Genomic DNA, 72,089 nt, shown 5'->3' with positions numbered 1-72,089 from the left:
GGACTTTAATATATTTCCTTCACTTTTGGGCATGCAAACTAACCTCATGTTAACATCAATTCTACTCTCCAAAATACTGTATAGTGTCTTATAGACCAAGATATGAATAAAACGCGATGATGTTCATATTGAAACTTTGGATATGAAGTACCAAACTTCTTCATTAGTGATAGACTCAGTGTTGCAGACAAGAAAATCTGAGGTTTTAGTGATTTTAGTGAAGGAGCTTCCTACTTGGTCTAAGACTCAGCTTTTGTGTCTTCTCAAAAAAAGACAGCTTCTGTGGAACCCATGGAGAAGTAAAAGGGGACAGTCAACAATTTTTGGCTTGACAATTAACTTTAAGAATCACATCTTGCCATTTCTCCCTATTCATAGCTGTTGACTTCATCATCAGAACCTTCTCTCAGATCCATCTCGTGCTTTCTATGTTTTGGTGATTATAGATGACTAATTTTTACTTCTCTAGCTTCCTAGTTTTTCTACAATTTACCTGCAAAACAATTAACTGGAGGCACTGCATGCTTGTTCCATTTCATCTTATTATTCTAAGAAAACAGATAGAGCCTCTTAAGAAGGTGCTTCACCATTACAGGGCAGTACTTGTGAAGTGCTTGTTTAGGCACATTTTGCCTAGCATGAATAGGCATGTACGGTAGGATTATCCAGCACTATTAGTGTTAGTTTGATCATTAAAAATCTATTAGTGATAGATTCACTTAACAGGCAGTAAAGCTGAAGCTTGAGAGGTACAGAATTCCAAATTGACCAAGTTTCAAATACTCACTGGCCTCAAAAATAGCAAAATAGACAGAGACACAAGTATAGCTAGAAATAGTGAAACCAGCAATGCTGAAATCAAAGGATCAAACTTCAAGATGAAAACATATAAATTTGGCATCTAAAGCGCAGATAAAGTAAGAATCTAAATGATATTTGTAGACTCTCAGTGATATAATGATATAATGAGGCTCAAAATCCTCTATTGGAAGATACAAATGCTAGTGGCAGGTGCAATTATGAGTTGCAATCATTTTCACGAACCTTCTCTTATTATTATCTAGCTTGCTAGCCTTCAGGATGTCTGTCCCTTTTCATATCCTCATTTATCATTCCATATAAGTTGATGTTCCCCTTCAACATGTCAAACTTGACCTAGTTATTACTCCTCCCCCGCCTACCCCCCCACCCACCCAAAAAAAACAAGGAAAACAAAAGAAAGAAAGAAAGAAAGAAAGAAAGAAAGAAAGAAATGGATTATCTACCTCTTACTGGTAGATATGCACATCGCTTATAACCATATTATCCCAAGTTGTTCATGGTTGCTTAATAGTTAATACTATTTCCATAAAGACTAAGCTAGGTTTGATGGACTAATTAATTCTCATTTATCATGCCACATAAGTTTATGTTTCCTCTTCAACATTTCAAATTCCTTGACCCAATTATTACTCCTCCCAACCCCCTCACCCCCCCACCTCTCCAACACCAAACAAGAAAAAAAGAAAGAAAGAAATGGATTGGTAGATTTGTACATTGCTCATAGACATATCATCCAAAGTTCACCATCTCTTGACACTATTTCCATAAAGACTAAGCTAGAGTTGATGGACTAATCAATAATTCTTTACTTTATACTTTTCCAGTTATGCCATTAGCACCCAGAATATGGTTCTCTAAGTATTGAAGTGGAAAATGGCCTAAATAATGTATATAATTGTGACTGGTAACTAAACCCTTGCAAATTGCATGCTGGTTGCAAGGCATCAATTTGACCATAACTGGACCATAGCTCAGAAGTGTAATAAAATAGTACATGGTATCTCAAGAGACAACGAATAATATTTTAGGATTAACCTGTGAAAATTCCATGAGATTCCTCTATTCTCTGAAGGACACTATCTTCTAATATTATTCTAATCGATTTGGGTTCAATTTAGAGAACCAAGTTGCAATAAAAAATATCTTGTGGTCTAATTTTTTCTGCATGTGGATCTTGGATCAACTTGGAAAATCTTATAAAATAAAGGTCCCTCAGGTTGATTCTAGACGAAACTGTTCAAGATTTCATAATTAAGATAAAATGTTATAATTCTTTGATGGTGGGATAATCTTTATGTTGTTGTTGAATGGTGATACTGATCTGGTTTGCCCTTGAATCTACTTGCAGAAGGTAATCTTAGATTACTAGCATTTTCTTATGATTTGTGAGAAGCTGGAAAAAGACCTCAAATTTTTTTGCTGAGCCCACAACAAATACTCTAGACAACAACAGAAGAGATCATTTTGAGCGCTGTTTCTATTTTTAATGGAGCCATCATAACTGGGGCATCCATTCTTAATATACGATTTTAGCAGCCAAGATTTTATCAGCCAACAAACGTTGCCAAATGCTAACTAGCTTCATGCAAAGCATGACCATGATAGATCTGATTATATATTGTAATGGTGGAATTGGCATGGGGTGCCACTGGATATCTCCAAAGCCTGCTCTGTATGACATTGTCAGGTGCAACATTGTAATATTGATCTGAAAAATGGCACTAGGAAATGTCTAATGTCTGTGCATTCTCGCTGCTCATGTGGACGCACTTACACGGGCAGAATAGAAGATATGTTATACACGAGATCTGACAGATAAGTTAGTGTGGCTTGCCGTTTTCCAACAATGCCCTTGTTAAACCAAGAGGCAAGCTTATCACTATGTTTGCGGCTATATGTTTCATAACTATCACAGTTTTAAATTTTAATATGAATAATCACATGTAATGGTTTAGATCAGTTTGGGTGTGTCACATCCCTTTGACCTTTTCAATCTCATGCTTGTTGAGTGGGCACTAGTACCATTTTACATAACTTATCAATGTCATAAGGAAGTCATATGTGTGAGTCTGAGCATGGATCTTCAAAATAAACATCTCTATTTCAATGCTACTTTTAATCGTCTTCCTTACATGGTAAAAGCTTTGTTCTTTAAAAGGTAAATTTTGTATAATAAACTTAATCTCTAGCTAATTACAAGAAGAGCTTCTTCTGCATGTGTTATCGTTGTCAACCTTGTTGAAGCATTGTTCAACCATGTTTTCCCCTTTCAGTAGCCAATGTGGAGGTCTTATTTGCGTAGATGCGGAGAATAGGAATCTTATTTGTCGTGCTTTTGTAGCTTGGACTTGAATAACTATCTGTTTTTTTTTTATATGGATGGGAGGTGTCTGGTGGACCAACTTTGACATGTAGCAAATACATTCTGACATTTTTTTCCCTTTCTAAATACTGCCACCAATTTGTAAAGCTATAGCACTCTTTTTACTTTTATCCCCGAACTGATAACTGGTAGACACATGGTTGTACCATGCTATTCTCAGGGGGGTATAGTGTCCAAATTCAGTCACTACTTATTCTTTCTAACATTCTATGTTTCTGAAATTGTTAGCCCCTATCAGATAACTTCTTGTTAAGATGATAATATGAACTTATTCTACCAACATATCACTGCATTTTTTTCATGTAATATGCGTCTGATATATCGGGAATGTCTTGTGAATGCAGTTACCACCTAGCTGAAAAGAAGATTCCTTCTATTCATGGACATACCATGGGTTTGAAGCTTGAACAGTTTATATTTGATGCGTTTGCATATGCTCCATCAACGGCGCTATTTGAGGTTGGTGTTCTATACATTCGTTTTTTGCGCTTACTCTCAGAGAGATTTTATTTCCACAGGGAATTAGCATGGCTGTCATGCATCATGACTTGTTATTGCTGCTTTAATCAATATCTGGAGAAGACAGGAAGAGGGGAAGGGAAGAACGATCATGTGAGTTGGGATCTTTTCTCACCCTATATTGCTTTTGAAAACAGGTCTTGCGTGAGGATGAATTTGCACCAGTTAAGAATGCTAATGGGGCAAGTCATGACACTCCTGATAGTGCTCGACTGATGCTTCTGCGCCTCCACAGCCGTTGGGTGGTTGCTGCTGGTGGCTTCTTAACACATTCGGTGCCATTGTATTTAACTGGTAATCTTCCTCTCTTTTATTATTGTTACTCCGTCATACTTACTATTTATAATACTAATGTTGTGGTTGATGCCTTAAGACATTGAAACAAGCATATTCTACCATTGACTAGTGCCACATTGGTTTCTTAGCAAATTTAACAAAAACATAGTCCAGCAATTTGATAAATACCTTTCTCAGGTGTGGAAATCTCGCCTCTATGTTCGTATGCTGGAGAGAACCTTGAAGCTATGTGCCGTGGAAGAACGTTTCATGCACCATGTGAGATTGCATTCTAGGTGGAGTAACTAGCAGCCAATTTTTGAGTTGCCAGCCTTCTCCAGTAATACAAACATTGGATTATCTATGAAGTTAACTTAAAAGTTTTTGTACAACACAATAAGATCCATAATGAGTTATAATGAGGTGTGTAATTCTTATTGCTTATCCAGTTTTGCTGTTCAAAGTTTCCTGGTATATCAAGAGTTTCTTCATTTGTTGATAATCGTTAAAATCAAGTTTTAGCATATCTGTTTCAGTGTGCAATATACTATGCAGCGAGAGGAATCAGTAGCCCATATTAATTCACTAATTTTTGTTACTCACTTATTTTGATTCTATATCATTTCATTTCACTAGCACATTAGTAGTTTGCAATTTGGTTGATCACAATGCCGACTTGGTTTGTGGAAAGACTGACATTAACAGAGAGCCTATAGCATCACAATCATGGTCAAACAGAGACCAGAAGTTACTTGAATTTTCAATTACTCCTTGACTTTTACCTGGTAAAATTAAACATGTGGACATCCAATGCTTGATATTTGTCAGATTATGCCTAAAAATGCAGCATGGCCACAGGGGGAGGTTTCAGGCTACTGAAGTCTCCATTGTCAGTCGCCAAGTCCTTGTTCCAGTTGCACCAGGTGCTTGCTACTAAATTTAATGTCCTTAAAGGCAGCATGGATATATGATAGCTTCACATGATATTATTTATATAATTATGGCATTTCGTACATTAAAAATGTAACATCATATGCTTTGGGTGAAGCTGGTCATTGCCTCTTTACTAAATTCACCATTCCTGATTTGTTTTTGCTATATTAAGGTTAGAAACTCTTGTGAAGTTCGCATAAATGCAACTAACCAAGAAACATTATGTGAAGTCTTCCTCAAAGTAAAAATATCCAAGAGCAAGGTATGCTGCACAGCTCCTGTGAAATATAAGTACATAAGAAGATCCTTGAAGGCATAACTTCAAGACCTTCTGGTTGAAAGAGGGCATGGAGACGCAAATTACACGAAGGCTGAAGCTACTCGAAGGACATAAAGAACAACTGTAGGCTATAGGTAGTTCATTAATGGAGATGCAACATCATGCTTAACCACAACCTGTGAAGGAACCAAAGTATATATTTCCCAGGTTAACTCTTTTTCAAGGAAGAGATTATTAGTCAAATAAATTAACCCAGACCAAACTAAGGTGTGATCAATCAGCTTTTCCATCTGAGACTCAGGCAGAAAGAAATCCTGAAGATTATAGTTAAAGAGTTTGGTGATTTGCTGAAAATGACAAACCAGAGCAGCGAACATATGCCAATCCATAGCAGGCAGTGATGACCTTTAAATAATATGATGGGAGTCAAATTACCCCCATTTAAGTGCACCTTGTAAGACATATATGCCAAGTTGTCACCTGGATGCTACTCTGCTGATACAAAATAATTGCAGGAGCATATCACTAATTAAGCAGGAAACCAAGTCTAACCCCAGAAAAGATGGCACCTTGCTCCAATCCGTGTTTACTTCCAGAAAAGATACTTTAAGATAATAATGAGGCCAGGAATTGATTATTTCAAATGATGATGTCTTTTATTTAATGATCCCAAACGAACCTAGCTTACAAAGGGGAAATTTAAAAAAAAGAAAAAAGAAAAGGAAAATCAGAGATATTGGTGAAAAATAACAGCAAAACATTTGGGTTTCAAAAAACATGTCTGCACTTTCATCATCCAAGGCCTTGTCTTCTAGATTATCCATATGGTATTACTCCCAGAAATGGCTCCAAGGTAGCTAGGTGATGCCGTAAAAACATGTAAACTGACTCAGTGGTTACTGCTGCTATTCGAACTACAACCCCAATTGCCTGTAGCACATCAACCGAAAGGCTTTATATATTCCAACATTTAAAGGGAGAATATTGTAAAACGTTTACTTTTGAATAATAGCTTTAACATGCTGCAGATCAAAAAGGCCTTGTAAGAGTGCAATACCTGAGGACCAAAGGCACTGCAAGAAGCAACTAAGGCTGGTCTGGTTGGGCCACTTTGTGACTCTGATCTCATATAATGCCCTGCAGTGGGGGTGGGAACACGGAAATGTCTGGACATCATCTTCTTCACTTCATCTTGAACTTGATTTTGAACATGCTTTAACATGGGTCTAGAAGTGCACAGCAGAAAATAATTTATTTCCATTTGACAGTTGATTATTACATTGAATTGAATGTATCGCTCAGAGATAGTAGTTTCAAGGATAAAATTAGAGGAACTAGTATCTGAAATAGAGTTGAACAGTTTAATGAAAAAACAAAAAGAGAACTTTACGTATTCAAATTCTATTTAGTTGTAAATAATAGCGAATCTAGTTATAATATAATTTTTGAAATACATAATTTACACAAAAATAGACAAATTTCATTGCATAAAACTAATAATTTCTGTTATTCACTGAATTATATTCAGCAATAATAACGAGAAAAAATAGTGCATCTAGGAATAACAGCACCATTCAACTTGGAGCTCTCATATTTAATAGCATTCTTCTCTTTTTCTTGTCTCCTTTTCTTTTGAAAAGAAGATTTGGTAAATAATGAACATGGTTGAACTTGGAGTAGAATATGACAACATAGGTTCATGTCTGGTACAGTAGAAATAAGAATGTCAAGATGAATGTGTGATAAAACTTGAAAGGAGAAATTGAGAAATTTATAGATAAGAGGAGCTAAAGAAGTTGTATTAAATTAAGGGGCAAAGTGATGGAGAATAGACCAAGGAGATGGCTGCATAGCCAAAGATCCAAAGGGGCTCTTGTAAGGAGTGGCACTTTAACTTGTGTTGAAGGATGCATGAAAAGGAGGCAAAGACCAAAGGTAATGTAGATAGAGGTTGTGAGAAAATATTAATTTGAAATAACATCTAAGGTGGCACTAAATTGAATGCTTGGCGAATGAGGATTCAACAAGCTGACCCCAGATAGTGGGGATGAAATTGGATGGTTATGGTCATGGGTTATAGGACAATCTGGGTTTATCCATTAACAAGAAAGAGAAAAACTCCAAAATTCTAAGCCATCAGTATACATGCCCCCAGACTCCCTCTGTTTACTGTCTGACTGTGAAACACATGTGAAAACAGATATACAGTGAGGCAAAAGTCGGTAAAAATTTGATGCCTAAACTTACCCCAAGATTATGACCATTGCAATAACATGGTATTCCTGCATGCGTTCAGCAATACTGCAAGTAGATGCTTGTTCCAGTAGAACCTGCTCATACACATAATACGAGTAACCAATTTTCAAATCCAAAGAAAAATTATTTGAAACAGAAATGTGCATATTATTTTCTTAGCGAGATGAACTTAATGCCTCTCATCGTATACTTAGCATGAACATTATTTATGTCCAAGGGTTTGCATATAAGCTCATAAAGTTGTTCAACTGTTGTAGTTACAGAAGCAACTGCTGGATTTTTGAAATGATGGAACAATACAAGATGGGGGCTAAAGCCAAGAAACACATCCCATCACAATATGACATGAAAATCGTTGTACATATTGATGAATATGCAGGCAAAACATAGTTATAAATAATTATACAAACCAAATTTCTAAAACTTGTCTCCAACTTAAACTCACGAAGGACTATTTGCCCGATTGACACATCTACAATGGAAGGCAGAATGAGTCGTCATGAAGAAATCTTGATTTGTGATATACTAGACATAGAGAAGCATAATACTGAACAATGTAAAGGTCAATCAAGATATGCACTTTAAAACCTGATTCTTTGGTATTTGGATAGCCTTGCTGTGACCATAATACAGTAAATAATATGATGCCAGAGTCAAAATCAAGGTGTTAAAAGGATCGGTAGTAAAGAATGTGATGCCAAAGTTGAATTTAAGGTGTTAAAGCCAAATTATCTATGCAGCAACATGTGCCATCACATAATTGCTGAAATCACATTATCTAATTAGTACTGAAACTGGTGCGGTCCGTCTGAAACAAAATCATTTGAAGCTATACTTAATGAGCCAAAGAAATTGCCCTGTAATTCTCAAGTCAAAATCAAGGTGTTAAAAAGGATCAGTGGCAAAGAATGTGATGACAAGTTGAATTTAAGGTGTTAAAGACAAATTATCCATGCAGCAACATGTGTTCATCACAAATTTGCTGAAATCACATTGTCTGATTAGTACTGGTGCTGGTGTGGTCCATCTGAAACAAAAAGCATTTGAAGCTATCCTTAATGAGCCAAAGAAATTGCCTCGTAATTCTCAAGTCATGCAACTTAATAAGGCAAGAGTTGGAATGTTGCAATGAAAGGTGAATGGTCCAAATATACACTTACAGAAGGCTATGGCCCCTCACATATCTTATGAGTTATCATATACAAACATATAGTCATCTGTAAGATACAAAATATGGATAAACACCATTTCATATAGAGTCCAAATTTTCAAAGAATTCCATATGGTAAGTGACAAGCCAATTGGTTGGAAAATAATAGAATATCTATCACAGGGGCCAACAATTCTTATTCTCTAGAAGATAATATCAGATTATTTTGCTGAAAACTTCCTTTAAGCATTAAAATCTTAAGAATGTCCTTTTTCAAAAATACCATTCAGGTTCCTATGTTGCTGCCAATAATTATTTAACAGAAGGCATTTAATTTATTTATCAAAATAATTATCAAATTTTCAAAACTGAGTTGGATGGTACAGTACAATGATAAATTATCCTCAAAAAGTCACTCTGCACTGAAGCATAGCCATAAATATGATTAGTGTACCAAATGTTCATGTTCATTCTTATTGTGAAAATGTTATAAACACTACGAACTAAAATTTGCATAACAATTACTATCAGCTATGAAGCAAAAGCTTAAGCCAAGATTCTAAGGAAGGACTAAGCAGATTGTTATGACTAATTCTCAACCTCACCTCAACACTCTACAAAGTAGTTTCTGATTTCTGGCCATGGCAACTTCCAGTAAAAGAGAAACTTACCAATGCATCCAATGATACTAGTACACTAGTAGAACCTTCTTACATCTTAAATTAACTAACTAATTTCGGCATCTAAATAAATTTGATTAGAAGCAGATTGGTGCTTTCAGTTTATTTTAAATTTGTGAACAAAATCACACCTTGATATACTTGATATAAGCAATATCTATGTGTAGTAATTCGTGCATAAGCTCATTGAGTTGTTTTAGTATTCTATCTTGAGAAGCAAGTGTTGTACCATTGCAAGAATGCAACAACTCTATTTTTTTTGGCAATGGCCAAATATAAACAGGTCCTCCATCATATGATTTGAAATAATAATATAATGACACAGGTAACGTGTGGGTATGCATGAAAAAGGCAAGAATATACAATTCTGGTGAGAAATCACATAAGTAACACTTTCACCCTCTACACTCATGATGGTTGAGTATTTACTTAATTGGTATAAAAAGTTGTATTTAGAATGGGCCATAGTCAAGAAGTCTGTGGGTGCTCCATGGAATAAATTAACAAGGATGAAAGAATTGAGTTAATAACATCATAGTGCATGGTAAAAAAGAATTACCGAATCAAGAAATAATGGCTGGTCTTCTTCTAAGAAAATCTGATTGGTACTCCTGTAGAGCTCGAACTCCCATTTTTCTCCACTTTCATGACGACCACTGGTTATCCAATCAACAATGACCAAATTTGAATCAGAAAAGACTCTGAATACTTGCTTCTGGGAATACCTAGCAGTTGAGAAACAGGTCACAGGATCTGGAATAACTGCCAGAAGCGCATTTCTTCCAATTCTAGCCTACTGCACAGAACAAATTTATAATTGTGACTTAGAACTGTTATTTAGGAAAAAGGAATGACTAATTGAAATGTTGAAGGTGAACTCTGATAATAAATTTTGTTACATGCAATTAAGTCATTTCTTTGTTTCCTATTCTTGGCATTCATATGAACGAGATTAAAAAAGATAAGTATGCTAAGAAACCTATGACAAGAAACATTTTTTTTAGAGTCTACATTTCCAGGAACAACAATACCTCTAATACTTGCTCAGAGCACTTTGAATCCACAGACTTATATACCTGCATAGGAATAAAAATTTAAAGAGATATCCTTAGGAGGGATAGTTAGACATCAGTAAATTATGTTCATGAAGCGGAAGTCATTGACAAGCAGTCAGGAAATCAATTTTAAGCAGTGAAGAATGCCTAATCTTCTAACTGCATGTTACAACAAGCCCAAGGATAAAAGCAAGCACAGGAGACAACAAAAAATCAGAGAGACAAAAATAACATGATCGATTTCTGATGCTTTATTAACACTGCTATTGCTTATTTTTAAACTTAGCGGTGTCATATGGATGTTTTTCTCTCATCCAATAGTTGATCCAATATTTCAAACCTACATATAGGATAAGATTTCTTTTGAGACTTTTTTAAGAATATTAACATGAATTTTGGAAAATTCTAACATATGCATCGTCATGAAGCACAGCTAGTACACTTACTTCAGACTTATGAAATGTCAATAGTAGGTATGTTGTGCATTCTATATGCTAATGCCTAATGATTTGGTCTTTATTATTAAAGATAAGGTATTGTTTATTATATCATACGGCATGTACATATTAAAATGAAGCTTTAGTCTTGACTGATTGATTATGAATGTATAACTTTAAGTGGTTACTTGTATCAACATGGTTTTATCATAAAAAAAAGAAGTATGCCTCAAGTAGATCCAAAAGGAGTGGAGACATGCCCTTTAGTGTGATGCAGTTATTATACACCAGAACTTACCAAATAACCTTGCCCTATTAATATGGAGTCGGCTTTACGGTTTAAGATATGATCCATGAAAGTTTGAGGATGTTTATGATTTAGGCCCTCGATTTGGCATCAACTATCTAAAAGGCACTCAGTTCCTAGTCAATGCATTTTTAGGCAAGAAAGGAGCTAAAATTTGAGTTGGCAAAAAGGAGACCTTCCTTTCATGCGGAATCTTTGATGTAAGATAACAAGGACCTACCAGGTTGTAAAGCCGGTACACATAGAATGATCTTGACAAAGATAAACATACATATTCAAAGAAAAAAAAATGGCAACCTAGTGCAGGAGACTCCTACCATTGTAAGATATGGTGAGATCTAGATGTACAAAACCTTACCCCCAGACGCAGATAGACTGTTTCCGTGTTTCAAACTCGTGTTTCAAACTTGTGATGTCCAAGTCATAACAGAATAATCTTACCATCGTGTCAAGGCTCATCCTCTAAAACACATTTATTCAAAAAACCCATAAAATTATGGCAATCAAGAAGCTACTTCCCTAGAGACATCGAGGCTTGACCATATTAAATTAAAAATTCAAAAAATATTAGCAAGCTCGAATGACAAGGGGGCTCAAAAATCAAATTTCTCTCTATTTTGAATTGTACTTGATTGAAAATCCTAATAAATATCTATGCAACGTGACAATATCTTGAGTAGTATTCAGCAACGAATGATCCAAGCCTTGGGGCTTTTTTTTTAAAATCTATTCAGCTGAAACAATATATGGAAAGAAAACTACTTAACATCAGACCTTGGTAGAAGCCTGAGTTGTCACCGCTGCAGTGCAGCCATCACCGACACCTATGCTCAAAGAAATTCGATCTCCCTGAAACCAATATATATATATATATATATATATATATATATATATAGATAGATAGATAGATAGATAGATAGATAGATAGATAAAAGAATTCGAATTTAGAGATAAAAAACTATATTTATATTTATAGAGTTTAGATAAATAATCAAGAAAGCGGAGAAACGGCTTGGAGTACCGACCGAGACGATACCGCCGCCGTAGGAGAGAGTGTAGATCCAAACGGCGTCGGTTTTGGAGGAGCCGACCTGAGAAGAAGGGCGGTGAGATGGACGGCGGTATTGGGGGTGGGAGGGGATGATGGACGGCGAGGGTTTTACCTTGTTGGGGACGATGAGCTTGAGAGGGTATTTGGAGAAGCAGCGGGTGACCGTTGACCTGCCGCCGACCTTCTCGACCGCCGCTATCCCGGTCTCCATCTTTCTCTCTCCTCTCTCTCCCCCCTTCCCTGACATGTAATCGGCCTTTTCCTCCGGGCGAGGGAGTTGGTTTTATTAATTAGCTAAAATTACGAAAACACCCCTACAGGGGTTTTTTTGTCATTTTGCTCCGTCTAATCAAGGGTGGACGGTAACCGGTTTTAACCGGTGATGTGCGTGGCTAGTGCAAGTAAAGAAGTCGCACTGACGCTAAGGAGGCCGTTTGAGCAACTTGCACAATATATTAGATTTGATTAGCAAAAAACGCTCGTATTTTTGGTGGGCGTAGACTGTCATCGAGGTTTGTGGCGGAGCACGTCCGGGTGCACGCAGCATAGATCAGTCACACTTTCCTTTCTGATGGACCTTTGATAGCTCGGAATACCTGGAGTTCCCTTTCTGCTCAGACAGTCTCTCAGATGGTGTTCTTCACCTGGGAGCCCCCACTTCCGAGTTTCCTCAAGATCAACTTCCGGATCTATTTTGGACGGAGGCATGAGGGGAGGTACGGGTTTTGTCATACGAGATCCATACTCTAGGGTGGTGGTATCGGGCGGCTGCTAATTATTCGACATTTCGATCTCCGGAGCAAAGTTGACGGCTGCCTGGGCAGGCCTTCGACATACGAGACGAGTACTATAGGCTAATTCGGTTATCCTAGAGGGCAACTTGGCCACAGTGATCAGTTGAATCTAAGAGGGTCCGAGAGATGCAATATCAGACCACCATTTGCTCCAGGACATCTGGATGATGATGAAGGATAGTGGGGCTTTTCAGGCCAAGCATATATTTAGAGAGGCCAACGGGGCTGCCGATTAGGTGGCTGCTTATGTGGCCAACCATTCAGAGAGTACCCTATGGTCAGAAGAGGGGGAGTTGCCTCGGGTACTTCGTGAGCTTGTATTTTCTGACTTTATTGGGTGTATTCGTACACGCATTGTATGATTAACCCGTTCAAGCAAAAAAAAAAGTCGCACTGCATGGGTGATTTGAAATCGAAATGGATGGCAGATGGGGTAAATAATTCAAAGTTTAGAGCCCTCTCCCTCGCATCAATCCCCTCGAAGAACTCGGCGACCCGTTGATCGGATGGTCATCGTCTTCTCCTTCTCGCTCCTCTTCTCGTTTCTCCTGCCCATTCATCGACTGTAGGAACGCCGTTGTCGCCCGCTTCCCGACCATGGAGCTACTACTCCCCTTCTCCTCCATTCCCCCGTTGACAGGCCACCGGCCGCCTCCCGACCCTTTCCTAAGCACCTTTCCACAAAAAAAAAAAGTCTCGCACCGCTAAATGATGAAGTGCTTTGAGATTTGTGCAGCAGATGAAGGAGGGAAGATAGAGTGCTTTAACATTTATGAAAATTGATAAATGATAAATGATGGAGCGCTTTGAGATATGCATGGATGACATAAGATAAAATGCTTTGAGATCTGTGCGGATGGATGGATGATGAAAGATGGAGTGCTTTGAAATCTGTGTAGATGGATGAATGAAAGGGGATGGAGCGTTTTAAGATATATGCAGATGGATAAATGACAGAGGATAAAGTATTTTGAGATTTGTAGAGGTGGATAAATAATAAAGAATGGAGTTCTTTGAGATCTATGCAAGTTGAATGATGATGAAGGATAGAGCACTTTAAGATATATGCAGACGAATGAATGATAGAGGATGAAGCACTTTAAGATCTATGCTGGCGAATGAATGGCAGAGGATAGAGTTCTTTAAAATATGTGCAAGTAGATGGATGATAGAGAATGAGATGCTTTGAGATCTATGCAGGCGAATGGATGACAATGTACAGAGTGCTTTAGGATCTATGCAGTAGATGGATGACAGGAGGACAAAGTACTTTGAGATTTGTGCAAGCAAATTGACGGCAAAGGATGGGGTACTTTGAGATTTGTGTGGTTGGATGATAGAGGATGAAGCATATTGAGATTTATGCAGTTGGATGAATGATAGAGGACAGAGCATTTCAATATCTATGCAGATTGATGAGTGACAAAGGATGGAAATATTTTGAGAATCAAGGGTATTTTTTTATCTTTTTTCACTCTAGTAAGCGCATTGGAATATGAATAGACGGCTAGGTCACATTGTAAAGAAAATGCAGGTTTGGTAGCTAATTAAATTTTTTTAAATTTTTGGGGTCAAGTGTATGTGGCCCAAAGTTGAAAGAGTGCCTTTATAATTTTCCGAATTAATTACGTTAAATTAGTCCCTAACATGTGCAACGCATGGGAGTGCATATTTGTTGATGATCTTGAAAGGATTGGGACTCTTAGAAACATGAATGATTATGATGTATTTATCTTCGAGATTCTATAAGAGTTGGGAGTCTAAAGTATTGGTCCTTTGAAAGTCCAATAGCCTGCTTGATGGATTCATGATCTATGATCTATCTGGTTCAATAAACAAATCTCGAAAATCTAAAAATTTATTCATGAATAAAGATAACACAGGATAAGATAATCTTTTTTTTATTACTAAAACTGGAATCTTGGACATATTCTGCACATCGAGGGGGAAGCAGGAGGATGAACAGGCAGGAAAAGAGCCCAGACGAGTACAATAAAAAGTTCTGTAATTGTACCAGAAGAACAGAAGGATGTTTTTTTCTTAGTTTATGACTCAGACTTCCACCAATTTACTGAGACAATACACAAGAAGCAGCATGTAAGGATTGATATAAACACAAATAATCACCACACTCACTTGCATTCTCGCAGCTCCTATTAATACTAGATACGGCTTATCTTTTGGTTAGGACCAGCATCGAATATGTGCATTGGTCGTGGACGAGAAGAAAAAGGAGAAGAAAGTGTAATATAAAAATGTCAAGCATCGTGAGAGGAATTTTTTTTTTTTTTGTGAAAACGGCAATTTATATAGCTCTAACATTAGTACATTCTGCCAAATTTAAAAAAAAAGTAAAAAATATTCGGCACTTCCATTAGTGTTCAGCACATGCCATGGTCATCATAAGATGGATGAATATGTATGTTTTCTAAGGGATTTCTATTGTCTATCTGCAACAATCAAGGTCTCGCCCAAAATAGCTAGATGAAAAATATTATTTAAGTTTTTTGGTCATATATAAGTACTCAAGATCTATTCAGCGAATAACCGATACGGAACTAAATACACGCCCCCACGGGTCCTCACACTATCATCAATAGAAGTGGGCTTGACTACCCAAATTCTCTCATGAGTGGGTTTCCACCACTTTCATATCCCGGTGGGACGTTTCCGAGAGATTGCAAATCTCAAGCTGAAAAGTTAGGAGGCTGTATCCTAACTTCCTATTCTTTCTTTTAGGTGGAATTGTTCAATAATGGTGTTGGATTCACTATAGAGTGTATAAATGTAAAGCAATATTAATTGCGAGCTGGAGGAATTATATTTTAAGGAGGGATAATTAAGCAAGAATCCACCTCAAATGTCATTCTTATAGGAACAATATATGTCTAGGGATGGTTTTGCCCTTGCACATCATGCCGGGGATCAGAGATCTACTACTAATCCACACCAAAGCAAGAAGAGAAGATATTGTTCCCTTCCTTGTCGCCGGATGTGCCTCGACCGGAGAAGATGCAGGCATAGACTAAAAATATGATATTATTGTAAAAAATATCACTATATTGTGAATCTTATTTCCATGGAGGCGTAGAAAAAAATTCCTTCAATTAGTAATTAGAAAATAGAAAAAAAATTCAAAGCAAGATTTTAAGTATCCTTTTTTCTCCCGTTAATTCGACAAGAGATTTGATTAAAATATCTCTATTTATAATGGTAAAGATTGTTCATATAAAATCTTGCTTTAATTCCTTTCCTAGATGGAAGAAATTACAACTTTTTACAATAATCATGAATAGTAAAAATGATGATGAAAAACTAAAATCTTCCGAAAGCTATATCTTAATTTATGTATTAACTTTGCCTAATTGTTATTTAGAGCTAACCATGGCTTAGGCTTGGGCACTGAAAATATCAAATTTTTAATAGATCCGGCCCAAGCCTGACTAAAAATGAATATAGTTTAGACCTAAAGCCCAATCCATGATCAATTTTATTCTTCTTAGAGTAGAAGTTATATTCGGTGAAAAAATTTTTGAAAAGAAAAACTTTGACTAGCCCGTTAAGACCCAAATATGATTCTTAATGCCATGCGATCATTATGTATGTTAAATCCTTCAAGGATGGATGCAGCATTATGGATATCAAAAAAATATCAAATTTAAACAAAAAAAAAACACTTTAGTTGGATATTGCACAGAAAAGTTATGATCTTTGAAAATTGTTATATGCAATTCAACTTCTAATATAATGTATCTAGGCCTACATGAAGTAGCCAGAATGATCCATATTGGATTTGGCCCCTTACTCAGATTTTTCTTACATGTTTTCGTTTGAAAAGAGTCCGGATAAAAAGACAATTAGTTACAAACAAACAAATAAATCTATTTATGTGTAGCCCCTACGTTTAAAAATAACATTAAGAATGCATATGGCATATGCGACGAAAAATCTAAACGTGTTACAAAGAAAAAAATAGTTGGAAATATAGGAGGTGGGGTGCTTGAAACAGAATGAACGGATGATTATGGCTTTATCAAGGATTTGAATTAATCAATCGTTAATAAAAGTTAGTTTCACTATTCAAATCTCGTTATAGCTGGGTTCCTTTTCTTGTCTATCCTAGTTGAGCTTGTTCAACGATTTTTTTTTTTTTTTTTTTTTTGTACAACGGTGCCTCACACACGACGGATGCGGGTATAGAAAAAAGGAGTTGGCAAAAAGAAGAAGAAGCAGACACATAGTTCTCCTAGAAAAAACCATCGAAGTGATAAGCCGCATGGAGGCAACCTAGTCGGAGCACTGTTTACCTTCCAATAGACGTGAGTGTTTCGAAAGGAGTCACACTTTCTCAAGAGCTGCACATGCCGTGGAACAGCGTGATTCGGCGAGCAGTACTACGCCGACCCCGAATTCACTTGATCATCGTAGCCGAGTCTTTCTCGAGAAGGATGCGGTCCATACTAAGAACAAGCCTCGTATAGATGATGCCTTTTCGTGTTGTTCTAAACTTGGCCCCCATGGCAAAAGTATTGAACATCCGCTGCCCCTGGCTGCTTGTTCAAAAAGTTTCCAGCATGAGAGAGATATTACTATATTAGTTATTATTTAAAGTTGATACTATATTCTTTTTAGGTTACAAGAAACTAGACAATATTTTGAGAGCCAGGAGAATTATGTTATAAAGCGTTCGACCATGCAATGGCAGTCAATGCACAAAACCCAATTATGGAGAAATTGGAACAAAAGACCTGAATGAGTTATCGAAGCAATAGCCGGAAATAAAATGGACGGATGCATTCAGATTAGGAAGGATGGTTGATTGTGATTTGCTTTATAACTAGGGTTATATTAGTACATTTGTCTCCAAGTCCGAGGTATCCGTCGCCGCTCCGGGGGTAGTTCTATATACACCCCCCCTATTGCTCAGGACACCCCCCAAAAACCAAAAGAAAATACCCAAACTAACCTTTAGTGTAATTACCATATTGCCCTTGAAATTTTCTCATACACCCCCCCTTCCTCCTCCTCCGTTTCGTTTTGAAAAGAAAAAAAAAAACCCCCCTCAAACCCCCCTTAAACCCCTCGATCCATTTATATCGTTTAGGCGATCTTTGAAGGAGATTTAAGCCCCATTCGAAGCATGGACAAGCAACTAGTGATTTGGGACGAAGAATCGGCCGCAAAGGTACGTGTTCCACCTTGTTTCGAAATTTTTTTTTTTCACGGTTCGTGCTCCGTTCGGCACTGGATCGCCGAACAAAAGGCTTCTGTTCGGCTGAACAGTGCCGAACAGAAGCCTTCTGTTCGGCTGAACAGTGCCGAACAGAAGCCTTCTGTTCGGCAACCCTCAACCGAACAGATCTGTTCGGCTGCACAGTGCCGAACAGAAGGCTTCTGTCCGGCACTGTTCAGCCGAACAGAAGCCTTTTGTTCGGCGATCCAGTGCCGAACGGAGCACGAACCGTGAAAAAAAAAATTTCGGGAGAAGCCGGCAAGGTGGTTCCGGGAGAAGCCGGCGAGGTGGTCGGAGATCGGGAGAATGCCGGCGACGAGAGGGAGAAGGGGGAACGGGGGGGTTTTGGGCGTTGGCGAGGTGTTTTGGAGGAGAAGAGCGGGGTGGGGGGGGTTTGGGGGGTGTAGAGAGCAATTTAGGTGAGGGGGTGGGGAGGGTGGGGGGTAATTTAGGAATTTTTAATTTTTTAGGGGTGTCCTTAGCAAATGGGGGGGTGTGGAGAGTATTTAATTTTTTTTTAATTTTTGGGGGTGTCCTGAGCAATAGGGGGGGTGTATATAGAACCACCCCCGCTCCGGGGGTGGTTCTATATACACCCCCCCTATTGCTAAGCACACCCCCCAAAAATCAAAAAAAAATACCCAAACTAACCTTTAGTGTAATTACCATATTGCCCTTGAAATTTTCTCAGTACACCCCCCCTTCCTCCTCCTCCGTTTCGTTTTGAAAAGAAAAAAAAAAAACACCCCTCAAACCCCCCTTAAACCCCTCGATCCATTTACATCGTTTAGGCGATCTTTGAAAGAGATTTAAGCCCCATTCGAAGCATGGACAAGCAACTAGTGATTTGGGACGAAGAATCGGCCGCAAAGGTACGTGTTCCACCTTGTGTCGAAATTTTTTTTTTTTCACGGTTCGTGCTCCGTTCGGCACTGGATCGCCGAACAAAAGGCTTCTGTTCGGCTGAACAGTGCCGAACAGAAGCCTTCTGTTCGGCAACCCTCAACCGAACTCTTCTGTTCGGTTGCACAGTGCCGAACAGAAGGCTTCTGTCTGGCACTGTGCAGCCGAACAGAAGGGTTCTGTCCGACTCTGTGCAGCCGAACAGAATGCCGGCGACGAGAGGGAGAAGGGGGAACGGCGGGGTTTTGGGCGTTGGCGAGGTGCTTTGGGCGGAACAGTTCAAAGGGAGACGAAGGAGGTTTGGCCGCCGGCGAGGTGCTTGAGGCGAGGTTTTTTGGGCGGAAGGGAGAAGCCGGCGGGTGTTTTGGAGGGGAAGAGCGGGGTGGGGGGGGTTTGGGGGGTGTAGAGAGCAATTTAGGTGAGGGGGTGGGGAGGGTGGGGGGTAATTTAGGAATTTTTAATTTTTTAGGGGTGTCCTTAGCAAATGGGGGGTGTAGAGAGTATTTTATTTTTTTTTAATTTTTGGGGGGTGTCCTGAGCAATAGGGGGGGTGTATATAGAACCACCCCCGCTCCGGCATCATCAGCGGACGGCCGAGAGAGAGAGAGAGAGAGAGAGAGAGAGAGTTGAGGGCAAAGCGAAACGCTCCGAGGACGCCTCAGAAGAGAATTTGGGCGAGGGTTAAGGCTTGGACGACGACAAGGAAGACGGCAATGGAGAGCGCCCTGGGGAACGCCGCTTCCGTCGCGGACCAGAGGCAAAAGATCGAACAGTACAAGCTCATCCTCGCCTCCGTCCTCTCCTCCGACCCCTCCCAGGCCAGGCGATTCATCGATCACAGTATCGCACCCTCTCTCGACCCGCCTCGATTCAAGAATTAGGGTTTCTTGATATCTTTTCTCATTTTCTTTGCAAATTTAGTAAATGGCTTCCCTTCCCTTCTTTGTTGTGCGGAAGTGGTCTCGGATGACGTTCCTTTGGTGGTTTCGAGGCAACTGCTGCAGACCTTCGCGCAGGAGCTCGGTAAGCTGGAGCCCGAGTTTCAAAAGGAGATTGCTCACTATGCTTTGACTCAGATCCAGCCCAGGGTTGTCTCGTTCGAAGAACAGGTCTTTCCTTTTGATCTCCCTACTGTTTTCCTGCTTTTGTTCCTCTCGTTCCGTGCTCTAGAAAGCTGGCACCGGGTTTTCTGGAAAGGAAATTGATCAATGAAAAAGAAGAGAGTAATTTCATGTCGAATATGTTGGCATCATGCTGGAGTTCTTGCAAGGATTGGGTTCTTTGCTTGAAACTGGGGTCCTAGTCTATAATTAATGGGTTTCAGTTGGCTGCTAGTGCACGGTTTCTTGAAATATGTTAAATTATACGCTTTTGAAGAATAGGTCTTCTCTTTTCAATCTCACTACTTTTTTCCTGCTATTATTCCTTTCGTTCCACGCATCTAGAAAGCTAGGAATCGGTGTTTCAGAGAGGGCAAATGACGGATGAAATAAAAGGTAATAATTTTGTGTCAGGTAATTTGGCGTCATGCCAGAAGTTCTTACAAGAATGAGATTCTTTGCTTGAAACCATTATTATAAATGGTAAGTATTGGGTTAAATTAGCCATTTTTACAGCTGGCACAAGCTTTTGAGGTAACCTGGTTTGACCCATAAGTGCACACAAAGCCTGGTCTATAATTGGCGTTGGATTGGACTCTTGTTTGACCTAAGCTGTGAGCCAAGGAAAAGAAAAAATCTCTTAACCAATCCACCAATCTCGAACCATTTATGCTTACGAACTGCACAACATGAAAAAAAGAAGAAAATAAAGAAACAAACTCACATTTACATTTATAATCCTTAAATTTATCTATGTTTTTACCTTGTTTTGGTCAGCCATCCAATGGCTTTATCTTGAGTTTGATCCCCTTGATCTGACAGCAAAATACTATGCGAAGCACAGAATCTCGAGTTTGATCCCTTGATATAGAGAAATAAAATAATAAAAGAATATTTTAAAGGAGGGAAAAACAAAATGAGAGAAGAGAGGAAGGTGAATCAAATGGCAATAAAGGAGGTGTATTAAGTGCAAAGTAGTTGTATCCATGCCTTTAATTCTTAGGTTATAAGTCCTTTTGGTATATACCATTTTTGCAAAAAATCCTATCCTTTTGAAGTGAGCTGATTATGTGGTTGATACATTTGAGATACAATTTTAATTCGCCTACTTAAGGCCAATAGGTTATTTAAGTAGCTAGTCTTTAGTGATTTTAGGAATTGGACTTTATTTCTATGCTGTATTCAGTTTTGGATCAAAGGACTTTTAAACTGGTGAAATAAATTAGTGCTGCAGATGAGGCTTCAATATAATGTTAGGTAATAGGTTAAAAGCCTGAGATAATCTCAGGTTAAATCATAATATCTGTGAAAAACAAAGTTGGAGTACATTTTTTTGTTGTTCCAAACATGATGTCCCAAATTGTTCTTATCTTTTTTATTAGGTTTTCTAATTTTAAACATCAACCATACCCAGAGCTCTTACCTCTAACAATCAATGCTATCGAAAGCTTCATTATCGCCTATCTCGAAAGGCAACCTGTGTGCATCCGTCAAGTCCTTTATTATGTTTCTTGGTTCTTGTTAATGCTATCTCAATCCGGAGTATATTTCTTTTTCTTGTCCAATTTTCTCACATTTCATGCAAAAGAAATGCCTCTACAAGAAATATCTTTGGACGTCTTGGCCACCACTACTCATATTAATGAATTATTTTAGTGAAGAGACATCAACACTTAGAACAAAGAGTTTCCCTTTCTCCAAAGGATTGTGTCGATATATGGACTAATCCTCACAATTACTTCCCAACCAATTAGTATCTAATTGTCACCCATATGATGAAAGACAGCCACATATTCTTGTTTGGTGTTTGACAATCAAACAGGCCAAAGTTGTTGCTTATCCCATCAATTTTTAAGAATCGGTCAACCAATGAACAGTAAGATATTTCCAGCTAGTGCTATAGTCAATGGTGGAGCTGAGTTTCATTGTTTAAAATGGAAGATACATAGATAGGATGAAAACAATCAGATAAAGGTAAACTACAGTAATGCTAGCATCAAGCACAGTTGCCAGGCTACGAAAAGCGAGAACCAATACAAGAAACGAGAATGGGAAACATTGTATTAATTTTTATACAATTCGAGAATAGGAAATGTCTAATCATCAGTATTTCTAGTATAATATATTAAAAATATAGTTTAGAATTTAGCAGAATGTTAAAATTTAGAGGGTTGCTTTGGTGCAATGGTAAGGTTGCTTCATCATGATTTGGAGGTCATGGATTCGAAACATGAAAACAGTCTATCCGTATGTGGATGTAGGGCTACGTACATCTGACCCTCCCCAGATCTTACGATAATAGGAGTTTCGTGCGCTAGGCTGCCCTTTAAAATCTTTGTCCTCATTTACATCCTTTCTAATCTTTTTTGATAAAAAAAAATGTTAAAGATTAGTTGAATAAACATATCAACAACTGAATGGGATATTATTTTTTCAATTTATTTTCAAGAGGGGTGAGTGTGAGCCTTGGCGCAACGGTAAGGTTGTTCTATTATGCCCTAGAGGTTATAGATTCGAAACACAGAAACGACCTCTCCATACATAGGGGTAAGGCTGCATATATCTTACCCTCTCCAAATTCCACATTGGCAAAAGCCTCAATTTGGAATATCGTATGGGAAGCCTTAATTCCCGTGCTTAAGACATGAATTGCATGCTTCACAGAATGTGCTTCGCACTGGTTTTGAATTCGGCTTCATGGAAACCTATGTTGATGCACATTTTTGGACATCTATGGCTTAATTGTTATTTTTGATCTTTCAGCATGTTATAATAATAAAAAAAATCAAATTTAAAAAAACATTTACATCAATATTGCATACCAGCTATTAACATTAAATCGGGAAAGCTAATGACAACTTACATTTGCATGTATTACCAAATTATGCAGAGTTTCCTATAATATATAATTTCATACTCAAGTTTCTCATCTCTGCCGAGATTTGGTTTGTTTCAGTATTGGACACTGCCTAAAATGATATGTAGAAATGCCAGTCCCTAATATCTTTGCAGGCATAAATCGATAATCCTCAGGTATTGGTGGATATGATATAAACATTTCAGCCAATATTTTTCAATCACTTTTTTTTTACTCAGATTTTCTAATTAACAATTTGAAAATCAATGCCTAGATTTAGTTCTTATTATCGGATGCGATTTATAGGCTGAGATTTTGATATATGAGTCCAAAATATCGGCCAATTGAACATTTTATTCTTTCCAAATCTTCCAACCTTCCATATAGGTGAAGATAAATTAGATGTCAGTTCATCTTGGTCTTGCTCACCATTGAGATGAACGATATCTATGTTTTTGAAAGCCTTGTTCCACAATGGTCTTCCCAGGATTTATTCATTTTGGTTTACTTTTTTCTCGTATAAAGTTAAATATCTCAGCTACTGACCCCTAAATCTATCGTTTTTATTTGAGAAGGTCATCCGGTTCGTATATTTCTTGTTTTCCAGACAATACTGAACTAAATCAACATGTGTGCTTGATGCATATTTGCTATGGATGGACTTAATTAATAGCTTTTTTTGTCATCGTAACTGACATGTCTCAAATTGCAAATAATGCTTTTTCTACTTGTAATACTCTCAGGTATTGGTTATCAGGGAAAAGCTAGCTGAATTGTATGAATCTGAGCAACAGTGGTCGAAAGCAGCACAAATGCTAAGTGGGATTGATTTGGACTCAGGAATAAGGTAGATTTTGCTTGCTTAATTCTGCTGCTCATGTGACATGGGCCTTGAGACAACATAATTAATTAATTAATTATTTTTTAAACAGGATGCTTGATGATACATACAAATTATCCAGATGTGTCCAAATTGCTCGCCTTTATCTTGAGGTTTGTCTATCTCATCCTTCTACATTTTGAACAAATAATGCCTGATAATAACAATCTGCAATATCACTAACATCTTGCTTTATTTGTCAGGATGATGATGCTGTAAATGCAGAGGCTTTATAAATAAAGCTTCTTTTTTGGTTAGCAATAGTAAGAATGAAGTTCTAAATTTACAGTACAAGGTGAAAATTGTTATTCCAAGAGCAGCTAGGGTCCTTTAAAACCAAATATTAGAATTCTTCTTGCAGCTTTTGAACTCTCTCTCTTTCTCTCTCTCTTTTAAGGTTTGTTATGCAAGGATACTAGATTTAAAGCGGAAATTTCTGGAAGCTGCACTTCGTTATTATGACATGTCTCAGATTGAGAAACGCCAAATTGGAGATGAGTAAGTGAATTAGTGCTTCCTATAGAGATCCATTAAATGCTGGAATTAATTTAAAAAGTTTAGTAATATCTACTAATTATGCAATTCTTTCCCTATAGTGTTGTTACTTTTTTAGCGGGGGCTTTTCCATTTATATGTCTTCATCCTTTCTTGAACTTGCAAAAATTTCCTTAGCTTTTTGGAAATTGCATAACTATTGTTTCGTTTGTTAAAATCATCAAAAAATATCCCCTTAATCTATTTCAAACATAATGTAAGAAGCCATGTTTTGACACCTAGGTGGGTCTACTAGGTCGATTCGCCGGACCCGTCACCAAAGGCCTTTGATGGGTTGGGAAGATCATAAACCCAAAATCTTGAAAAAACATTAAACCCGATTGGCCATGCGATTGATCCGTTCAACCCAAAAGGTTGATCCATCCAATTAATTGGTATGAAAGTGGAAATTCTAGGGTTCAATCTCTTTGATTCCTTCTCTTGAAAAGACTTGACTTCCTTTTTAGATGGGCCTTCAATCGAACTCTCACCAATGCCAATGGTGTTCGCTGTCCAAATTCTACAAGGCATGTGGCTTCACAGATTGGGAGAGGTGGAGGATAACATAGGTTGTTGGCTATGAGATTGGTAGATCAAGGGAAAAGGGGAGCAAATTTGGGGTCCTCGACAATGAGGTTGGTAGATTGAGTTGTCCTCCTGCACCTCTTCCTCCTCCGCCTCTTCTTCCGCTTCTTCCTCCTCTTCCTCCTATGCATATGCCTCTTCCTTCCTCTTCTTCTATTCTATTTCTCTCTTCTTTCCTTCCTCCTCTTCATCCACCTCCTTCCTCTTCTTCTTATCTTCTATCTCTCTTCTTTCCATTACAATTTACAAGCAAGAGAGGGAGAGAGAGAGAGAGATGGGATTTGGAAAATCAACAAACTGGAGAAAGGAGAGTTGTTTCTTTCATTAAAGAGGAGGAATCTAGTTGAGCGAGGGTCGACTCATGGTCGAACTGGTAACCTGTGAACGAACCACCATTATGGGTTGCATTGGGTAAACGGATTCCGAACATTGGTAAGAGGCATTCACTTATTTTTATCTATTAAACTCAAAGATAATCACAACAAACTCTGAACAGCCAATTGACTCCATGGTTCAAACTGCAACAACGGTAAAAGGGTCACTGACATTTAAAGAACAAAATATTACTCATATCCTGCTTAATTTAACCATAAGGATTATCATGGATGCTTTTAAAAAATAGATGGATATTTATAACCTATAAAACTTTAGGGATATTCCTTCTATTTAAGCAAAGGATATGGACAAGGTTGCAGAACATTCTTATTAATATTTTGACATATTTATTACAATTAATATCTGAAAAACCTATGTGGTTTATTGTTTTTAATTGTCTCATCTACATGTTTCTGTTATTTTATGGCACTTCTTAATTATTTCTATCGCTGATATTTCCCATTCATTTCCTTAAGGTTTTTAATATTTGCATTAGAGCTTTTTTAATTTGATCTTGCATCAGTTGGATATTATTAAATTGCCATTTGGTCAAGGCTCTAAATCTCTAATAGACAGCCATGATCTAACATATATTTTGATTCTTTCACATATATTAGATGACACCTGTTGATACTTGTCATGCCTCTGTTCGTAAGCCTTTATGAGACTGTGAACTATTGAATCCTGGCTCCTTTGTTCATATATTCTTATGCATTTGTGTACATACTTTTGAATCTCAGGGAGATTGATGAGGATGCATTGGAGCAAGCCCTTAGTGCTGCTGTGACCTGCACAATATTGGCTGCTGCAGGCCCGCAACGCTCTCGTGTTCTTGCTACATTGTACAAGGTATTCATGCTGTATTTGTGTGAGGCCAGGAAAATCATCATCATGCGATATCAATATCTTTTTGCTTAGCGCACTAGCATAACTAATCTGCTTCTTGTGGCTATTATGATTGTTCAAAATTTGAAAAAAAATCACTTTGGGTTCGTTTGGCTGGGGGTAACTTGGCATGGGAAAATAAATTCCATGCCAAATTACCAGATTTGGTACGAAAAGAAGATGAGAGAGAAGGTAAAATAAATAGTAGGTCCCATGCCTATTTTACCGAGAGAGAAGGTAAAACAAATACCACTAGGGGGTGGTTTTTTTTTTTCATGCTGGAGAATTTAAAAGTCATTGCTTGACAGAGATGCTCCCACTTTTTTCGTTGAAACCCACAAATGCCCTCTTTTAACTTTGTCAACAACAGTCCCAACTCAAAACATAACACCATCAATGAGTTTCAAGCCAAAAGTATATGTAAGTATAATTAATATTTAAAAATATTTATTAACTCATGTATAATTAACATACAGCATGTGTATAATTAATTTAAAAATATTTATTACTCATGTAAATATATTTTAATATTTGAAATAGCCCATATTAATATCCTTTACATAAGTGAGCCATAATGACCAACAAATGGATTGAACAAAAAAATGCCATTACTTGAATTGTTTATTCAAGGTTATTGTTGGAAATTTGGCAATAATTTCATATAAAATTACCTCCAGCCAAACATAATATTTTCTTTCGGTGCCATTTTCCTGAGTAATTTTTCCACCAGCCAATGTGGTAAAATTCAGTTTCCCCTGCAATTATTTTTTTAGATAAATGATTTTCAGGAATCGTCGTATTACTCTGTAATCTGACATACCCCAACCAAACGAGCCCTTTAAAGAAAATTCTTCATGTCGTTTATCATCTTGCATCTGCTTTGATTTACTTAAGATAGAAATTCCATGAGTTCTGAATTATAACAAAGTAAGTTGGATATTACAATTTCGTAAGTTGGAAAAGGGTAATGGTGGAAAACTCAGTCATGGTCATTTGGGTGTTGTTGATGTTTCAAAAGTCTTTTTAATCTTTTCAAATTTCAAGGTGATAATACATCATGCTAATACAATGCTCAATGATTACTATATATCATTGCAAATTCAGGTTCAATAGCCTATTTCAGAGTCACATCGATGAGGATAATCCAGAATATGTTGTTGCATATTGGTTTTAGAATAATTATATTAATAAAAAAAATGTAACATAGTTATTTCAAGAGAACTAGTGAGATTTTTTTTTAAATCAGTTCTGGGGACTCATGAACTTATGCCTTGGTGTTTCACCCTCTGTTCAAATAGGAGGCTTGATAGGTTCAAAATGGAGGTAGTGTAAGTGTTTAACTTTTGTGGAAACTTTTTGGTGGTGGTGTTGCTCCCTTCTGTAATGTCCTTTTTCTTTATGTTTTCCTTCCCGGCTTTTGACTCCCCTAGGTATGAATAGGCATATTCTTCATATCCCTTCACTTCAAGAAAGAAAGAGAAGAAAGAAAGAAAGAAAATGCTCATGACCAAAAGGGAATTTTGGTTAAAATTTTAGGCAGAGTTTATTGATATGCCTCATAAATAGAGAGGAAATGGCGAAGAGAAAGTGATGGTTCTGGATCACAAACTTTTTCACTGAGTTGGGCTTTCTAAAGAACTTGGAATTAAGTGGAGTGAGTGAAAAGCAGCTCCTTAAATAATCAAGAAATATTGGGCGATAGAAAAAAGTTTTGGCCAATTATTTTAAAGCTGTGATTGAAATTAAATGAGAGGAAGGGAGGATGTTTTATATAGAAGAACAGTTGTATGGTATAGACTAAGCATAAACATGAATGTGTATGTTTCCTTTAAATTTGATCATCTCTTTTTCTTGTAGACTTCTTACTACATGCTACTCACCCAAGTTTGAAGCTGACCTCATGAATGCTTGCAAAACTTGCCTTACTATTTTCTCCTTTGGGCTTTATATTTTGCATTGTTGATGTACATTAAGGAAAAGGCACTATTAGGAACTACGTAATGGAATATATGTTGGTATTCTATTGATCCTCTGAGACTTGGAGTGAATGGGTGACTTGTAAACTTTTCAATGCATAAGAAGATTTGTTTCATGCACCTTTGTTGGTCAGGAGATGTTGTTGTCAGTTACTTGCTGTTATCTTTGTATGAACTATGGAGGTGCTCTCTCTTTTTTCTTTTTACCCCATTGCAAGGTTCCAGTTGGGCGCATGGGATGAGTCTTTTTGGAATTATTACAAAGATTCCAGAAGTTTTGGGGAGTTGAATTCTCTCCCCCCCTCCCTCCCCCCTCTCTTTTCCTTTCTCAAGTTTTAAGCACAACCATAGATAGTACTCATGTTGGTTGTGCGAGATATGTGCCTCCCTCTCCCCTTTTCCTGCCCATGGGTTCAACTTTGTTTTTTCCGGCTGCATGAGATCTGCCTTCAAGCTTTCCTATTATATATATGTAATCTAGAAATCTTATTTTTGAGTCTGCATGTCTTCAATGAATTTGGGCTTATTATTTTGATGTTAATTGATAAAGCTTCCTTGTCGGTTTCTAAGTTGCCATGGGTATGAGGAAGAATGGCTTTTGTCATTGTGAGCTTTATTTGGGACTTAAACTATTGGAATAAATGCTGATATTATCCTCTATTTAAGGGATAGGTTTCTTCTTCGTGGAGCGCCTTCTGCACATGGTCTCAGAACTTGTTGATCCATGTCAAAACTAGGTCAAAAGCTCAAAGCCAAAAACATGTAAAAAGGATTGTATGGATCAGGTCATACAAAATACACTTGATTCTAGTCTAGAACATCCAAGTTTTTGATGAGTTGGAAGATCATTTGAGTCCTATGGTTGGCTGTACCATATCACCTTATTATTCATTTCATGCTTCATAAGATCATGCGACGTGATCACATCTTTCACTATATTTATATCTTGCTGCTTAGAATTTAGAAATTTTGCCAAAGCCACAATTTTGTCACATTGTTACCTGATCGTGGCTCACCATGTCGACCCCTATACAAGTTGTACTATATTGATAAGGTACTAGTATGATACCGCGGTTTGGTACAATGTAGGACCCGAACCGGCTTGTTTTAGGTGGAACTGACCTGTTCGGGCTAGTTTCGGTGCTGTATTGACTCGCCCAATGTCAGGCAATACCATGACTGGGTGTGAGAGAAAGGGTCTCATGACCTGTGTCAATATGGAAGCTTTATCATACCATGCTGGGCGTAACGTACCATATTGATAAGGTATCACTATGGTACCTGGAATTGGTATAACAAACCTTGATTTGGACCAATGCTGGCAACATTTTGAAATGATGGCCATTGTTTTATATTGTTTTAAACCCGGATTTACTATCAATTCATACATGTAAAAAATGCATATTCAGGCAGAAAATGTTATTTAAATTTTTTCTCATATTTTCAATTTCTTACCCTTGCAATTTGCAAATATAGACAATGAAAAAAAAAGAAGTTGCATTTATCTTAGATCTTGTTTCACATGCACGCTGTTAGATTTATTTCTTTATTTGTTTGTTTGTTTTCTTTCGGGAGAAAAGAACAATGCGAACTTTAATGTTAAGTATGTTTGGGTGTTTGTATAATTAAATAAAATGATGAGTCCCAGTAATATTTGTCTTTCTTTCTGTCTGTGTTTGGAAGCGTGAGAAAAAAATTGATGAAACTTATCTCCGAGTTTCTGAGTTGACTCTCTCCACTCAATTTTTCGAGCGTGACTGATCTGATCCCAAGTTGAGTTTTTGAATAATGGTTTATCAGTTTTGCATCACCGCCACCATCTTGAAGTTCGGTTCGGCTAAATCTACATGCTACAAAACTTTTAAAGTGTCTTTCTTTGGTGGATAGCCCAATGTTTGCTTTCGTCTAGAGAGCATATAAAACTGTTTCGTTATTATGAAAACTTGGATGCTTTTGTTCAAACTAACTTCAATGACAGGTTACTGTTTCCTTTCAATTGATGCAGTTTTAAGAACATGTGGATCGATAACATGTCATGAACTCTTAATACCCCATATGAATTTTATATTATTACATCTATTTACTTAATTGACACACCCTCAAATAGTCCATTTTGGTTAGTATTACATTTAAAAACTGGCTACCAACCTTCAAGTCTCCACTTTCTTATTTGGCTCAGGAAAGACCTGTTCTGGCATTTTTTATTTTCTGAGCATGTTCTACTGATCAAATATATTAGAAGAGAATTTATTGAGCTTGTTATACTGATAAAAATGTAAAAGTGTACAATGAACATGCTAATATTGTGATAAATGATAAATAAATATTTAGCATTTCTCATATCACTTTAATTACATGAGTGATGAAATTCATTTCTGTAACTTTGCAGCATGCAGCCAACACTCACGCTCATCTTTTAGAACTGTATTCATTTGATAGCCATATATTCAGTATTTTGAAGTGATCTTTTGGTGCTAAATTATGGCCTATATTGTCTTCTTCTATTTGAAAATTGAAACTGCTCATCTTTTTAAGTTCAAATGAACAAAAATATGCTATTTTGAAGCTTACCATATATGAATTATCATGCTGTCTTCTTAAAGAATATTTAAATTGCAAAAATTGACATTCTGTTTTGTATGTTACTACTAGGATGAGAGGTGCTCAAAGTTGAAGATTTATCCCATCTTGCAGAAGGTACCCACTATGAAAAATATTTATTGAGGCCTTCCTGCATGGCAATGCAACTTAGTTTTTTATTTTTCTTAATTTCATGGACAAGGTTTGATTAATATAAATGCTATTAGGTGTATCTTGAGAGAATTTTGAGAAAACCAGAAATTGATGCATTTGCTGCTGAATTGAAAGCACACCAGGTAAATATATTCTGCTCCTTGATTTCCTGTTTCCTATGTTCTCTTCTATCCTTGTTAGTTGGGAAGATGTAAGTTCTTATACATTTTCATCCAACAGAAAGCACTTTTACCAGATAATTTCACTGTGCTGGATCGCGCAATGATTGAACATAATCTTCTGAGTGCAAGCAAACTCTACACAAACATAAGGTAGTAGGAGCAAAACATAAGATTTCCTTCCGTACTCTGGAGTCCCTACCTTATTCCTATTATGATTAATCCTAATTAAAAATTTCTGCTATTGGAACAGTTTTGAAGAACTAGGCACCTTACTGGGTATTCCTCCTCAGAAGGTACATTTTCAGAGTACACTGATGCCTTTCATAATTCAGATTGGTCATTCTGTGATAATGTTGGTTGTGTTAATGTTCATCTTAGAATGTTTAGGTTATTCTCATTTGTACTATGTGACTGCATAATAATCTTTTGACTGTTGATTCTTTGATGCTGTGGAGGTTCTTCCATTAACTTTTGATTCTTTGCTTGGCACATAAGGAGCATTGTTTTATGACAATGCTTTGACAGATATGTTCAGTGTATGTCAGTGCCATTTTAATGTATCATGCTCTTTTTTATGCTTCTCTCATGTGGATTCTTTGTAAATTTTAGAATTTTCATCATCATTACTGTGTCACTGTTCTTTCAACCTTATTAGAATGTCTGTTTGGTATATTTATTTAACTCTGACATAATTCCTCCTCATCTTTTGGCAGGCCGAAAAGATAGCCTCAAGGATGATCTATGAGGATAGAATGAGGGGATCGATTGATCAGGTATGGTTCTTCTTCTCATAACTCTCTTGTTTCACGTCAAACTAACCAACTTCTTCCAGAATCCCCAGGACATGAATCCCAGATGAATAGTCATTTGGTTGCAGCCTTTATAGCAAAAGCCAGAAGTTTTTAGATGGTAATAAATAGCAAAAACAGCAGCTCATACAAAGCCACACCATAAGCTGACTAGATATAAGTGGACAAGGGATTGGCTTCAAGAACTGTTATGGCAACAATGTACCAATCAAGGTTCACAACATGATATGCTATCTCGGTATCGGGCCCCATACCAGTGCTATCGTCACTACGTTGGTTCGCCTACGAGGGCCAGTTCGGCATACCGAGTGTCGGTACACCTCCCATATCATGTATCGGTACTGAACTGGTACAATATGGTATGCCTTGTACCGTCTGGTTTGGTACAATATGACATACCATGGTTTACAATCTCAGTACCGGAATCCGTACCGGTACCATACGGATACAATATCGGTATGCCCTGTACAGGGATCGGTCGGCACAACAAGACTCAGTACATACCTTGTAATGAGTTGTAGTTCGGTACCAATACGGTAGGTATGTCTGGTACGGGATAGTATGCACCGAACGGCGAACCTTGAATGATAAATTAGTAAGCCATACAACCATGATGGGAATAGACTAGAATGGCTACCAGTTATTCTGGGTACACTCACAAGGATCCCATAGTACTAAAGAATGAAGGCAAACTGCAAGTTAGGATGTTTGGCTTTGCTCAATTTGCTTCATTTCCAGCTAAGAAAACTAGTCATTCTGAGTAAAGACCCATGTACTGGTTGTGAGCAATCCATTTATATCATTTTTTTTTCTCAATAGTTATTCTTGCAGGTCTCTTAAGAGTTGATTGTTAGATCTTCCAGTGGCAGCCTCAGGCTTGTTTGTCTTATGTTTACTAATACCGCTTGAGCTTTCAAGCATTCTATATTAAGTTTTGGTGCTCTCACATGTTTAGAAAATTTAGTTCTATACTCATTTTCTGGCAATGATTCTGAAGACAGCCACCAATTTACCTGGAGGATATTTTTGATGTCATCTTATAATTCTGAGTTGGATTCTTAACTAGTTCAAGTAGGGAACTGATTGTCAAGAAAATCATGTCAAGTTTGTTGGGATCCCAGGCTTCGCTCTATTTGAAGGATGCTAGTTATTTCTAGAGGCTTAAAGTTTTTGAATCTTTTGGCCACATTGGATGTATTTATCTGGCCAGTATTAGATGACATACCAATGGAGACTAATTCTGATACTTTTCTATAGTATCGTGCTGGCAGCAACGAAGGAGATATGGCTTCTATTTTATGACATGGTTTGATGCCGACCAGCATATAAATCCTTGATTACATGCTATCAAGGGCTTAAGAGAGGTTATTGAGACAATAAAGGAACCTGTAAAATTGTTGTATTATTATTGTATATCAATATTACTTATAAGGGAGTGATGTGAGCTGCTATGTACCATTGACAACAATATGGGACCAACTAGGGGATATAGTAGTTGCATATTTAAACTATATAATATATTTTTGTGTCGTAGAATTCAGGAAAAATATGTTAAAAACCTTGAAGAAAATAGCATAGGGATTGTTTGTATATTGTTTGGAATATTATGTTTGGTTAAACGGGCAATGCTGTTTAATGGTGTTCTGGCACCAACCAGGGGTTGGCCCAGTGTTGGTATCTTGTGCCTCGTTGGTGGTTGTGTTTGAGCGGCATAATGGTGCAGTATATTGATGGAAAAAATATTCAGGATAATGAGCTGCAGAGGTAAGGTGGATGTGCAGGATTTGGTGCGAGTTACGTGGTTATGGGCTGTATGTCCAGCTGCCTACTTGGCTTGGCCAATGAAGGCCTGCTACCTGTTGTATAGCCCACTGCTAGCCTATGGTCTGACTACCCTCAAGGGGAAAAAGTTTGAAAAGAGTAGGGAGGCCCAAAAGGATCAGGCCGAGTCATGGAAGTGTATGAGGATATCGTCCTCAGAGAACAATTTGTAGTGATTTCATGTCATAATTATAAGTGAAAACAAAGAAATTTCTTGTTAATTTGTCATACTGATTCTTGTATGTTATCATTCTTGCTGTGATGATATTTGTGCATTATTGTTGTTTTTTGCTACCCTTCAAATATTCAGTTGCACTTTCTTGTAGGTTGAAGCTGTCATACATTTTGAAGATGACACTGAAGAGCTACAGCAATGGGATCAGCAGGTGAGTCTTGTTGCAACCTGCAATTGCGACCAAAACCAGCAACATTAGTATTACAACATATTGTGATATACCCATTCAACCGAACAATTTTTTTACCCAACACATTTTTTACTGTTACGTAATCTTTCGTCTATTAGAAGGTTGCGTAAAGCTTATTAGGAAAGGAGAATCTGGGGTTATGAAGGATCTAGTTATCTTATTTTCCTTTTGTTGTTAGATAATTTTAGGGCCATTAGAAGGGTGGTTCTATATACACCCCCCCTATTGCTCAGGACACCCCCCAAAAATTAAAAAAAAATTAAATACTCTCTACACCCCCCCATTTGCTAAGGACACCCTTAAAAAATTAAAAATTCCTAAATTACCCCCCACCCTGCCCACCCCCTCACCTAAATTGCTCTCTACACCCCCCAAACCCTCCCCCACCCCGCTCTTCCCCTCCAAAACACCCGCCGGCTTCTCCCTTCCGCCCAAAAAACCTCGCCTCAAGCACCTCGCCGGCGGCCAAACCCTCTCCGTCTTCCTTTGAACTGTTCCGCCCAAAGCACCTCGCCAACGCCCAAAACCCCCCCGTTCCCCCTTCTCCCTCTCGTCGCCGGCTTCTCCCGGAACCACCTCCCCGGCCATCTCCCGAGCAACGAGCACCTCGCCGGCGTCTCCACGACCACCTCGAGGTAGCTCCCCCTCCCCCCCGCCCCCCGCGCCTCCCCAAATCGTTCGGCACTGGTTCTTTGAACCAGTGCCTTCGGTTCGGCCCCATGGGGCCGACCCGCTGCAATTGGGTCGGCCCCATGGGGCCGACCAAAATACATTGGTTCGGCCCCATGGGGCCGACCCAATGTATCTTGGTCCCCATGGGGCCGAATCCAAATTTTTTTTTTTTTTCTGTTGCTAGACTAAGGATTATTTTTATTTCCAAATTTTAGCCTAGATCACGTCCTTAGGGTGAATTGGATACCCAACATCAAGGACAAGTTTTTCATTACTAGATTAGATAGTAATTTGAGAAGTAGGGATAATTTAGAATCATTATCATATAGCATTAACATGGTGCATCCAAATATGATGATCTTGTTACCTTCATCGATGTCATTCTTGATCTTGGAATGATTATCTCATATCAAATGCTCTATCAAATAATAAAACCACAACATTAGTTAACGAACAAAAACTAAAAACAAAAACTAAGAACTGCGGCATAGTTTTAGGTAAAGTCTATTATTGAGTTATGTCTTGAGTTTACGAGTCGTATACTTTTGAATTATCATTTATGTATGCAATTGAAGTAACATTGAATTATTTATCACAAAACCCAATCATGTAGATTCCAAGAAGTAACTTGTTCCTTTTTTGGCTTGTTTTATCATTTATCATTTATGTATGCAATTGAATTATTTTCTTTGATATAGCCTAACATTGAATTTCTATATTTTCAGACATGGATCCCGGTCCCTCCAGAGTTAGACCTACGGCGTCAGCTAGGAGACGTCGTGCTAGGATTGCTTCTCCCGAGTACTCATTCTGGAGCTAGGGGAGGTCATGATGATGCTGACATGCACCGGCGGCGTATTGCAGATGCACTCGTTATCAGTACCGACATTGTACGGATGGGTCCCTCAGAGGCTACGTCACTAGGTGCCGGGCACCTATTTCATGCTATTTGTCAGATGCATCAGTTACTTCTGGGTGATGAGCCTGGCCCGAGTACAGCACCCTCTAATTCGGATCCAGCACCCTCTCATTCGGACGTACAGCAGTACACGCGTCGACGACGGCGTCATAGGAATTGATGATGGAGCCTTTATTTTGATTATGTAGCTTCGACTTTTTTTTTGTGTAATTTGAAACTGTTGATATTAATGAAAAATATATATTTTTGGTACATTTACGTATAATCTTTGTAAAGCCTGGCCCGTTCTATTTTACACAAATATAACAGTGCACATAACAATCAATCTAACAATGCGAAGACAGATATTTTTTGATTTATATTGATGATGGAGTTTCACAGTACATGACTCTAAGAGCCCAAAAAAATTTACAACTTTCAAAAATTGTACATATATAAACAATCAATCTAACTCTACTGTCTCGCTAATTATAACATTAGGTGAGATGCTCTCTTTGAACTGTTGAATCTGGGCTTCATATGAATTTTCCCATCCGGTAGCACAAGGAAGATGATATTTTCGCCAGTTGGTCGCTACTGGCGGAACGGGATGTCCCGGCAACAAGAACACCTTCAAAATTAGAAATAAGAAAATATTAATAGCTACAAAATTATAAATAAGCAAAATTAAATAAGCAAAATTAAATATTCGCAAGTGTTGTGAACGTAGTACCTCAACAAAATGATTTCCATTTACAACAAAGTATAATGATTTCCATTTATGTAAGTACACAGTTGTAAAAATAGCTCGCTAAACTAATACAAAATTGCACAATACATTATAATACCTCGTAAGTTGTAAATTCGCTTGTGTAATCCAGTATAAATTCTGATCCAATTATACTCGATTCGGTTGTAGCATAGCCCTACATATAAAATAATTTATCACCAAGAATTAATGAATCAGAGGATCTGTTCGGCACAAAATTCAGCACGGCACGCGATTTGGCACCAGAAGCCTTCTTCGGCTGCACAGTGCCGAACAGAAGGCTTCTGTTCGGCTGCACAGAGCCGGACAGAACCCTTCTGTTCGGCTGCACAGTGCCGGACAGAAGCCTTCTGTTCGGCACTGTTCAGCCGAACAGAAGCCTTTTGTACGAACCGTGAAAAAAAAAAAATTTCGAAACAAGGTGGAACACGTACCTTTGCGGCCGATTCTTCGTCCCAAATCACTAGTTGCTTGTCCATGCTTCGAATGGGGCTTAAATCTCCTTCAAAGATCGCCTAAACGATGTAAATGGATCGAGGGGTTTAAGGGGGGTTTGAGGGGTGTTTTTTTTTTTTCTTTTCAAAACGAAATGGAGGAGGAGGAAGGGGGGGTGTACTGAGAAAATTTCAAGGGCAATATGGTAATTACACTAAAGGTTAGTTTGGGTATTCCTCCCCCCCCAACTTAGAAAGCTGCTTACAGCTTATCATAAAAGTAAATGCTGGGAAGTTAAAGTAGGATCCAGTTAGCACATTATTTACAACCTGAACCATCCCTGTTCAGCTTCTTTCATAGCCTGCTGCATTATTCCACGCAATATATATACAAAATTCCTCAAGCTCTATGAAATTCTTATAATGATTTTTTTGCCGTCAAATAATATCTTTGCACTATTCCCACTGAAAGCTTTTTGTTTTCCCTGGAATGTCTTGTTTATGTTACTAAAACTGCTCATGTTCATGATACATGTTGATCAAATGTAAAGAATTGGTCATTATTCTTTGCGCTAACATATTATTGACGTATGCTCAAGTTTTTTCTTTTTTTCATTACTTGCAGGTTGTGGGAGTATGTCAAGCACTTGATGATATTCTTGACAGTATGACAAGTAAAGGCATATCAGTTCCTGTCTGAACTATCTGGTTCTTTAAAGATCCATCCAGCTTAGACAGCTGGAGTTTTTGACTTGCATATTGATGATCAATATGCCCATTTTGTGATCGCTGTTGTCATGCTTTGAGGTATAGTAAGTATGACGGAGTAGTCTGGGCATCTACTTAAAAGATTTTATGTGCAGTGTCATCAGTGTGTACGGGCGGTTATGCAAACAGGGTTCTCAAGTATCTCTCTTTCTAAAGTTAACACAGCTAGGTAGATTGGAGATGGCATTCTGTCAGTGTTCAAGGGATATATATGTGGGGTAAATATTTTTTAATTATATAAGTATAAATAAAACATTGTTAAGGTTCAATAAAAACAACAATCGTGATGGTAATATTTTTCTGGATAATTGATGTAGGTGCATTAATAGAAATAATTAATATTTATTATTCAGTGATTAAAACTAACAGTGATGGGCATAAGATGGTTGAACTGAATATTTGAACCGACCATCACTTACCGGACCTCATATTGCTAAATGAGTCGCATATGTAAACTGCAAAATAGTGGTTGACGTACGCATACAGCTCCATGAAGCAAATGCAATTTTCCTGTCGGCCTATATGCTGTATGATCGCATGATAGTAATTGCAAATAAACAATGCGGCGCTGTCGGTGTCTGCTCTTATATGTGGCCTTATTATGCATCATGTTTCAAAACATAATATTTCATGATCGATGATCGCTGCTGCTAGAATATATGGAGTCATCGGTAAATGTTAGCCCATCCATTGCATGAAATCCTCTGTGCACGCTCGGCGTGCTTTATATCTCTATGTATCACCATTCACCGCTTGGCTGCATTTTCTTCGATAAATAGCCACATCAACTCATGAGCAAACCAATGATCGTGCTTGTTTTGCTTGTGCTTATGTTGTATGATGCCTGCTGACCTCTGCACCTGATTTCAGCTGTTAGTTGAGTGGATACTTTTATCAGCCACATCACCCAAAATAGATGCTAACATGATTTATAAACAGCTTTACGATCACTACTGGTATATGGTATTAAGCTCCTTATTTCACGAGTAATCGGCCGTTCAAGCATCCGGTGACGAGCACTGGTGTCAAGGAGTACTCCTCTGGGCAATTCTTGCGAACGAGGATGCCCGCTCAAGCACGAGGAGACTAATTTTGGAATGAAAGTCATTTATACTACTTATTCCACTTTAAACCGTAAAAACTAGAAAACTAGCTATTTATTTCAAGAATAAACTAGGTATTTTTGAAAAATGAGAGCTACTTTTTTTTTTTTTTACCTGTCCTGGAGTGAACTATTCCATTATGTAGAGTGTGATAGTTTATTCCAGCGAAAATGTAGGTAAGGGTATGTTTAGCATCGTTTTCCCTCTTTTCAATTTTTAAAATAAACATACTGAATCGAGATAAAAAAACATACTTGGCATATCTTTAGATATTTTTATCATTTCCAGAAATAATGCCGTTGTATTCTTCATTACAAAAAAGCTTCTTTTTAAAATAAAATCTCCCATCACTACTGTTTGATGGTTATATCCACTTACTACTCTAATGCAGATAGCCACATTGCCACCATTATTTACTTTATAATATAATTTTCACCACCATTATTGCTATTATTTCTGACTACCACCACCATCGCTACTACCATTACCACCATCGCTACCACCACCACCACCACTATCACAATCACTATTACTACCACTTCTATTACTAGCGTCAACCACCACCGCCACTACTTTGACTATCATTACTACCATTACGCAATCATCCAACCATCACCACCCGCAGCATTTTTTTATTTCCTTTTATATTTACAAAATAAAAATAATTGATTACATCAAGTAATATTTATACTTTAATTTTTCTAAAAAATATATTTTTTTATTTGATAAAATAGAAAAAGTAGAAGTGTTGCTAAACAGAACCTAAGTAAATCAGTTCCATGTAGATGCTGGTCTGCACAATTCCAGAATGTTTTCAGCGCGGCTTGGTAATACCGTGGTTGGCCACCATCTGACGCACACGGCATGCGGCTTGGCAAAGCTTCAGGCAAATACCACCGTCGTGTGCTATCCAACTAGACTCTTGCAGAAGGTTCATCTCATCCACAGGACCACAAATACACCCAGCCCAGCACACAAGAAAAAAAAAAAAAAGGGAAGAAGATGAACAACTGATTTTTAATATTTCTTTCCTCTCTTTTTTACAAAAATCTATCACCAATGTAGATTATTTCTCAAAAATCAAAAGAAAAAAAAAGCACAAAACATTCTGGCTATTCGTGCTTCCTGTACATTTTCTAAAAATGGATTTCCAGTGAGCGTGCTCCTCAAACTACCACGCATAGCGCTAGCATAGCTGATCATGGGCCGGGCTTGGGCATAAACAATATCAAATTTTGCATAGGCCTCGCCTAAAGCCTGATTAAAAATAAAAAGAGTTTAGGCCCGAGGTCCAGCCCATGATCAGCTCGAAGCGCTAGCGATATTTACCGTTCCATTCCGAACTATCAAAAATGTTAATATGCACAGTGAAACTTGGCCCATATGAAGAGTAGAAACTAGTACGCCATCAAAACATGGCCACTTCACACCTATGTTTAAAACTAGGAGCGGGGATACCTTTGGGGGGATGAACATTTTGTTTTTCCACTTTGTAAGAGGACATCATAATTCATGGATGCCAATTGTGATAGATTCTGCAATAGAACATACCATGTCACTGGTTTAAGGCAGAAGCTTATGATAGTTTGCAATGATGCAGAGAGCAGTGAAAAATTAAAAAACCAATCAAGGACAAGTATTTGTAACCACTTATTTGATTTCCTTGATTAAGAATATCAGCGACTAATTTGTGAAAATCTTGCATGCTAAAACGATAAAATCTGAAGTGCAGTTGATGTCGGACATGCAATCAAAATGGAATTCTACAATGCAGGAAATGGGTTTACCTTGAAAGAGAAATTGATTGAAGAAAGATCCAGAGAAGTTTGGGAGTCAAACTCCTTTAGTTCGCCATATTCGTCCATCTGAACATGAGAGAACAGAAGGGTAGAAAGAGAGAGAGCCTGTTAGTTATACACTTTCAAGTTACAGCAATTTTCAGGAAAGGACGAAAGAAAGCACATTGGTATCAGGTAATAATTGAAACAAATAAAACAGGATCCTGAAGTTGCATCTGGACAAAAACAAATAAAAGCCAACCTGACTGTCAGCATGTTACCAAATTTAGAAGTTGAAATGCTGATAGTAAAGATGACAGAGAACCTAAAAATTGATGAGACTATCCTCAGGTCCTATCTCATAGTTTGATTACCAAAAATTGTGTGTCGCATATTTTGTTTGCACCAGTACCACGCTCTACCAACTACTGCCATGAATTGGAAGCATAAACTTAACACTCTTTGAGATACACGAGATGCATCAGTGAATAACCAATTTTGATATGCTCAACAGTGATAATTGCAACACATTTTATTTCATTTAAGACATGCTTAACTTTTACTACTAAGTGACATATTCCTATGGCTAGGAAGACTTTGAGAGAGCTCTTTAAAACATTTCTGAGTAGAGTTTCCAGAGTCAGATGATTTCTTTTCTATATAATATTTCCAAGAACAAGAATCACATAAAGCTTAAAGCATCTCATACTTTAGCTAACACTTTTTAAATAACTGAAAATACGAACAGCACATTTCCTCATTTTTCAATGCAAACTAGAAGTAGCAAAATCTGAACTGCACCAACCAACCCACCTGAAGCACCCAGAATACATGGGTTTGGGTGGGTTCATTGTAAAGCTGGGTCTGTGACCCGTCATCCCAAAATCATTCCAATAACAATTGTCAGGATTAGCTCCCTGAAACTGAGGGTGCAGCTCCCAAACCCAACATACTCGGTAGTTTTCTAATTTTCTCATGTAGTTTGGTTCACCAAAGAAAAGGTTATACAAAGCAATGGCTAGGACAAGCAACAGGGTTTCGAGAAGGGGTTGCATTTTATCTCATTTTTTTATTAATTAATTTATAACTGATATATATCCTAAATTTCTAGGTTTATTTGTGATTGTGATGATATATTGGAGGTTAAATTCGATTTTGTCATCAGTGATCTTTGCATACCATGTTTTGTTTTATTTTTTAGTCATATGTACGAACGACAAGAGAAAACATAAATGAATTGGTGGGTGGTTATGGATTATGTAAAATAAATCGGCTGAGTATTGCTTCACATTTCTGCCATGATTATAAATGGGTCAACTATAGGTTGAGAGTTTATTAGACCCGAACCAGGCTTGACTTGACCTGAACCCAGCCCAAGTTGACTCACCCTAATGCAAACACAAATTGACATCATATGTAAAATAAATTTATTATATTAAATTATTTTCTTCTGAATAGAGAGGAGCTGTAGGCAATGGGATATACAACGAGAAGATTGTCCACCTCCCCTAAATATCTGTAACCTTCCAAATCCTAGCGAAGGCAGGATTTGATCCTAGGTCATTTTTTTTTTGGTAAACCGGCATCTCACTACAGAGTATGAGTACGCCTCGAACAATCACAGTACAAAACGTGGGCTAAGCTCTATGGAATGGGGATAGTGCCCTCCCATAAAAAGGCTCCGGTATGATGTGCTGCAAAGGAGGCGACCTAGTCAGCCGCACTGTTCGCCTTCCGATGTACATGTGTGACCCCAAATGAGTCGAGACCCTCCAGAAGGTGGCATACATCCCAGACGAAAGGATGTAGATCTAGCCTAGTACGCCCACTCCTGATCCAGTCAATCACTATAGCCGAATCACCCTCCAAGAGTATTTACCGAACCCCCAGGTGCACTCTAGCATGAATGAGGCCCTCGCACGCCGCGCACAACTCCGCCACTGGGATCGACTCATTAAATATGCACCGTTCCCCTGCCGCAATCATCCGAAGGTCGTGGTCTCTGATCACAAAGCCCACAACACATCTACTGCCGCTCTCTGAAATGCTACCGTCAAAGTTCACTTTGAGAAAATCAGAGGTTGGGGGCTCCCAGGATATCATGGGTACCATCGCATGCCTGGTCGTTGCAAGAGCCAAAGGAGGGCCCCAGATGTCTCTGTCATCCCCAGGTAGAATCTCAGCTGCAGCACTCGCCAGCTCAGCTGCATTTGCAAGTGCTCTATCTACCACTGATCTCGGATAGAATCTTCTGCCCTCGTATATCCTTGCATTCCTGTCCAGCCATATGTGGTATGCCACGTAAGCCGACACAACTGCCCTCTGTGCCCATCCAGGTCTCTGTCTTGAGTCCCTCAACTGACTCAGGAATGTCTCTGTGGAAGTGAAAGTGTCAGTGAGTCAAAATAAGGCCCCAACCCTGAAGCGCCCGCGGGATGTGAACAGAACATGGCCGATGGTCTCCTCCCTCGGGCACCCCCCACAATCAACGGAGATCCGAACCCCTCTCCAAGCCAGGTCCCTCTGGTCGGTAGGATGCCCCATACCACTCTCCACAAGAAAAAGGCCACCCGTGGGTGGATCCATAGCCGCCAAATCCAACACCCCTCCAGACAGCGAGCTGGCCCCGAATCCACTAAAGCCTGAAGATCACTAGCTATGACTCTAGCCCTCCCTAGCCCTCCCTGACATGCTCCAGATCCTCCTAGGTCATTTGATACAGCTACCGAAGACTTAACAACTTGATAAGCTAGTACCTTCTATCTATTAAAATTTAGGATGCTTGTATATGGTATATTTGTCTCATCTCTCATTAGCATATAAATTGGGCCCATATACAAGTCGTTTTGTACATTCATTTAATTCTATTTTTGCTTTGCATACATCAACAACTGTGAGTTTGCCTAATTTAAGGAAATCTTGCATTTGAAATTGTTCCTTTTTCGATATTTATCTTTCTGAGGAATTATTCCTTTTGATGAAAGATATTGCTACTAAGTCTTCCACTTTGGCCTTTTGGTTGATTATACATTCCGTAAGATGCAAACAATTCCTCGTACTAAACCTTGCATTTGATCTAATCATATATAGATCCTTTCCAAGTCTGGGAGAACATCAAGGGCTTGCACAAATTTCAACAATAATTAATAAGGCATGTTAGCTTCTACAACCACTGCTCTTTCAAGACTCATGGCAAGTGTTTTATATCCTAAACAAAATACTAGACCAAAATTACACAACATTGATTTTGGGATGTGTTTCCAATGATACAAGTTAAATTAGCATTAATAGATCATTTTCTGATCCATGAAGTCGAACTTGAATACATGGGATAAAGCACTAAGGTTTTTATATGGTTGTGTAACTTGTGTTAATAAACATGTATGGTACACTAATGATAATAAACCATGTCGTAGATATGAATATTAAGCTGAAATGAAGATGGATAAATTGGCATAAATCATATGAAAAAAAAGAAAAGAAAATCACAATGGGCATCCTTCTGCTATGATTGGTCACCAATAAAATAAGGTGTGATATAATGATAAAAACAAGAATACCAAATATGAATAAAAAATGATTAGGGCAATCAACATGATCAATCTCTTCATAATGCTTGTTAGCACCAAGATATTTAATCAAAAAGCCCCTTCCCATCTTGGATTGACTTTGAAAATTCGTAAGTTAAAAACTCAGGAAGTATATCTGTTACAACAAAACTTTGTCCATACTCTTCTCGATATAGATTATGTATTATCACCTTTGACCACTATCTTATTAACTGAGACCATGGAATGCCGTACCGGCCGGTACGTATCGGTCCGGTCCTAGACCGGTACCGGAACCACAAGAAAACCAGTATCTCCGGTTTTCTTGTGCGAACCGGCCGGTACGGAGCCCGTACCGGTCGGTACCGGCCGGTTCGTACCGGTACGATTTTTTTTTTTTATGAACCACAGCACGAGGCGCTGTGGTTTTTCGCTCGCAGTACCGGCCGGTACTGTACCGATACCGGCCGGTACGTACCGGACCGGACCGGTACCGTACCTGTCCGGCCCGCCACCGGTACGCCGACCGGTACCGGTACGGCGGACCTTGACTGAGACTTTAACCATGATCATAATATTTAAACCATATCCCCAAATCTCACAACTTCTACCCATATTCCTTTAAATTTCCATCGTGGACATGGTTTAGTCTATATTGTCCATTTGGACGAAAGATAGACCTATTACTACGATGACACAATGTCTAGGAAGGACAAGCTCTTTTATGAGAGACCATCAACTTAGTTGAACCAACTCACACTGAACCCAAGTTTTGCCTCTCATCCTCCACTTCATCCTCCATCCAACCCCTCTCTATCAGATCAGCAATGATGACCGGGGAAGGTGGAGTAAATGAGGGTCGGAACCCCGCTTGCCGTAAAGCATTTCTTGAAAAAATCGATCCATCTTGGCTGAACTAGCTTGCAACGAAACCATAGTTGCTTTAAAGCATTTTCTTTTTCCGCATCATCTTCCTCTATCAATCCCCTCTCCTTAGGATTAGCAACGCTGATCGGAGAGAGGGTGGTTGTTAAATCCCTCCCAGCGTCAAACTAAAGATAAAATTAAAATGGTGTACATCTATACTGACGCTCGTCTTTGATCAAGGTGATGGGTCAGCTCCGCTGGAGAGATGATGGTAGTCGCTAGAAGTTTGCAAAGAAATTGCCAATGGAACAGAGGGCATACTAAATGAATGGAGCAGAGGGGTGTGCACTGGAGCATAGACCTAGGGAAATGAAGACAGATGCTATGAGTGGCGCACAAACCACCACCTAATCTACCCTCCCCTATCATTATCGCTGATCCAAGGGGAAGGGGTTGGATGGAGAAGACATTGGAGAAGGCGAGGTGGAGAAGTGAACATGGGTTCACCATGAGCCCATTCAACTGCATTGGTGGTTTCTCATAAAAGATCTTTTCCCTCCTAAGATACATGTCACCTTGGTATAGGTCCTTAGCTTTCCTGAGCAAGCTAGGATAATGCGAACTAAATTGCATCCCTTTGTCTCCTCTTCGTATATCATTTGACAAAAATTTGAGTACCTCTTCTTATTGGAGCCTCCTCATGTCTTTATTGTATGCATGTTATATGTTAATTGGTTCTTTACTACTTCATCATAAACTGGTGAAACTTCAACAACCCCTCAAATACACTTATTTCTAGCTATCTTAGTCTTCATCCATCTCAACATTTTAATTTTTTTACAATCAACTCATTTTCTTGAACTCTTTATCTCAAAAAGTTCTTGGTTTTACAACTACGCTAATCTTGTTGTTGTTTGATTTAATTTTTCACTTAAATAACCAGGTATCAATTAAAAATAATGACACTCCAAACACCTCTCCACTTCACCCATCCAATTCTAGTTCTAATACCTACTATCTTCATACATTTCGCCATTCTTTCCTATAATAGATCCAATTTAATGAAACTAAATCACTAGCTTTATCTCTTTGTCCATCAATTCTAATTGGGGCCTCATCTTGATTTATGTCTTTGCTGAAATTGCATTCTATATACCTTGTTTTCGTTTTAATCTTTTTTAAGCCCTTAGTCTCTAAGGCTTCCCTCTATTTATTTGGACTAGCATTCAATCTTGTCCTCATCCAATGAACCACTAACAAATCAAAGAATGAATCATCAGTATATATCATCTACAAGTGGTTCACACCTTAGTATGCACTCCTGATTATTAATAGTAAGTTCATAGATGACTGGTGTAAAAAAGACACAGGCTTAGTGCTGAACTTTCTTGGAAGACCAGAATGACTAGAAGTACACTTGTCAAACTACTAATCTAGTGGTACTAATTTGAGTTATATGCAATGAATAACTAAACATTTCAAATATACCTCGTTGAACTAATTAAACCAAACTATTGGTAACTGTTGCAAGCAGTAAAATTAAATAGCTTTCATCAATATGCTTAACCTCTCCTGTATAGTAGTACTTCAAGAGTTCTAGTTCTTGAAGCTTTCCAATCAAGTAGACAATAGAGACCAACATTGGAAGTAGCAGCCATTGGGCTTGAATGTAGGAGAGCAATTTAAGGTAGTGTGGCCATCCTCACTATAAGCAAGAGTTAACCCTGACAAGCAGGAGATCTTAGATTTACGTTATAGTCTTAAAAAAGAGGAAAGTTCAGCGTGATGGAAATAGTGAGAAAAGGGTCAAGATTCAAAAGGAGCAAAGAGGAAGGAATCAGCCGATTGGAAATAAACATAATAGGTTTGGTGGTTTGTCTATATATTGTTCAAGGAACCAGAATTTCAGTTTGCGCTGCAAGGACAAAAGCAGATTGAGGAATCACAAGTTTATCATCACTTCACAAATCACAAGTATTACAAATGTTGTAAAAGAAAAGGATAACATGGTAACATCAGAGACTATTCTCTAATCAATATCTAATTTTAAGAAACATTGGAAAAAAGTACTTATCTCCAAATAGTTAATCAATCTAAGTAAATTACAAAAGATGTCATGACTAACACAAATTATCAGATTTTGTTTAAAATTGAGCTGAAGAGGCATACTTACATTTGTTTCAGGGCCAGTTTCTGGGCTAGACATAGTTTCACCAGAGGTGCAATCACTGGAGTCTCTGTTGACTGGAATCAGGCAAGAATTTTGCGAATATCGTGACATGAAATAGCTTGTATCATCTGCACTATCAGGATTTGGAATGAAGGCAGCCTACAGATGATAATCGGTAGCTATGAGATCATAGTAAGAAGAAAATGAGTATAAGATTTGAGCATACTATTCTTTCTTATATACAAAAAAAAAAAAAAAACAAATCAAGACACACCAAGAGTACCCTATGGTGCACAATATAATTAGTAACTCATAACATTTAATATCTTAGAAGTGGAATAGCAATTGAAGTGCAGGCATAACTGCTAGGAGAATTAAAGACAAGGCTTATCAAACCGACCATCTTAATAGAAGTATCAACAAAGACAACCAAACACCTAGTGCATTTCTAAAAGCATATGGCACAAATATTTACATTTCTTCCATGTAGCTTAAAATCCAATTGAGCCATCAAAGTAGTGAGCTCATGTATGAGAAAACAAGCCCTTGAAATTATAAATAGAAAACATGAGCACGTGCATTTACATTTTCATTATATAAATCAGGCAAGTCTACAAAAGAATTGATGGTGGGAGTCAAATGCCCAACACTATACTTGGTAGGGCTGCAAATAGGCCAAGTTGAGACCAGGGCAAGCATGAGACCAACCCAACCTGGTTTATTTCAGTTGATGATTTGCAATCCGAACCCAATCCATTACCCAACTAGGGTAGATAAGGTTGGTCCGCAAAAAATCACTCAATAGTGTACTAATCTATTGAGTATAAATATCAAATATCACCCAATCAAACACTATTTAACCAGACAAATTTATAAGAGTATAGACTTAATTAAATATGCTTATTCAGTAGCACAAGAGGATAAAAGTAATAGTCCATCTAAGCATGAAAATACTCATCTAGGCATATATCATTCTATGTCAGTTATCAACCCATCTAAACAAGGAAAAGAACATCTAAGCATATCATGTTCTATTTCATTTTAATAGTCTATCCAAGAAAGAAAAAAAAATATTTCATTATTTTTTTAATATTTTATTTATTTCTGAGAAAAAAAAAGAAGAGTAAACAGCTAAGCTCGGAAATAAAAATTGCCAACATATAATATTTCTAATTAGTAAAAAAAAATCAAAGAAAAAGATAACAAAGGAAACATCAAAAATATTTACTTCTTAAACAAAAAGAAAAAGTTTTGGTCAATTGCAGCTGAATTTTTCGTATGTGACTGAAAATGCTGCATTGGCCAAAAATGTTGATATGGGCCAAAACCAGCTGAAACCAACCAAAACTGACAAAACCAAAAAATTCAGCCAATTTCAGAAGGCATCGGCTAAAGCCAATCATTTATTGTCAAAATACATTGGTTTCAACCAAAACTTAAAACATTGCTTCTGACTCTTTGGACATGGCCCTCTAAAAACATGATGATTCATTCATGCAAGATCCATCTTTATTAATTCTATTCGTCCTTTTCACCCGAAATCTCTTCAAACAGATGAATGATAGTCTGCTATTTTTGCTTGCAGTTTCTAATAAGAAAGTTCCATTTAATTTGTTAAGTCAAATTAATAGTCAGTCTGATTTTTTTCCTTCATACTTTCAGCCAAGTTAATGAAGCACTAATTTTTTAGCAACCAAATGGTAGTGCACTACATTTGCACAGTTAAATATGAACCTATATACTATATATTAAAATCATTGGGACACAAACTAAATAAATCTACTTCTGATGCATAAAATCTGTTTGACATTCATCTCAAAGAACTATTCATGCATACCTTTTGTGAGGAAAAATTGTCCCAGTTAATCTCCTTGAAGAAAGGATGAGCTTTTACCTGTAAATTGAATTCAACCATTAAAAAAAGGAAAGATTGCAAAATCAATACAAATTCAATGCTCTCGAGTTTCTAAAGGAAGGGGCGTTAATAGGAGTTCTTTGAAAAAAATACAAGTACACATATATCAGGTACAACCTCTGATGCCCCATTAGCACCAAGCCGCAAATCTGGATCTTGAACAAGTAACCTGCAGAAAATGGAATGGACAAATTACAGTTAGTTATTCAATCAATATCCCCTAAGAAAACAATATTCATACATCCTTACCATGTCTAACAATTAGAAGGTCCTAATTAAAGGTAAAGTACTTTGAGGCAAATGACATGTTCGATGAAATGATTTTTTTTTTCTTGTCTATCTTTTATTTCTGGATAACGACACATAAGATATGGGATTTGCATATAACCCCTCTCTTTATAGATCAAATGCATATAAAGACCTTTTTTTAAATCTGCAAATCAATATCTTTTCCAAGAGATTTCCCAGTAGGACCTCAACTTTCCATCAGCCATAGTGGAATATTTAGTAATTCTTTTCCTATCGCATCCCTCACTCATCCCCTTGGAGCTATTATCTAATAAGCCAATCCAGCTTCTCAACAGTCAACATCAAATTCGAGTTCTCTGCTAGAATCATTTTAAGAATTAACATCTTGATTCTATGTTGAATTCAAAGATTCCAGAGTTGAGGGGTGGTGTAACTCATTAACTTGAAGTCCCAAAGAACCAAGTGAAAGGAGAAACGAGAAAAGCACTAACTTATTCATTACATCTAATGAAATATTAAATTGGAATCTTATTGGGAAAATTCTAGAATAATAGCATCTTGATCTGCGAATATTTAAAAGAGGGATCTTTATATGCAACTAGTCTGTAATGAGAGTGGTTATATGGAGAAAAAACTTAATATAACTAATGTATGAAATTATACTTATGCTCTTGTTTGCTAATGCTCGAAAGACTAATTCAATAATCTAATGGAACCAGTCCCTCTGTCTCTCTCTGTGTGTGGAGTTGACTATACACTTCTTATTAAATCTTTGCTAAAGGGCTTAACAACTTGATGGCTATTAGTGGACAACAAAGTTTGTCTGCAAGAAGGTTGTCATTGTAAATTGACCGGATATTGGACATGGGCCTATTTACAAGCTAAATTAGGTACCAACCTTGATGCCCACATATGGCCAAACAATTTTAACACTACTACCAATGAAATGATGAGAAACGTGCTGCCCAAGCCTCTACTTCTCACTATCTCCCCCAATATACACATGCATGCATGCATTTATCTAGCAGCGAATTCCCATCTTACATGCAATAACTAAAAGTTCGCCAGTAAGCATTACAAGCATATTGGCATATTGGAGTTAGTATATCAGTTAATAACCAAATATACATAATACTTGAGTGTTCTTCAAATAAAGGGCATTGAAAAATTCTCCAAGGGGTTGTTTTTCCTTGGGTAATTTAAATGGGACCTAAAAGCAAGACCATTTGTAGGAAATCAACAAGTTGCCAAAACAACAATAAATCATTTACAAGAGTAGGTTTCTAAAGAGAAAATATTTGATCCTTCCCCCAAAGCAATCCATAGAAAATAGCTGTATTGGGGGTTAAAAATAGTGCTAGAGATGAAGGATGAATGTGGTTTAGGGCTGAAAACGGATCGGATACAGATCAGATATCATCATATCAATATCCATATCTTTTTTTTTTGGCGAATATGAATACTGATACAGATTAATGGTACCCATAATTATGTTAAATGGGTATAGATATGAATTGAATACTGAAAGTGCTAATATAAATATAAGTAAGTCGGATTGTTATGATCACCAAATCAAAGATATTACTCAATGAAAGGTAAATTAAGTCAATAACATGTTAATATGGTCCCTTGTTTCCATTAATTCATAAGTCATAAGATTTAATAGAATTACAAACAGAACTAGTAATTTGCATACGGTTCAGATAGATGTCAATTCATGTCTATATCCATTTTTTTTTGGTGGATATGGACACGAAAAAGAATATTAGTCGGATGCCCATATTCGCATCCATATCCAAATAAAGTCATATACAAAAATGGATCCTGACGGATATTATCTGGTACACTTTCGCTCCTAATGTGGTTCGTTCGAAGATGCAATTCATATCACTATTACATCCAAAAATTCATTTGAAAACTAGTAGTATTAGTACGTTCTATCCTTTGAATTGTTGATTAGAACTTGCTTAGATGATTATCCTAGTTTAATCCAGACATAAACAGGGATTGCAAATAAAATTCAGTGAGTTAGGTGTGTAATGTGGAAGTTTAACATTTCAATATAAAATAATAGTAGACAACATAGAAGGATTATACTGACATTATATTAATATGTGGCTATGTTAGCAGCACGGTAGATTCAACTTAGTAGCCAAGAAGCACAATTCACTTTTAAAGCTATAGAAGTTTCTATTAAGGCACCCGTCTATATATGAAATAAAAACTGAGAAACATACTGAGGACATTCTCCCATTAATAGACCCAACCACTGTCATATTTAAATCTCTTCGCTTCACTGAGACAATATTTTTGGTACAATGACTGCAAAATTAAGGGATATATATGCAACGACAGCCATAGCCATATCTTTACTTGGCCTTATTCTAGGATCCTCACCTAATCAGATATTCCTGATTTGTTAAGCTTACACTAGCTGTTCTTACATGGTCCCATCCAAATAACTTGAGACTTAATTTTGTGCTCTATTTCGTTTTTGTGCCATTCAAACTTATTCCCAAGGTTGTTTAAAAGGCAGCTTTTACATGATTTTCCAATAATCATCTTCTAAAAGTGCTCCTTCCTTGCTCTTGTATTCAAAATCCAATCCCCTATCTGCCCCACTTCCTGCAGGTAATACCATATCAAGCAAGTTCTAATTGGAGTTGATATATGTTCTATCTGTGTAAGTTAACCTTGATTTCAGTCTGCACAATAAGACCCCATTTAATGTAAGCCCCCCATGAATAATCATCATAAATCTTTTAGAAAAAAATGTTGGAATAGGAAATATTAGTAAACTGTGAGGAAACTGTTGGATAAGGTAGATTTGATAAAGGATTCTCCCGGTCATAAGGTTGCTCTCAAACTGGCAGAAGAACAATCTGGCCTTGTCTTTTAGTTGTTTTTTTTTCTTATCAATTTTATTTTTTTTTTATGTCTGATTGTTGGAAACTGCAATTGTTTGTTTTAACCTTGGACTACAGCTTGTCTGCTTTTGAGGTGTAAAAAAAAGTCTTAACAATGTGATTGAACAAGAATAACTAATCTTCCTTATTAGAAGTTGCAGACAAAAACTTATGGTATGATTCAATTTCACAAGAATATAATTCTTCGAAAATGTGTGTGCAGGATAGTGGATATTCTTCTTGGGTCAGAAGCAGCATATTTAGATTCAAATTTAATACTTTATATAGATAGAAGCTGAGGGCATAAGTTATAACTTGCTGGCATTTCAGTAGGCCACTCTCAGGAGGATCTTGAATGGAATATTCAGCGATAATGCATAAAATTGGTTACAGAGAGCAAAGTTGAAAACCCTCAATCATGACCTAATGGACATCCAACCATCATTTCCAGCATGATGCCTATATTTAGGCATAGAGAACTCCTATTTAAATTACCCTTTAATACAAAAGGTGAATAAACTATCAGTAAATTTTCTACATGATTAACATACATGAATACTCGAACATCGTGTCAGTTAATTGTGATGACATCCATATTTGACAAAACAAGCTTATGTTGGTAGTGTTTCTTATCTTCTCGTAGTCCCTAAATTTTATTTCCCTTTTCTTCTTGATGTTCTTTTGAAAGTGTGTCTGTATTATTTAAAAGGGTATTTTGCATGTATACCCTCTTAACTATTCAAATTTGTGTGAATACCCAACAAAGTTGCTATTTGCATGTATTCCCTTATGAATAATTCTTTTTGCATATCTACCCATTGAGAATATTTTAAATTTTATGCGGCTCATTTCTTAATAGTGTTAGATGGCATGGGTACATAGGCCAAAAAAAAGGACAACTTTGCAAGTGTTTTATAAGGACAACTTTGCAAAGGTAGTCATGCAAATTCAAACATTTAGGAGGGTATACACGCAAAAAAAGAATATTTAAAAATAATTCCATTGAAAAGTCAATCTTATAATGCATTAAATTGGGCTGTCATAAAGCTCAAATCCTTTTCTTCCAATCGCAGACTAAGCTCAAATCCTTTCCTTATAAGGATTCAGCATTTCACATCCCAGATTGTATTATCGACTTTTCATATTCCCCTCTAGATTCCATTTCTTCAACTAAATCTTGTCTACAATGGAAACTCAGCCAATTAACAAATGGCTTCTTCTTTGGAGAAACGGAGTAGCATATTAACTCTCTTTCATCTATTTTTCTTTCCTATCTTAGTCGTTTAATCCTTTCATCTTCTCCAACTGCAAACCAATTACACCATTCAATATCAATTAACTTTTGAATTTTAATTTTTTGATTTTTAGAATTGTTAAATTTAAAATATCCCATCCCAATTAAGGGCGGCAATTTTTGACCGTACCTGGCCAATCCAACCAAGATAAGGAGATTTGGATTTGGCATAAATAGATTCGGGTTATAAATGGATTGACCCAAATTACCCACTTATTAAATGGGTCGAATTCATTTTTAGAGTCTCCACCTATTCAACTTGTTTCAAGCTATTTAATAATTGCATTGGGTTAACATGGTTATAACCTGAATTTTTTAGGACCAATTTAACTAGTTATCACAGACCTGACTCAATCTGGTGTTTTTATTAAACAGGTTACATGTGTTGGATTGAGTTGCCCAATTAATAAACAAGTCAAGTTCAGTTTTGGATTTCTGACCTATTGGCTCAGGTTAGGTTAACAGGTTTTCCAGACCCTGGCCTGACCCAACACATCGCCCCCCCCCCCTAAATACTAAAATGGTAATATTATTCATTCACTACAATTTATATAATCTTTATATAATATAACATTACGTAAAACTTTGTGTTCATAAATTTGATATTCACAACTTTTTCTTCAAATGTGCATTGCATGCCCAACAAGTAGCATAAAATATTGAAAACTGCAGGCTACGGTTAACCAACCAGAAAGTTAGAAAACCAAAAAAAATGCTGACAAACCTGTCAATCAAGTCTTTGGCTTCATATGACATGTCATCAGGAACATGAGGCCAGGGAATTTTCCTGTTTAAGATGTTCTGAAAGATCATCTGTATACACAAAACAATAGAATATTTTGTAAAATGCAGCTCTCCATCCTGGCTGATTTTGTACAAAACATACTTAGAAACTACTTTATACAGAAATTGTAATCCAATAAAATAAACTCCAATACCAATCTTCACAAGTCATACATACACTGAATTGGTAATGAAACTGAAGTCAAAAAGAACATTGCCATGTTAATAGTTTGCACTTTTTGAGTTTAGAAGTTGGGTTGGGTTGCATAGTTCCATCAGTGAGAGACCAGTTTTCATACTTTCAATTTTCTTCTAATTATTCCTGTTTATGAAATTTGACTAGGCCCTGTTCTTTAATAATTAACAGTTTGATAAAGGTGAGATGTTAGAATACATATCCTTAAATCCACCACAGGCAAATAAGTACATGCATGCCATTGACAAGGTCAGGCATTCAAGTGACATAATCAACTATCACAAGCCATGGTCAGGCGAGGATTTTCATGGTTAGCTATATGTGTTTATTATCAACCTTGATCGGCAATTGCAAACACAGTGCTAAATGTATAAACATGGTTACTTCAAAAATCTTGTATGATTTGAAACTAGTTTACCATAGGCTACTTCCTGTAAAAATGGCACTTCCATGAGTTAAATGACATGTACATCCATATGCCCAAAAGTAGACCAGTTACATGCCTTTCATGATTTCCAGTTTCACTTCCATTAACAAAAAGATGCTGAGGCAAAAGCCTATATTCATGCATCGAACAACCACTTAATTCCCACTAGTTATTTACTAAACAATCCACTTTCATGCATAAGATAATCTCAAACCCCAAGCCTCTTGCCATGATCTTAACCATGGTTAATATGACTAGTACCGTACCGTTCTAGCATGAAACCGGAACTAATATGGGGGTCAGGATGCCGAAACAGATATATTGGTACCATCATGGAATGCCGTACCGGCCTGTACCAGCCGGTACGGGCCGGTACATACCGGTTCGGTCCTAGACCGGTACCGGAACCACAAGAAAACCGGTATCTTCCGGTTCTTTTAGCCGAACCGGCCGGTACGAAGCCCGTACCGGCCGGTACCGCTTGGTACCGGCCTCGTATCGGTGCGAACCGGTTCGCACGGGATGATTTTTTTTTTTAATGAACCACAGCACGAGGCGCTGTGGTTTTTGAAACCACCACGTGGCGCGTGGTTTCGCCATGCGGTGGTTTCAGAAACCACGCGCCGCGCGTGGTTTCCCAAAGAAGTGGCCACAGGCCACTTCTTTCAAAAAAAAAAAAAAGCTGTGGCCGACAAGGAAGAAGTGGCCTCCGGCCACTTCTTTCTTTCAGGAAACAAAGAAGCGGCCGAGAGGCTGCTTCTTTGTTGTCAAATCAAAAAAAGAAGTGGCCTCTAGGCCACTTCTTTTTTGTTTCTTTTTTTGTTTTGATAACACAAAAACCGAAGTGGCCTCTCGGCCGAGAGGCCTGTCGCCCTGTCTGCACCTCGCCTTCCTCCTCACTCGTTCGGTTATAAAAACCGAACGAGAGGCTCTATCCAGAGTAACTCAAATCCAGAAGTGTTTCAGAGAGATTGGCTTGTCCAAAGTAACTCAAATTCAGTGAGCCTCTGAAGAGTAATCAGAGACGAAAAGATTGGAGAGATAGCCCACAAATTGAGGAGGAGGTCCTGCCCAAAAAATCCAGCGGAGACTATTTAAGGTGCGGTTTTTTGTCCTTATAACCTGGCGCGAGAGCGTGAGCGAGAGATCCGACAGTTCTTATAACCTGGCGCGCGTTCCTTCTGATTGGGTTGATTTGCCTCCTCCTGATTATACTTATGATCCGGATATCTACGCCAGGTTATAAGGACAAAAAAACCGCACCTTAAATATTCTCCGTTGGATTTTTTGGGCAGGACCTCCTCCTTAATTTGTGGGCTATCTTTCAAATCTTTCCGTCTCTGATTTACTCTTTAGAGGCTCACTGAATTTGAGTTACTCTGGACAAGCCAATCTCTCTGAAACACTTCTGAATTTGAGTTACTCTAGACAGAGCCTCTCGTTCGGTTTTTATAACCGAACGAGTGAGGAGGAAGGCGAGGTGCAGATAGGGCGACAGGCCTCTCGGCCGAGAGGCCACTTCGGTTTTTGTGTTGTCAAATCAAAAAAAGAAGTGGCCTCTCGACCACTTCTTTTTTTAAAAAAAAAACAACAAAAAAGAAGTGAGGCCACTTCTTTTTTTGATTTGACAACAAAGAAGTGGCCGGAGGCCACTTCTTTGGGAAACCACGCGCGGCGCGTGCTTTCTCGCGGTGGTTTCAAAAACCACAGCGCCTCGCGCTGTGGTTCATTAAAAAAAATCATACCGGTGGGAACCGGCCGGTTCGCACCGGTACGAGGCCGGTACCAAACGGTACCGGCCAGTACCGACCGGTTTGGCTAAAAGAACCGGATTTCTTGTGGTTCCGGTACCGATCTAGGATCGGGCCGGTACATACCGACTCGTACCGGCCGGTACGGCATTCCATGCGGCGGACCTTGGGTACCATACTAGCCCTACCAATCTATGCCGGTCTGTACTGTGCATACTGGCATACCATAAGCTGTATCAATCAACACTAATGGTTTTTCATTTTTTAGAATATGTTGGTTACAGCATGTACTGCCAGTACCAGTATCGTATAGATACCATGTCATTCTGATGGAAAAATAGTATGAAGTCTGGTACTGGAACTTAAAACTTTGATCTTGACACCTGTCAGTGTATGAAGACGACTTAAATACTAAATTCTTACCATATACATGACAAGGTGATTTAGAAAACACGCAACATGGAATCCCTTGAGTGAACCAATTACCCATGATCTCATGATTGTAGATGTGGAGAAGTTACTCCACCAAGAGTGAGGCACTTCAGCTAAGATGGATAATGATCAGTAATTAGAAGAGATTGATGACCGTGACTAAATCATTATCACAAGAAACATAAAAGAATGAAACTTATAAACACATGATTAAATATTATTTAAAATACTCAACAAAATTTTATCTTCCAATCGATAAGAACATAACCCTGAATGAGATAGCCATTCATAGACATTGGTAGTTGCATGCCAACTTCTTGTATTGCTAAGACCAATATCAAGTCACAATAAAGCTATGAAGAACTAAATATGGTCAACCAATATTAGCTCAAGGCTCAAGCATTTAATAGAATCCCTATAAAATCCAATATTCCACTCCGAGGGCATTTGCAGGAAAAAAATTCCAAGGTTCATCCTAACACTATATAAAAGCAGCTCAATTTCCTAACTTTTCAGTTCCCATAATGTCCCTAATTTATTCTCTCTCTTAGATGTTTAAACATCCCAAACTTCTGCTTTTTTTATTTTAAACAGTTCCTAATATTGCTAGATTGAGTCCAAGAAGGAACTCACGTTACAAGACTCAGAGGAATAGACCAAAGGAGAAAGTCTATTCAAGTTAGGATTTCCATGATTTCTAGGATTATATGGATGAAAAGAATTTCACATCTAAAATTTAAATTCATAGTGATCTATTGCTTATGGCAAAACTTAACTTATCTAGGTTAGAATTCTAATACACAAAAATAATTCAAATAGTTCTACAATTAAGGTTTATTAGCATCTAATTCATGTTAATTTTTTAAAAATTATTTTGTTTAGTAGTAGTGACATGTGGTCACATGTGCATTATACCTAGTAGATAGAAAAGTAGACAACGAAGAACTAACAAACTGCTCAGCTGGATTAAATTGCTAATATAAGGTTCAACAAGGAATATATCCAGAGCTACGTGCCAAATGGGCTTATGTGGAGTGCATTTACGCTATGCAACAGTTCAAGTTGTTGGGTCAGCTCTTTTGTGGACAAAATAAAGGCCCAAGGATGGATTATCATGGTAAGATCCTACTTCCTTCACATGACTATCTGCAAATTTATTAATCCACTATGCCACCTAAAATGAATTTCAGAAGAATGCTTCCCTTTTATAGCCTTAGTCAACCTTTGGTTGTTCATCATGGTTGATCAATTGGTAGTTCAAACTAATGGAGCATTGATAAGAAGTAATGTCATGTGGAAACTAGTGCCATGCAGGTGAGAATCCCAGAAAGAAAGATCCACCATGAGGATTCTGCATGTTTATAATTTTTTGAAGCTGATATGCAATTCCACAACCAAAACCAATTGTCCTTTCATAAAACATTACATCAAACCTCATTCCGACATAAGATAGCCATGTTAAACTAACACGTCTATCCTTGAATCTTTTTTCTTTTTTAAGAGCTAAATTCTCGCATCCAATGCTGATATCCATACTGTTATATCATAACTAGTTTACTCTATGATAGAAAATCAAATTAAACTAAATCTCACATGTGTTCCTGAATATTCTTTTAGGACTGCTTATTGCCCATGTCCAATTATGATATCCATATCAATCTCCTCAGGCCAAAGTTTAAGAAGCACTATTAGCCAAAATGTCAAATGTGTGCAAGTATCAGGAAGCTCAAAATAATAAATATGCATTAACCTAAAAATATTAAAGCATCTATATATCACTGAACATTCTGTTTTTATTTAAATATTTGTGTCCAACATACTAAATCATCAAGACCCTTGAAGTAATTATACACTTGTCTTGATAAATTCAATTCAATGGGCCAATCAGTGAAAAGCGACAATAATGCCATCATGCTATGAAATATGAATATAGGAAGTGCCAAGAAATATCATTCTACATTGCAGTGTCATTCTACATTACAACTAAGGAACAGATCAGAAAAAGCTGAAGAGATTAAGAATGGGATAATTATAAAACATAATTTGTATGGTCACACAATCTACTCAATATCACCTGCTTTATGCTCAAATTATATGCCTAAATGTTGTCAACCAATTGTAATATGAGAATATTTGAACAATGATAAAGATAAAGGTTCAGAAATTTTTGAGTCCAGATAGTATCTAATTTCCTCCAAATTCCTACACCATTTAATGCTATTAGTTCTACGTATTCTGGCAAAGCATGAATTACAGCACATTTTGAACTTTGAAAAGCCAGTATGTTTCAAGATATGAATATTTGTTTGACTAGAAGACTGCTAAAATTTTGTGGATATTTTAGTTGTCAGAATCCCTAATAGTTGATAAGTTTAATCACTGTTGTTCTACTTTCCAGCAATTTTAAAGAACGCTCAAATGTTTGTAATGAATAGATCCATGAGTCATGGCTTCTGTAACTTTTTCTTTCTTCTTTTCTTTCCAAAACCAACAATGAAACAAAGATCTTTGAACATTGTGCTCGATAATTTAGTTCATGAACATTTGTATAATTGTAGACTACCTCAGGAAGCCTAGCTGTGAAAGGTGGGATCCCTGTTATGAACTCGAACAAGATAATCCCCACAGACCACCAGTCTGCAGCATAGCCTGCAGAAAAATAGCAAAGAAGGTAATTTCATCTTCTTAAAAAACTTGACAAAAAGCTTGCAATATGGAATGTGCTAAACCATGTGCAGTTCCAAGAAGAATTTCAGGTGCCAAATAGTCAGGTGTCCCAACAGCAGAACGTCGGCTTCTCTTTACTCTTCGGTGAGCATTTGCAGAAAAAGCATGCTGGTTCTGGCCATCTAATAGAATGGAATCAGTTGTCCCAGATGCAGACAAGTCCATCGCGCTATTGATCAGGCCAATTTTTGATAGTCCAAAGTCTGTAAGCTGGTACAAATAGAAATCACTATGCATTTTCATTAATAACAAAAAAAGTCTGGAAGCTGGAAGAAGTCACTATGAATTTTCATTAATAATAAAAACATTTCTCCAAGTCATATTAAGATACATCGACTATATGATAAGACTGTGGGCCACTAGAATGTTGTGCATGATGTGTCATTCATCACTAATATTTCTCTTGCTTATGTTCATGATGCAAAGAAAAAAATATGGGATTTTACAAGCTAATGCCTAAAAAAAGGGTTAAGTTGACAAAATCATAAAATGTCAGGTCACCTTAATGTGCCCGTCACGAGCTATCAGTATGTTGTCTGGCTTCAGATCACGATGAATAATTCCCAGTGAATGAAGATATTCCAATGCAAGAACCTAATATAGCATAACAAGCACAATAAGGAAAAGGTTTCAAAAGAATGTAACAATATTGCATGAAATTAGTCTTGAACGAACCAGTTCAGCAACATAAATGCGAGCTACATCTTCCTCCAAGCAACCAACTTTTCTAAGCAGGGAATATAGGTCACCTCCATTGAGATATTCCATGGCCAAATAAAGGTTGTCTCTGCAGGTGAAGGAGTAAAAGAAACGGACCTGCAAAAGTACAAGAAGAATATGGGATGAATCTTGCACCTAAATAAATATTGTTTGGCTGATGCAGAAGCTTTAGCTACATAAGCATCAAGAATGATGATAATAAATGAAAGCCAGAAAATGGAACATGTCTAGTTTTTCTGTTTATATACTCTAAACTATGCAGAAAACTTGGTTTGTTTATGTTCTGATGATGAACAAGCTAAACAGCAACAACGAACATATAGTTAAAAAAGAAGCATTTCAATAAAAATAATAGAGAATAGCTCATTGAATTTGACTCAGCATGATGAAAAAAGTAAATTTGTAAAAAATGAAGGATTATACAAGAGGATGAATTTTATGACATGAAACCTCAGTCATACTCTGCATGCAAGAAGCATATATCAATCAGGGGTGAAGTCAGGTTTCATGCTAAGGGGGGGCCAAGTTACTTTGTAAAGACAATGATCATATTGTTATAATAGCCAAATAAAATGTTTTAGTCTTTCACTTGATTATACTTTTTCTTTTCCTTTGAAATGTGGATAATTTTGGATTAAAGAATCAAATATTCTTAAGGAGAAGATGCATAAGAATCTGACAGAGGAAGATGTATTCATGATAATCAAATTTTAACCATTAGGTGGAAAAAATACTGTAATCTATTTATATTTGGATCACACTCATGAACCAAGATCACATATTCATATATATTCTCTTAAAACAAATTATTGTAGCTATAGATGCATTTAAAGCCAGTCCATGAAAATAATCTGGGAAGCCTCCAGTGCAATTACAGGCAGAACTAGAAAAGAGTCAATAGGAGGGAGATGATTCTTAATAGGCTATCCATGAATGCAAAATGCAAAAGGAAAGTTACTAGGAGCAACTGAACCTAGAGAAAGCAAAATGAGAAAGATGTAGGAGTTGCATACAGGAATAGGAACTGAAAAATGCATGATGGTGGGAGGCTGGGGTGCCTGACAATTCATGTCTTTATCAAGTTTCTTCAAAATCTAGAACAGGAAAATATGTTAGAAAGATTTAAAACAAAATCCTAGGAGTTTTGGCTCTCATATAGGGGTTTTAAGGAAAGATATCTGTCTTTGTTAATGGGATGTCAAGAGGCAATGGGCAACATTCTACAATGAAAGCCTCCATGCTAAGAAGCACTCCACAAGAAGTGGGGCTGTGGCTGCATCTATAGGAGTTATTTCAAACTTTAAGGGTGCCTATAGCACTAAAATGAATGAGTCTGGAGCACCATGCCATCCAGATTAGTAATATGTCAGCAAAATTTCACTGACTTTTTTTGGGTAGAGGGGGGATAGTTTAATGTAGCTGTTCCCCTGGTGATACACAAACTCATTCATTCAAAAAAAGAGAGATATATATTCAAGGCTCGCAAGAAACAAGATCTTTTTTGCTTGAAAATGTACCAAAGGCAAAGAAAGAAAATGAAATTACCACAAATGGATTTCTGATTGTGATTAAAATATTACGCTCAGCCAATATGCGCTCAACATCATTTTTCCGTATCATATCCAATTTCTTAAGTACCTGCAGCAACAACAATCTAAAATTACCTAATCAGTTTTTGACATGTAGACAACAAGATCAATTTGTTAGGCCAAACTATATAACTCTGCAATTAATTCTTTAGTGATGGATAGCTCTCTCGATATGATGGGAAGAAAAGCAATACCAACAAATTCAAAATCAAATGAAATAGGCTGATACCAACAGGTTAAATAAAGAAAAGATAGATAATTGGACATGTCCACGTCTACCAAAAAAAAGAAAGGGCTTGTAGCAAATACAAATGTATAGTTTGATTATGAAAGAAAGTCACATGAAAGTGTAGTCCAGAGATGCACATGTGATATATGCCTTTTCCAACACCAAATGGTGAAATTACATGCTATATCAAAACAGCTATCTCAGCAAAATGAATAAAGGAAACCAATGATAACCACGAAACAACATTTGCAAGCATAGAATAACAAGGCAACAACTGCTTAATTGCATGGAAGAAGAAAATTAGAATTATACGTGTAACTAATATAAGGTCAATAACACTTGTTCAGTCTAACAATTGTGCTCAAATGCTTGCTAATGGTGATCTTTTTAGTCAAAACATAAAAGCAGCGATGTATTTCATATTTTCAATCTAATTTTCTGAAAAGACATGATATAAAAATAGTATACATTTAGACTTGTGTATGGCTGGTACTCAAACTGGCATATGAAACAAACAAGTCGGTTGAGGGTTTTAAAGAATTGGATCGGTTTTTGGTTACTGCTACCAGACTATATTTGGTTTTGGTGTGGTTTTGACCAAAGACTCTGTGGGTCACCATGGATAAGAAAAGCCTTAAAACCCAAACCAGGCCCTATGATAGTGGACAATGTAGTGGGCCATATAATATTCAAGGCTCGGTTGAGGTAATTAAGGAGGAAACATGGCTCATAGTTAAGTGAATGAACTACTGGATACTAAAAAGAAAAGTGAAGCAGCCCGCATGATAATACCTATACTAAAACCCTATATCTCAATTTCATTGGACTTTTTGAAAATGGAGATTACAAGTACACTAATAACTAATAAGGTTTGAAGTTTCCATCGAAACCAATCCATTGCAGCCAAAAAGGACCAGTGTTGCCTGAAACCGATCTAAAACTAACCAAAATTTTCAGGTTTGCTCCATTTGGCAGTTTCGGCCAGTTTTGGCAGCTTCAGCCTGAAAAAACAGAAAGTATTTTTCACTTTTTTGTTTAATATGCATTTATCAAAGGCTCTAGTCACCAAATTTGCCCTATTCTTGTTGAAGCTTTATTAATATGATGAGTAGCCTGGCTCTTGAAAAAATGAAATAAAATGTTCATACATATATGGGTTTCTTCCTTAAAAGGGTTATTCGAGTGATAGAAAGAGCCATACTCATGCTTCTTTTAATTTTTAGCTTAGATGGGTTATCAATGTGGAATAGAATGAAATATTCCTAAATGGGTGTTCTCTTGCTTAGATGGGTTATTAAAATAAGTAGAACGTAATACTTGTTAAATGCATTTTTTTTGCTTAATCACTCATTCATTCACGTCAAAAGGCTTAGTTTTCCTTTGTTGCTAGAATTATATTATCAGAAATTCAATTCAAATTTTCTAGAGTCCTCTTCTTAGTTTCAAACAATTCATGTAATAAGAAAAGACTTTGCAGCTAATTAAACCTTTTTTATTCATTTATGACTCTTCTAGAGTTCACATGATGAAAGGAAAATGTTGTCCTTCTTCAAGAACCTATGTCCATAGATCTTGGAATTTGAGGCTTGCACTAGCTAAGCAATCTTGAATGTTAAAAAGATTTCTTATATGAGAAAAAGGTCTTTTGACGGTAGGTGACATAGAAACATAGAGATCAGAAAGAAAAAGTGGGAGTAGCAAAAAGCTCTCTAGACTTAGGTTGGACTTGTCTTACAACACCATTGTGTTGAGAAGTTCTAATACTCACCAATGAAGAACTGCGAAGAAAATAAATTAAAAAATATATATTCATCAATTTTTGATGGCAACAACTCAATGCCTTTGCTGACTTAATCAACATAACCATGGAAATCAACGGGCAATGGTGCACTGGATTCATAAAACTTGGAAGCACATTGTTTAGATCCCATTCAGACAGCAGATTGTAATAGTGAAAGAGTCGGAGATTAGAATGAACAACAAGGTGTCAAGGTCATCCATTTAAAGCATGCAAATATTGTTAATTAGTTAAACAAACACCAAATAATATCTTTTTAAAGCATGTACCTTTATTGCAAATAGATCTCCTGTTGTCCGTTTTCGAGCAAGAAAAACCTGACCAAAGGCCCCTCTACTGATTGGTTTGATAATATCAAAATCATCAATACTCATCCGCTCTTTGTGCAGGGGATGTAAAGGAGCTGGGGTCATACGCTGAGCAGCACTTGACGTAGAAGGTTCTCTGATTTCTTCAGGTTGGCCCATGTTCTTAAATCTTTTTTTATCCCTTAGTTCAATAGCCAGTAGAAATTTCTCTCTGAGCATTCCCATCAAAGTTGTTTTTCAGATGTAGTTCTCCATGCATCAAATGTGAAAAAATTCATAAAAATGTATTCTCAAAGCTGAAACCAAAACTTACTTAAGTAATTTTTTTATGTGGCTTCCAAATGTGTCTATTATCAAAGCCTTGAGCTGGCTATGTTGCAGAATGTCCAATATTTCATGCAACCACTTGTTCAAGAGCTCAGAGGCCCCTTCATTTGCAAGATCACAGCTTGCAACCTTACGAGCTATATCAGCCATTTCATTCATCTGCAAAACAAGATTTATCTAAATAAACAAAGAGAAACTTCCTTTCTTCATTTTCGCAAGTCATGTAGAAGGAACGGCAACAACATAATTAGGGGTGCAAATGAGCCAACCAGTTTGCAAGCTACTCGAGCTTGACTCGTGTCCAAGCTTGAGTCGTCTTGACTATTACCGAGCTCAAGAAGCTCGATTCAAGCTCGACGAAAACAGTTTTTTGAGTTGAGCTCAAGTAGCAAAATACTCGGTTCGAAGGCTCGGTACCAATTCGAGGAAATATATATATAATAGTATTATTTTTATTTATAATATATTATTAATTTAGTATTTACAATATAATATTTTGTTTTAATCATATTTTTTACTTATGACCAAGGCTTGAATTCGGACTCGAACTCGAGTTTGAGTATGGCTCGGTTGATGTTCGAGTTGAGTCGAGTCAATCTTGAGTATTGCTTTTTTTAATTGAGTTGAGTTCGAGCTTGGATATTAAGGCTCGATCGATCTCGAGTCGAGTTTCGAGCCTGAGTATTTTGAATCGAGTCAAACTCGAGCCTCTAGCTACTCGACTTGGCTTAGCTCGATCGCAACCCTAAACATAATCTAAATGGAATATTTAATTAGAAAAGAGAAAAAAGAGATAGAGAAAAAGTAAACCTCATTTCTAATGATATGACAAAAAAGTCATAGGGCTAAAGCAAAAGGGAGCTGATACTAACCAAAATTACAGAGAAACTGGAATACAAGAATTAAATTAGCATGAAAATTTTATTTTTTGATCATATTCTTCTGTTAACATATCTTTACTCTAACATATTTCACATCACTACAAATTTACGAGAAATCTCAAGAAGCAAATGTTTTGAAATGCAAAATTATGTTGGTTTCCAATCAGGGAAGATACCTAAAGCATCAGTTTTCACAATCAAACCCTGAAATCACCTAAAGCGTCCAAATTCTCTTATCTATCTAGGCCTGCCTTTCCCTTTCAGAAATACCAGCATCCATCCTATGGATTTAGGTTTATTCTCCTTTTACTTTGTGAATCTTTAGGATTTTTCAACATATTCTGAAAGTCATATAACAAAATTCAAGAAAGAATATGGTATTATCATCAAAACAAGCCACCTGATTTACATCCTCATGCTCAGAAGGGTTGTTATGCTCTAACCAATATAAATCAAAGTGGCTTGATCTAGGAGTGGTTGTAGAGGAAGCTGGTGTCATGCTACCATTGGAAGAACTACGACCACACGCTCCAATCTTCATAGCCAAAAGAATCTTCAAATTATTAGAAGTTGCCACATGAGAATCATCTATGCAAGCCGTGTCCATCTCGTGAAGATCTTCAAACATCCCTTCCATACCTTTGCTGTGCCACTCTTGTACTCTAGGAGAATGAGACTCAGATCCCATGACTGAGTTAGCACTTTGTACCCTTGAAATCTCAGGACTGCTACATGATGCACGGTTACTCTGATTGTAAGACTCCACAATCTGCTCTAGTATCTCTGCAATTTTTAGTAGCCTTTCTTCCACATCAAAACCTTCTAAATCACACTTGTCAGCATAAGCACATATATAGGAATGAGATTCCAAATGAGAAGTTGGAACATTCTCCTCACATATCCTGCAAATTACTGTATGTAGCCCTTCGGAACATTCTTCTCTTTCTTGAAGTGAATCACAACGGGACTCGCGTAACAGCTCTTCTGGATGACTGCCATCTAATCCATGATGTTGTGAAACAACATCCACATGACTGGAGGATAAGACTTTTCTTTTTACAGGAGAACTGAAACTGCAAGCATCAGATTCTACAGTGAATCTCTGACTTGTACGGATGGAAATCTGCAAGAATGAGAGGAATATCGTAAGATATAATAGGTTACTTCCTAAAGATTTGGTACCTGTTAAAACATGCATTAAATTCCTCAAGTTGAAAAATACCTCACTATGTTCCTCCGAAGGATGTTTGACTAGGCTATCCAAACCTAGGTCAGCATGGTCATGCTTGGAAATCCATTTCATTTCAACAGCAGGAACACGTTCTAGACACTGCTTGAATCGATCAAGAGAGTCCTCATTCGTTTGTCCACTATCTTTCTGCAACTGCAACAGCCTGGTGCAGCGTGTCAAGATGAAGAGCATGCGTGTTATAAGTTGCTTCACAGTGCCTACTTGGCACTTCTGCCTCCTATCAGCAAGGTCCTGAACTATTCTCTCACAGTTTTCCCGGAACTGAGAAGAGGTCATCTCTGTGCACTGCTGCGAGAGAATCAGTAAATCTTCAGCTATTTCTTGTACTTCCGATACAGAGTCCTTCTCAAAGGCATCAATTTCCCCGGCAAAAGCAGCCAGCTCTGCATTCACTGCTTCTTTAGCAGCATCAAACTTTGAATGTAATGATCCCAAAAGTTCCTGAATTCAACTCAAATCAAATACTATCATCTAAAAAAGGTGAAAAAAAAGAGGAGTGTACATAAATTTAATCGCATGAAAAAGAAAAAAATGCTTGTCATGATTCACTAAGTGGTCATTAGTTTTATCCATCCTTTATCTTGAAGTCCAAGTATTCATCAAAAGAAAAAAAGTAAAATACCCTCAAATCACTATAACTGCGGGCACGGAGATTGTCAGGTCTAATACCACCTCTAGGTCCCAGTTCATGTGAAAAACTTTTTTGGCCTTTTAACGCTATTTTAGCTGAACTGCTTTCTGGTATTGATTGTCTTCCAGTAAGATCTCTTTGATCCACAGAATATTTGGCTGCTGCAATATTCTTCTTCTTCTTCAGCAGTTTAGCCAGTGCCCTATTGACCTGCCAAATTCGTAACAGGATCGGTTCATAAAGCAGTGAAAGATATGTAGATTTGTATTAAGGTTGAGGCATCATGCATTTCAATCACAAATTACCTCAGGGTTATGAGTTCTAGAGGAAGCTTTATTAGAATCCTTGGTGCTTAGATACGAACTGAACCAACGACCACTCTTTTTACCAGCACGCAACACTGAAAAAATGCAGCAAAACCATATAAATGCTTTACATAATTGACTCCCAAATCATGTTGCTTCTTTGTTAAAGCAACATATATTAAATGCATAAGCCCGAAGACAAACTGCATTGAAACCATTAGTAGTACAACCGCCTATAAAGATTATTCATGAGCTATGACTACATAAGAGACTCAAACAAAGTTAAGCATAGCAAATATATATATATCACATGAATACATAAGTATTATCCCGTCCAAAAAGAGCTACTTTAGAGACAGCTTCTGCGGGAAGGTTTACAACTTGGCTCAAGGAAATTACACTGAGTTCCAACACTACATACTTGCTCAAGAGACACAATCATCAATTCTTTAAAACTACTCACTCGACATGGTTGCTTCCTCTTTTGCTTTGAAGCGACAAGATTGTTTGGTACAGTTTATAGAAAGTTCACAGAAACAGCTATTTGTTAGAGATTTTCAGGTTATTTAATTACAAGAGAATCAAAGGTAACTTCTCATAGGCTTGACATGGCAATCTGCCACGACCTTCATTAACCCTCAAAATCGTCTCTTTATTCCATTTTCTCACTCAAGATAAGAAAAAATGCATATTATTTGTGCTTCAGGTACAACAAATTTCCCCGTTATGTTAACAGATAATGTTGATACCAGAACAAAGACATCAAATAGCCAATAATTCTCCAATCAAGAACAGGTAAAGCTAGACAATTTAGACAGAAAATCGGCCATAAAACGGAAGAAAAAAAATAAAATTCCTACCTTTTCCATCAGCCACCAATGGATTCCCAACACCTGCGGCCTTATTCCTGGCAAACAGCCGGGCAGCCCGGCTCCTGGCCGACACGCAACCTCCAGCGCGCTCCACATTGGGCGCCGGGGAGTCGTCCCCGCCGGAGCTGGACAGGTCCTCCGGCGGCGCCCGGCGTGTCCTGATCCGGTTCAGCCCGGAAGGAATCCCTCCCGGATCGCCCTCCGCCATCCGATCCAAGAATCAAGAAAAGAAATAGAAATCGCCCTAAAGCCAATCCCTCTCCGGCGTTATCGCCGCCTCCCCGGGAAGAAGAATCGCATCACCTCCATGGGAGAAGAAGAGCAGCCGAAGGGATTGGGGTTTCAGAATGGAGTCAGAGAACCCTAGAGAGTTGAAATGGTCCTGGGGGCTTCGGTCGGCGCCGGTCTCGATCTCGTCGGGTTTAAAACGAGAAGGAGACAATTCAAACAAACGATTTTTTCTCTTTTTTTTTTTTTACTTTGGGTTATTTTTTTGGCTTTATATTTTGCGGGTTCGGATGAGAGAGGAGCGCAAAAAAGCGAAGGGGAGCGGCGGGCTCGGGGAGGGGAAGTGGGGAAGTGGGGAAGTGAGAGGTCGACCGTATAATTATTTTATAGATCAATGTTATAGGATGCCGGTTTCTTTCACACAATCTTTCCCATACTACATGGCAGCGTATTATTGGTTAGAAAGTGACACATCAGTAATCGTGAGACCGTGGAACTTTTCGTAACGGGAGGAACGCCGAGATGGCACGAAGACAGGAGGAGAGGGAGCAATTGTTGCACGTGCTGAATAAGGGGAAGAGCCACGTGTGGGTTTGACCGCGCATATGACGTTAGGACGGTTGTGGGCAGTACCAACGAATTTATAGTATTTATTTTTTCTTCTCACAATTATACAACTTAAAAAAAATAATTTGGAGATTAATCCTTACACAAAAAAAAAAAAAATCCGAGGCCACATGTTACATTATAAGAAGATTAATGTTTTGTAATAAAAAACTCCATGAATATATCATAGGAAACACTTCCTTGTCGTCTCGCAGGCCAGCCATAAAGATCATTTTTTTGATATCAATATTAGACTATAGATTTTTTTCTCAAATCAACAAAAAAATAAATTTTTGATGAAAGTAAGTATATATATATATATATATATATATATATATATATATATATATATATATATATATATATATATATATATATATATATATATATATATATATATATATATATATATATATATATATCCATTCTAATATTTCACAGAGTGAGAAACAGAATCTTGTTTTTCTTTTTAATATATTTATCTTAAAAACTTGAGTATTCAATTATTATAGGAATAAAATAAAAGATTGGCATAAATTAACATATTTGTGAACCTATGACTTCAGTACTTACAAGCATGACAAACTAAAATGTTTGTTTGAGCTATTAGTTGATAACTTTAAATTATTTATTACATGACTTCAATGTATCTAAAGTTGATTAGTTTGACTTCATTTTAAAACAGCCGCAAAAAAGTTTTTTAAAAAAATAGCAAATTTAAAGATGTCCTCTATATGAGAAAATAATTATCATCTTAGTAATCATAAGCAAATATAACTTTCTCAATGGCCATTTGTACATTGCTTTGAGAGTTTCAACCTAGCTTAGCTTGACAAGTCTAAAACATGAATAAACCATATATATTCTACATTATTGTTTTTCTATACTAGATGGTTAAGAATGATGAAGTGGAAATATGTGGACAACTTCAGGGCAACCACAACATTAGGTTCCAAAGGTCATAAGTTTATATCAATATCATCTTAAGATTTTTTATACAGTAATTAACATGTAATTTCAAGAGCTCGACAAACATTTTATGGAAGAAAATATTGCTTTTGCTTCTTCTATGACATGCTTTTTCATTTAATTACTTCCAAATTTTTATTAAGAAAAGGTTGTTCCGATTAGCTCAATTTTACCTAATTAGCATTTTTTCTTAAAGAATTTTATGACTTTTGGTAATCAACTTGAGACTTAAGTCCTTCATATGCGACCTAATACTGTATTAACAATTAGTGATCTAGCTCCAAAATGATAAAGAAAAAAAAGGATATTTAATATCAATTAGTTTACAAACTATTGAGTCAGCATAAATTCTAACTATTACTTGTGAATATTGTCGGAAAACAATCACATAATTAAACAAGAAGTTAATGGAGAAGAATACTTGGTTACATATATTGAGGAAAATATATTTGATAGCATCGGTAATGAGACATTCATGGAATGGTTCCAAAATATATATAAGAATATATTGAGCATAATTATACTCATAATTTTAAATAAGAAACTGCATATTTGAGAAAGTGTTGATCCATGTGCTTTTCTAATTTAAGTTTTTAGATTTTCATAATTTATATTTACATACGACAGATTTGAATTACAATTTAAAGTTTAAAAATCACCTATTAAGTGAGAATTATCCCTCTGTATGAAATTTATGACTCCACTCTACTCACGTGAAAGAGTTTGCTAATGAATGTGGGAAAAGCTTGTTGGGGGATTCGATTCTTTAAAGTTCTGGTTTGCTGAAAACTTGTATTTCTTCATTCATTTTCTAAATCGAAAATAATAGAATTGGATCTCCCACTAATCTCTCATTTTGTATAAAAAAAGGAAAAGGTTTATCCTTAACTAATACACAAGAACCTACTCAAATTCTACTAATGTTATTCTCAACTAAGAGACATTTATTAGGAGTCGTGTTTTGATTGCTTGAAGAAGTATAAATTTATTATTGGATGTTAGATCTTAACAAATTCAAATGGCGTGATTGGATCCAAACATGATTCTTTGATTTAACTACCTAGTGTCTGGAATAATAAAATATATTACTAATGAGAAAAGGATGGCCTTATATTGTCAGGTAGTATTTGCCTCCAGTAGTTAATAGTCAAGCTAATGGTACAATTGTCTTAGGTTCCACATCTAATATATGCAATATTACTATTTTTTTTTAATTCTTGTAGCTAGATTTGGTGATTTGTCTATTTGAAAAATGCATGTACATCCATTTATTCTTTAATGGATTGCTACTCCATCGTAGGCCTTTCCATGACTAACCCTTACCATTGAAATAGAGAAATGGAAAGTGTTTGCCTTGATAGCTACATTTCTCTTGCTTCTTTGTTGATAGTCTAATTTGTACCCGAGTCGGATATAAACGGGTCGGGTCAGAAAATCATAAACCTG

At 37.2% G+C, this 72,089-nt stretch overlaps 3 protein-coding genes and 1 pseudogene across 6 annotated transcripts in view; 2 read left to right on the top strand and 2 right to left on the bottom strand.

Annotated features, from left to right (window-relative positions):
* LOC103721250 (UDP-N-acetylglucosamine diphosphorylase 1) overlaps positions 1-4,524 on the top strand; it is a 17,868-nt gene extending 13,344 nt beyond the window's left edge. For both annotated transcript variants that reach the window (XM_026810085.2, XM_008811374.4), the window contains 3 exons: positions 3,550-3,664; positions 3,862-4,018; positions 4,199-4,524. In XM_026810085.2, coding sequence (XP_026665886.2) covers positions 3,550-3,664; positions 3,862-4,018; positions 4,199-4,296 — 370 coding nt within the window. In that variant the 3' untranslated portion in view covers positions 4,297-4,524. The remainder of the gene's footprint in view (positions 1-3,549; positions 3,665-3,861; positions 4,019-4,198) is intronic.
* A 1,294-nt stretch (positions 4,525-5,818) lies between these two features.
* Positions 5,819-12,410, bottom strand: LOC103721254 (urease accessory protein D). 3 transcript variants are annotated; one of them, XM_039124706.1, is made up of 9 exons: positions 12,262-12,410; positions 12,124-12,189; positions 11,873-11,947; positions 10,331-10,375; positions 10,025-10,092; positions 9,859-9,955; positions 7,461-7,543; positions 6,271-6,439; positions 5,819-6,143 (listed from the first exon to the last, which is right to left on the bottom strand). In XM_039124706.1, the coding sequence occupies exons 1-9, from the start codon at positions 12,394-12,396 to the stop codon at positions 6,030-6,032; spliced, it is 852 nt and encodes a 283-aa protein (XP_038980634.1). In that variant the 5' UTR covers positions 12,397-12,410; the 3' UTR covers positions 5,819-6,029. The 3 variants fall into 3 exon arrangements, with proteins under 3 accessions (XP_038980634.1, XP_038980628.1, XP_038980640.1); XM_039124700.1 differs by having other exon boundaries at positions 9,859-10,092; XM_039124712.1 differs by lacking the exon at positions 11,873-11,947 and having other exon boundaries at positions 9,859-10,092.
* A 7,270-nt stretch (positions 12,411-19,680) lies between these two features.
* On the top strand, positions 19,681-38,077 carry LOC103721248 (annotated as a pseudogene).
* A 1,528-nt stretch (positions 38,078-39,605) lies between these two features.
* Positions 39,606-69,348, bottom strand: LOC103721249 (probable serine/threonine protein kinase IRE4). Its single transcript, XM_008811373.4, has 18 exons — positions 68,829-69,348; positions 67,969-68,063; positions 67,655-67,873; positions 67,003-67,473; positions 66,181-66,903; positions 64,886-65,058; positions 64,534-64,783; positions 62,194-62,286; positions 60,604-60,744; positions 60,430-60,522; positions 59,931-60,138; positions 59,765-59,850; positions 54,337-54,425; positions 49,281-49,332; positions 49,086-49,142; positions 47,252-47,407; positions 40,673-40,750; positions 39,606-40,420 (listed from the first exon to the last, which is right to left on the bottom strand). The coding sequence occupies exons 1-18, from the start codon at positions 69,046-69,048 to the stop codon at positions 40,328-40,330; spliced, it is 3,297 nt and encodes a 1,098-aa protein (XP_008809595.1). The 5' UTR covers positions 69,049-69,348; the 3' UTR covers positions 39,606-40,327.
* Between the last annotated feature and the right edge of the window lie 2,741 nt (positions 69,349-72,089).

The sequence above is a fragment of the Phoenix dactylifera genome, chromosome 1 (genome assembly GCF_009389715.1).
Source record: "Phoenix dactylifera cultivar Barhee BC4 chromosome 1, palm_55x_up_171113_PBpolish2nd_filt_p, whole genome shotgun sequence".
Taxonomy (NCBI): domain Eukaryota; kingdom Viridiplantae; phylum Streptophyta; class Magnoliopsida; order Arecales; family Arecaceae; genus Phoenix; species Phoenix dactylifera.
Note: the sequence above shows the minus strand (reverse complement) of the source record. Positions and strands in the feature narration are given on the sequence as shown.

Bases quoted from the DNA above. Each gene is read 5' to 3' on its own strand.
- LOC103721254 (XM_039124700.1), bottom strand. From the start codon at position 12,396: ATGTCAGGGAAGGGGGGAGAGAGAGGAGAGAGAAAGATGGAGACCGGG. The intron at 11,948-12,123 runs GTCGGTACTCCA...TATTGGTTTCAG, and splicing joins ACGGCGGCGGTATCGTCTCG to GGAGATCGAATTTCTTTGAG. The intron at 10,093-10,330 runs GTATTGTTGTTC...TCTGTGCAGTAG, and splicing joins GCTCTGAGCAAGTATTAGAG to GCTAGAATTGGAAGAAATGC.
- LOC103721249 (XM_008811373.4), bottom strand. From the start codon at position 69,048: ATGGCGGAGGGCGATCCGGGAGGGATTCCTTCCGGGCTGAACCGGATC. The intron at 68,064-68,828 runs GTAGGAATTTTA...GCATTTTTTCAG, and splicing joins ATTGGTGGCTGATGGAAAAG to TGTTGCGTGCTGGTAAAAAG. The intron at 64,784-64,885 runs GTAAGTTTTGGT...GGGAATGCTCAG, and splicing joins CACATAAAAAAATTACTTAA to AGAGAAATTTCTACTGGCTA.